This window comes from Rattus rattus, chromosome 8, assembly GCF_011064425.1.
Source record: "Rattus rattus isolate New Zealand chromosome 8, Rrattus_CSIRO_v1, whole genome shotgun sequence".
Classification (NCBI taxonomy): Eukaryota; Metazoa; Chordata; class Mammalia; order Rodentia; family Muridae; genus Rattus; species Rattus rattus.
This window is the reverse complement of record NC_046161.1, coordinates 63,716,937-63,778,982: the sequence shown is the minus strand read 5'-3', so window position 1 is coordinate 63,778,982 and position 62,046 is coordinate 63,716,937. Positions and strand designations below refer to the sequence as shown.

The window sequence follows — 62,046 nt, the reverse complement described above, 5'->3', positions numbered from 1 at the left end:
TGAGCTGCCTAGAGCTTTGGTTGAAAGCGGAAGCCTCGGACATGCAGACTGCAGCAAGCATGGTCCGTCTTCAGAAGAGAACTACTTTCCAAGAGCTCCTCCACTGCCACACTAGGCTGAAAGTCAAATGAGTCACAACGAGAATAGTTCTGAATTTGCACATATGTCACAGAGTTTAGGGGGAAGGTGAAATGATTTAAAAGGAGAGTGGTAGGTTGAGTAAATGATACATTAAATTAAATGTACATTAATGTACATCAGTACTTTAAACGAACTGTAAAATTTGTACAGTTAAGGGGCTGGAGAGATGCTCAGAGGTTGAGTACAGGTTGCTCTTCCAGAGGTCCTGAGTTCAATTCCGAGCAACCACATGGTGGCTCACAACCATCGGTAATGGGATCCGATGCCCTCCTCTGGTGTGTCTGAGGACAGCTACAGTACACTCATATTTTTTAAAAAGAATTATACAGTAATTGGATGTGTTATACAAACTTTTAATCCCAGCACTCAGGAGGCAGAGTTCCAGGATAGCCAGGGCTATGTACAGAACCCATCTCAGAAAATCAACATGAAAATCTGTATGTACTAATAATTCAGGTAACCAGCCTTCCAGAGAATAACTGTAAAGAGAACTTGATAGTAGAAGCTAAGAATTTCTACTTAAGTTATTTTTGAGGATTTTGGGTTTTCCTTTTTTTCAAATTAAGAAAATTTTATGTGTATGAATGTTTTGTTTGTATGTACATAATTCTACCACATACATGCAGAGCCCACAGAGGGCAGAATATAGGTCATCTGATCCCCTGGAACTAGAGTTACAGACGGTTTGTTGGCACCCAAGTGATTGAGAATCAGATGTTGTGGTTTGCCCTGGAGTTATCTATATTTTGATGCTAATTCTACTGCCCCAAGGACAGCTGCCCTGTCACTGTACTCAAGAATCAGGTGACTTCACCAGAACCTTCTCCCCACTGAATTTGTAAAATATAGGTGAGGGGCAGGTACAGGATAGAAGGAGGCCTGTCACTGGAGGAGAAGGAAGGATGGGTGGGAGAGAAGTTTGAAGGAGGAGGAGGAGAATAGGAGAGGGAGAGGGAGAAGGAGAGAGAGGAGAGAAGCCATGGCAGGTTATATTAAGATTCTGCTCTGTGTATTTGCAGGTTGTTATCAATGTTCCTAAGGGATGGATGGTACTGGGCTTTGTATGTTTAAGTGGGCAATTATATCTTACCAATTGGGTCAAAGATTATTGTGTTGTGTGTTCTTTTATGTGAGGGTTTGAGTGTAGGAAAGTGTGCGGCTGGGCTGTGTTTCGGCCAAGACATCTAGCAGATATCTTGGGGTACCAAGGAGTAGACCCAGCGGGTAAAAGACCAACATTTACTTTTTATTTTTATATTTTTACAACAACAATCAGACTTGGAACCTCTACAATAAGTCACTTCTCTAGACTCCAATTTTTGGGTATAACCTTTTATATTAACATGGAAAACACTCTCTCTCTCTCCCTCTCTCTCTCTCTCTCTCTCTCTCTCTAAAAAACCATGAAAACTGCATATGAAGAATGAAGACAAAGCTTGTATTTCTGAGATGACAAATACATTTCTGATGCTTTTAGTGTTTATTACAAAACAGGTAACAAATAGTAAGTATATCTGTCCCCTCAAATCCAAACTGGTCACACCTCACTGCTGATGCTGCTTTCTGAATTAACATGAAAAAAAAAAATAAAATCCTAGGCTTAATGGCACCTTCAGCATGTCTGATAGAATGATTGAGTGTTTTCCCTGGAATGCCTGCATCCTCATGCTGTCTCTGCTTTTGAAGTGTTTCACCACATTTACATGGGATTTGTACAAAGCAGTAGAGATACTGTCACCAAAGCTGTCACACCACAGAATGCTTTATGTTTGTATAAAACACAAGGATGGTTGCCTAGCAGGAAAATATTAATTTGCCACTTTTCAGAGATGAGAATTTTTCTTGTTTTCATTTCTGGTGTACACAAAGGAATTTCAACAGGTTTTCAAACACATCAACAGCAGTTTTACTACTGACAAAAATGGGTCATAAGCAATGCACGCAGCTGTCTCTAACATTGGCGATATTTAACTGTTTGGGCCAGTCTCATTTGAGTAGCAATATAATCAAATTGATAATATAATATATGACTGTTTCTAAAATAGCAAGTGATTTTCCTACCTATGATTTTAGAAAAGAATGCTATAAAAATATTTTTCTTATTCAGTTTGCTACCGTGCCAATGGAGCATTCTAGATTCTCCAAGCACCAGAGCTGAGGAGTGACTAACTTCTGCTGTCACTGCTCTTCCCGCAGTCAGTAGGTTTCCAAGGCACTTTGTAAGAACTCCAGGATAGCGAGGAGAAACATTCTTGCTAGCCGGTCTTTTGGGCATGTTTCCCTTAAAGTTCAACATTCAACACTGTTATAACTGAGTTTTCTGAAACTTCACTTTCTATGGTCCAGCCCTTACATTATTTTCCTTTTATTCCGAGCCACTCCTTCATTTTCAACTTGCTGAACAGGCAGGCAACTGCTTTTGGTTTCCATGGAAACTGGATTCCTGTGGTTCCGGGTAGGAATTCTTGTCCCACCAACCTAAGGGATGAAGCAAGAGCAGAATAACTTAATACATTCACAACTTGCCTGCACACAACCCACTCTGCATCATTTACACAGAGACTCTCAACTTGGGAATGATCTTTTGTAAATTTTTAAGTCCCAGCCACATGGTTAACTTAAGAAGTTTTAATCTGACCCAGTTTTTAAAACGTTAAACTTCTAGTAACAATGAGAAAAAAAGCTCAGCTATAAACTGCTGTTACGTTTGCAAGATGCTGAGATGTGAAATTAGAAAGTGAGAAAAGGTTAGGCCTTTTGAAAAAGTGCAATTCTGTAGAAGGGCAAGGGAGGAAGGAGAAAGTGAGGACAGGAAAAGGAAATACAAAGGGATGGAAAGAAAAGTGAGAGGACAGGGAGTAAGACGGAGCAAGGCAAGGAGATAAGGAAAGACAGAAGAAGAGACAGAGTCTAAAGAAGGAATAAAAATATGAAAGGAAAGAAGGGGAGAAACTGGAGAAGGAGAAAACGAGGTGGAAGGAGAAGAGGACGCCAACAGAACGGGGAGGAAAAGGCCTGGAAGGGAAGTGGGGATGGCAGAGGTGAGAGGACCCTAGCTCCTCTTCATGCCTGCTCCAACTTGCACCCATCTCAGGACCAGAGTCCTGCCTAAAGAGAAGACTTGGAAATACTATTACCTTCCTGATCAATTAGAGGCCTCACACAGGACCAAAGTTGTATATAGGCTGCAACCATTTCCACAAAGCTGCCTGTATCTGCCTCAGATTCCCCTTGCCACCTTGCACCAGCAGTGTTTCTGTACATCCCATGCAGTCAATCCTACAGATGGGAGGGAGAGTATGATACACACATTCAAATCCACTCCTCACAGTCTAGCCTAATGAACATAACGCCAGCACTGAGGTTCACTAAGAATGCACCAAAATCTACAGGGCTGGAGAGATGATGGCTCAGCAGTTAAGAGCACTGACTGCTTTTCCAGAGGTCCTGAGTTCAAATCCCAGCAACCACATGGTGGCTCACAACCATCTGCAATGGGGATCTGATGCCCTCTTCTGGTGTGTATGAAGACAGCTACAGTGTACTCATACATGAAATAAATAAACCTTAAAAAAAATGTACTAAAATCTAGTGTCTCTACTTTTTCTTTCCCAAGCTTTTTTGGTTTCTTTTTAAATTATATGACTAGAAATGGGGCAGACTTGAGCGCTTTAGTCAGCCAGTGTGTCTGTTGGTCTCTGACGTTCATGTCTAGCAATACGATCGACTGGTAAGTGCTGATTCTCAAGATGCCTGTCATTTGTCCACTCAGCAGGCACTTTTTCCTGAAGGTACTCACTAATTGGGTTTTTGAGGAAGGTAAACATTCTGAAAACTGTGTGTGTTCAGTAAATGTCGGTTACAGAACCTATAGTGGTGAAAGGGGAGCAGATGGGACTCTGCAGTCCAACTCTTGCCTGGTGTAGATGGCAGATGCAGGTCTACTGGAATATGCCTCACAGTAGTTCAGGGCTGCAAACCCTGTCCAAGGATAAACACCTGATTCGAGAGCAGTAGGGATGGACAATCAGACTAAGGCAAGGCTACACCAGAAGGGGATGCAGACCAGTGTTTCACACAGGTTCTGACTTTCCAGTTTTCAGAAAGCTCAGATCTTTCTATGTATATGCTAAAACTAGAAGCCTACAGGTGCTTAGCTTGGTTGAAATTATTAAAGTCCCATTTCTATGGCCTGGCTAGGAAGGCGGAGAGGTGAAATCAGGGTGGAGAACTGCACAGTATACACAATCCTATGCAATGTGAACATCAAAACCCAACAATGGTAAAATAAACAACTAAAAAGTCCTCAGTATTTGTAGGAAAAGCTGTTTCTTAAAAGGGCTTCAGGACACTTACTGACTGCATAACAGAGAAAGAAAAGAACAGGATGTCCAGGGGATACACACATGCATTTACTATAGACTAGTTGTGATGGGAGGGGTTCTGTTGACTTTCAAAACACAACGATGGAACATTAGCTATCTAACTGTCGACATCCCCAGTGCTGGGCTACACAACAGTCTGGTCCCAGAAAATCTCAAGAGCATCTGTTCCTGTACAGGACACTGCCCAGTAGCACACATGGCTGAATAGTTAGAATGTAGTTAGAATGGTTGGTTCAATAGTTATTGTTAGTCTGTACACTCACTTCTTTTAAAAACCACCTTGTATAAAAATATTTTCTTCATTCAGGAGGCAGAGGCAGGCAGATCTCTTTGAGTTTGAGGCAGCCTGGTCTAAAGGGTGAGTTCCAGCTACATAGAGAAACCCTGTCTTAAAAACAAAGAAAAAAAAGTTTTCTTCAACTTAAAGTTGCTCAGTTCTAAGATATTACATTGCTCATTTTCACCAAAAAGGAATCAAACACCCCCATACAGAATTATATGTTATAGTTGGCAGACTATAATTAGTGTTTCTAAATTAAAAGAAAATTGTCTTTTTAGAATATAGGTTTTCAAAAACATTTTTCCAATTATTATTTTTAAGTACTTAAGAAATTTCCTTAGATTATAAAAATCACTACTTAGAGTATTTATAAGTGAAAACAGTCACAAAACCAAAGAAAAATACAGTGATAACTAACTTTCTCCATGCTCTCATTTTCTCACCCAGTTTGGCACATTCTACTTTCTCGTGAAAGCTCACTAGGAATGAGGTGGAATGGCTGCTTGGCATGCTCCAAAATACTGACAAGTAAACAGGACGATCTTCTCAAATGGTGACTTCGGGTGGAGAACTGAGGAGCATACACAACCCCATCCAATGTGAACAATACAAACAACATTAACAATTAAAAAGCTCTTGGCAATTGTAGCAAAGCTATTTTCTCAAAAGTAGTTGGGGACTTTCACAGACTAACTGGGCATAACAGAAAAAGGGAAAAAGAAGACTGTTCACAAGACACACACGTGAGCTCCCAGGGAACCAGAAGAGGTGAAAGAACTCAGTAATCTGACTAGAAGGGATTTAACATCGGATGGGGAAACGCACTGGATTTGTGCTTACTGGACACTGGGATTCATTTGCAGACAGCAGTGTCCTTCCTGTGACTAAGCTTAAAACTGAACTGGTGACAGGACAAGGAATGGGTGGCATGGTAGGGACAGTGTAGAGAGCGACTGCAGCTGCATCTTCAAACTCTAGGTTAAAAAGGCTACTCAACTGATATTTCTAGAAGGGTTTTATAATGAGTATAACATTAATAATAATTCAACAAGCCCTAAGAAATATTAATTCATAAAATACTTAGCATAATATAACTTAGCTCTTAATATTTTACTGTATTTTTAATAAGCCACTTTGCTCACTAATTACTAATACTTGCTTTTAAGTATTTCTTTATCTTACTAATTAATTTTTTATTATATAATAATTTTATTATATGGACTCTTGCAAATTGTCTCAGTTGTTGAATGGAAGAGGATATATATAGATATAGATATAGATATATAGAGAGAGTAACTAAGAAAATACAAGTTTGCTTTGGGCAGACTCAGGCACTGAACTTCTGGACGCCTCATGCATGCACACATATAGCAAGAGAGAATAGAATATGCAATTATAAAACAAATCTTACCTTTGGTTGTGCTGCAGGGCGCAGTGATTTAGGTGGAAAAGTACAAGGTATTCGTCCATGATGGATGTGATATGGTAACAGATAACTGGGATCTAATGGGACCCAAGGAACCGAGAGACTGGAGGGTACACCAGGAAGATCACAATGTGCCTTATGCAAATTATATGCTGTTCTAGTAACTTTTCCATCTGAGGTCTTGTAGATCAGGAGTGAAGAATCTTCTGCTGCGTGAGACAGCAAGTAGGACCCTTCCTGCAAGCTGCATCCAACACTGAGATTCAACTTACAGGCTTATGGTGTCAATCTCATCATGTTCTCCTAACCCCACAGAGCAAAACTGAGCTGCCACAGGAAGAGAACGCCATTTTGGAAAGTATTTCAGGACTAGCGAAAAGTAAAGGTTTCAAGAAGCCTTTAAAATTGCTTTATACACTTCAGGCAACTAATCAAAGTTTTTATTCTGAAATTCAAAATATCTGGCAATTTCCTTTTTACCATTTCAGCAATCTGTAAATGTCAGTCATTTAATGGATAAACAATCTATCTACCTCTCTAATCCATGATATACTCCAACCATATTTTCATTCATTAACACTATTACTCACATTGTTTCTAATAGCAAAGACACAAAAGTGAATGTGACATGTCCAGGATTCAAAGGTGTCAGAACAGGCAAGGGAACATGCAGGGAGGATGTAGGACCACGGCAGGCTTATGTGTTAATGAGCTACCTGCTATACTACCCCACCCACCTCCATATTAACTCCTCCACATAAACTTCTGAGATTAACTCCAATTGGGCATAAACTAATATGAGAGATGCTAAGCAATTTGTCCACAGTTCTGCACAGAGTAGGGTTCAATACAGATCTGGCTTTTAGATCTGCACACAAGTCAGAACCTCAATCACAACCCTATATTAACACAAAGATTGATGATGGCCAATCTACTACATTTTCGTTGCTTTTTGGAAGGCTTCAAGGGATTCAATGTATCACCAAAAAGAGCAAAAGGCACATGGGTAGTGGGCTATGTTTTTTTGAGAACACACGGCTTGTAGGTGAAAGAGCCGAAGAGAACAGTTCCCCCGCAGTATTAAATGAAGATGAGCAGCTTTAGTTACACAGAGATGATGCCCACAGACACAATGAGCTGCATTCTCACCAACTCTTAAAACTCAAAGTAACTAGTGCTGACAAAGGAGGTCAGAGAATTATCTTAGCTTCTAGGGAGGCTTTTCCCTCTCTCATCACTTTCGTATGAGGAAGCAAATGACTATTTGGTAGAAAGAATAAATAACATTTCAAATATTGAGATTTCTAATCAATGAAAATCATGTATCTTAGAAGATTGACAGTTTGAGGTCAAACTGGGCTATACAGCAAGATAATCTGTGTGTGTGTGTGTGTGTGTGTGTGTGTGCGCGCGCGCGCACGCGCACATGTGGATGGTGTGTATAAGAAAGAGATAAGAGGGAGGGGAGGGGAGGAGAGAGAGAGAGAGAGAGAGAGAGAGAGAGAGAGAGAGAGAAAGAGAGAGATATAAACAAAACACACTTGCAATTTCATTACAGCCAGACACTATCATGTTATCTTTCACTACTATTTTTAATTTTCAACTCTGATAAAATACTTTTTACACTTCTAGTTTTTTCATCTATTCCTAACAGCACAGTATCAAAGCTTCTAATAACTTCCAGCAAAGAAAATCAAAATATCTATGCAAATACCCCAAAGTACTTACCTACATAATTTCTTTAAAATGTGCTGGAGAATGTTAAATAAACTTGAAATCCTATTAAATGGAAGAGAAATTGATGTGAAATTAAACTGAAACAAATAAACCTAGTAAATATAACCTCACTAACAACACATGTGGCCTATTGCTCACAGCCAAAGGCAGCAGCAGGCTACTAATGCCAAACAAGGACCAGCAAGTAGATAATGTCGGGGTGAGACACATACATTCCTTAATTTCCTTTCATGTTCATGAAGTATTTTGTGTTAGAGCAGTTATAATCATATAATTTAAAAATATCCAAATAAAATAAAAATATAGAGTCAGTTGCCAAGAAAACTGACTATTGATGTGTGATGACGGAGTGGGGTCAGACCAGCCAAAGAAAAGCAAACATAACATTTTAACTATTTGGTGCCTCATCTACATACAATAGTATTTCCACTATTATTTCTCTTTAAAAATTTTTTTCACTGAGAGAAGTGAGGCAAAGGGTTAGTTATATACTGAAAGACTTTTGTGTGCACAATTCTTAGAGAGTGGACTTTTGTGTAAGCAGGGTTCAAGTGTGACTGTTCCTTCACAAATCTGTTTCAAGTCAAGTGGAGCTTGGCAGTTAACAGTGGTGACTGTATCACTGATGGAATGAACCACTCTCAGTCCCAACTTCTCTGTATATGAAATGGCCACGATGTTACCACAGCCTTTCCTGCCAACTTGTGTGATAAAATGAGATCATCTGCACAAGCTTTTCCCTCACAGTGAGGCACTCCGGGTTCTGAGGACCACTAACTTACTTCTAATGTCTAACATTTAGTATGATGGAGAAATTTCAGAAGTCAGACTGTCCAACCAGTCACATAATTCTGAGGGCTGAAAGTCTTTGGCTGTCTCATCCTCCCCTTCTCCACACAGGGCTAAAATGTGTGTTTTCCCCACACTTTACAGAACACTCTGGGGCTCTAGCTTCCTTTGCATAAAGTAGAAAGACTGGTGTTGTTAGCAGTGTGTTTCTCTGCAGATGGAAACAAAGTATACTGGGTTAGGGGACTTCAAGGTCTAGAGAGTAATCAAACACCATCACTATTTAGAGGTAAAGGAAAGGCCACAATCACATTGCATGAGTTTAGTTTTTCCAATGCCCACCACAAAGCACTTCCTTACTTGAGTGCTGCAAGTTTTTCTTTTAATTCTTCTGAGGTGATTTCTTCTAGCATGAAAAGCTTTGAAGTAAATGCATCAATATGACCTAAAAGAAAATATAAGACTTAAAGAAACCCAAGTTGTTGTTGAGATATATATATATATATATATATGTATATATATATATATGTATGTATATATATAAAAAAGTTAAGGTTAACTAGGCTCTCTCTATATAAAGATGTTTAACTATAAAGGACTTTGTATTTAAAGGGAGAGAGAGATTTCACTGGGTATCAAGTAAACCTGAATTTAAAAAGATATACAGATTATGGAATGTTTCATGGTAAAATACCTGTTAAATATAAAAAAGTTGGCGCCTGACCATATACCCCAAAGAGAATTATTACCCAACACCTCTCAGAGGAAACTCTGCTCAGAACTGGTGCTCTGGCTCTCACTAAAGCTGCATCTTCATGAAGTTGTAAAGAGAAGCATGTGCTCACCGTGTAAACAAGCAATTAAAAATCAAAGCCATGGACTTGGTATGCTCCATAAGTATCGAAGACACACTATTATGAAACTTATTATAAAAATATAGCTTATTTTTATTAAAGCAATCATAAATGTTTCTGTGGGTAAAGCAGTCTATTCAAAGTCTTTTCTTACATGCCTGAAATAAATCTACAATTCACAAAATTCAAAACATTATATTCTTAAAATGATATTTCTGTTGTGGAAAGTAATATGCACATTTTAAAACAAAATAAGCAGAGGCACACACAGAGGTGCTGTGATGACAGAGGAGGTCCTGAGGCAAACGTAATACACATGGGTCAACAGGAAAGCCATTCTATTACTATTGTATGAAGGCTAAAAACATCACAGTATAAGAGTAATACCCAGGGGCTGGAGAGATGGCTCAGTGGTAAAAAAGCACTGGCTGCTCTTCCAGAGGTTCTGAGTTCAATTCCCAGCAAAAACATGGTGGCTCACAACTATCTTCATAAAGACAGTGTACTTGTATACATAAAATAAGTGAATAAATCTTAAAAAAAAAAAAAGAGTAACACTCACCAATGCGAGAAATAATGCTTTAGACTTATTTATATTTTTATGTTTTAGATTTTACTTATATTTTTAACTCCTAATATTTTATTGCCAAAGCAAATTACTTAGAAAGTAGGTATCAGTCATTAGGACTACAAAATTGCATATACTTTATTACCTCCTTTCCATATCTAGCCTACTTTAATCTCATTTGCTTTATGCTCAAAGAAGTTAATTAGAAACATTTTTACCAGATGTCTTCCCACCAAGACAACATATCCGTTCCCATAGCCATTTGTTATTTCTTTGCCAACTTAAGTTTCACCTCTCCATTTCTAATGCTCATTATATGTGACATTCCTAATAATAAAGACACATTTTAATGGTTTAACAGCTATAAAAAGAGGATATTAAGTGCAATAATGTATTTTTGGATGCTTAATAAATAAACCTGAGACTACTAATAGAACTTACCTTTAAAAAAATCAACAATAGAAGTATGTAGTAAAGAATCCAGCAAGCACAGTCTATCAAAGACCTAGACAGGCCATCGATCCTGTGCTGAGTGCCCGGAAGGCCCTACCTCCTCAAGGAAGCTACAGCTCTCAACAGTGGAGCCTTCCAGCCTGAGGGGTCACTTGAGTTCTATTAGAGCTTGAGATTCTTGCCTCCTCAGCCTTTGGGGTACTTGAACCAGATTTAAGAAGCTGAAAGCTTGGCCATTGTCCTTCAGTAACAACCAATCTCTTTTAGATCATACTTTGAGCTACACTTGGGGGGCATTGATTTAGATAGCAAAAATGAAGCCTCTATGTTTGTAAATCATTCACACAAAATGCACATAGGTATTTCTAGCTTTAAATGTAGTATAACTTTGTAAAAACAATCATACAAGTAGAAATCATGTATTTTGGTAATAAATGAGAAATTTTACAATTGTTTCACTATTTTTACATGTTTTACCAAAACAAATTCTCCATTGACTGTATTTAGTGGAATGAAATGTAAAAAAAAAAAATGTATTTAGTACACTGTAATTTAAAATGTCAAAAGCAGCATGATTCTACATTTTCAAAAGGTCTGACCAAGAGTACTGTGAACGGTGCTCACTGCCTTCTTAAGACAGCTCCTGAGAGAGGAGCATCTTTCACCAGCTGTCGTACTCTCATCTAGTTAGACTCCATCCATACTCTACCCAGGAGTCCCTTTAATTAAAGCCTGCACTGGTGCTCCCTCCCCCTTCACGTCACACACTGCTCCTGTACATCACGAGGGAGCTGGCCTTCCACCAAGTGTCTGTGCAGTGACTAAAGAGTCTGCGCAGTGGTAGTGTACCATTCCGAGTCAGCTGTGTTTTTCTACAGCTCCATGCAAGTTTGATTTCAATTTCACTTCTAGCACTACCACCTTTTGTGTTTCCCCCCTTAATCTTTGCTGCCAATTCCTTGTTTTCATTATCTATTTTCATAAAATTTCAAACAGTTGGTCACTGGCAAACAAGGAGGAGCCACACTGCACATTTGATTTCTGTACATGAACTGTGAAGAGGTACAAAGCAGCTTCTTTCAGACTGAAGGAAGGGACGTAAGTAGTCACTGACCACGTGTGTCTATAATCTACTTCATAATTAGTGGACCAAGGAGCTGGCAGTGAGGCTTATATGCAACTTCTACTCTTAATATACTGCCATAACCGAAGGTCATGCTTATAAGAACTGTGTAAAGTGAGGACTGACTGAATGCCACCTCCATAGATTTAATAAACATTGTAACACTGGACAACAGATAGAGAAGTTGTGATGAGACTACAGATTTTCTTAAAGGAGCAACTCAAGGTTTTTAAGGTGCAAGAGACACTGTAATCTAGAGAAGGAGTTGAGCATATTTATATAGAGCAAAGCAAGCAAGTAAACAAAAAAGCAAGTGTATTTAATATACCTGAAGACTGTAAGCTATGGTGATTCCCAGAGTGCCCTAGATTAGCAGCATTATTATCTACGATCAGGTTAGAAACATGAAGATCCAGATCCCATTTTGGACCACTCAGTCAGACACTCTAGGACCAGCGCTGAAACATTAGCCAGGTATGGCAACACGGGACTCATTGCAGCACTTGGGAGGCTAAGGCAGGATTGGGAATTTGAGGCCATCCAGATGCTATATAAAAAAAACCAGTAAGAACTCCCCCAAAATACTGATTACTCAGAATGAAAGCAAATTTTCAAATAATCACTTTATCTAGATCAGGCAAGAAAGACACATAGCACTCACTATATGCAGGGCATGCCTATACTCTGTCCTAGGATACAAAGCTCTACCAGGCTCCAACTTCAAGCTACTTTCTGTCTATAGGAAAAAGTGATAGCCTAAGAAAGAACAATGATGTGGGAAGTTAACAAAGGCAAGTGAAAGAACACATTTAGAGATCAAAAGAAGACTGGAGGAGGTGGGAGCTGGTAGGGCAGATGGATCAATCAATATCACCTTATACTGGTGCAGAGACCAGGACACAAGATGACAGAGACGTTCAGCATGTAACATTCCAATGTGAAGGAACAGAGTGAACGATGAGAGCAAGTAACTTGTCATGTGAAGCACATTAACTAAACAAGAACCCTGGCAACATCTTTCAAAGTCCTGCTTATTTCCTTCTGCTCAAAACTTCAAAACTAAAATAAAGTCAAATGCTGTTTCAAGATGAGATTTCTAAGGCAATGCCATTATAATTATAAGAAAATTACAAACTATGTATTAATCAATTTGCCAGCTTACCAATCCTCTGCCACCATTTAAGTACAGAGTCGGTTTAAGCAGAATGGAAAACAAGGAGTACAAAATGGAAGTGTGCACAGTGAATTTAAAGGTAAGTACTTAGAGGGAATTACAAAGGGGAGGAGGACTCCTATAGACTCACCAACATAAAACGAGCAGTTGGAATGCAATAAACTTTCAGTCCAGAAGCGACAGAGCTCGCTTTCAGTCAGAGCTTCAACTCCATAACAACCTTGATACTCTACTTTTGGTAGCACGTAAACTGGAAATTGCTGCAATGCAAAATTGCATTTTGTCAAAGCTCTAGATCTGATCTCCACACACATTCCATGGTACACAAGTGCCCATAAATCATACATATATACAATAAATCAAAACCCAAACAAAAACAAAATTTGCTTTCCAAAGAAAATACATTTGCCTATATAGCCAGAATAAACTTTTGAATGCTTGCAGAAAATTTAATTTTATTTTGCATAGTGTAGGATATGGGAAGGAAGATATGGATACATTTGCCTCTGAGGGGTAGATTCAAGATGCACAGTTAAGAAATAAGGGCTCACTCACCATCAGCGTCATCTCCAACATAAACAGGCATACTCCCTGCCAGGGAATGTGATTCACAGCAGATTCTTTGGGACAAAGCCTAGTTCATAGGTTCAAAGCTAAATGCTAGAAGGCAATAACTAACATATACTAATAATTCTCAAAAGAAAAGAGAAGGACCATCCCCTCTTTATAGACATCAGCTACGCAAATTCCCTGAGCAGTTGGTTTTCTAAGAATGAGCATTAACAACCTTTAAGAACAACTGTGGATGTTTACAACACAAAATGCTTTATTCCAAGCATGTGACAAATTACCCATTTAGAGCTTACTGGTTAGGATATCAAGCAGATGGAGCGAGATGACTATGCCTATTACTGGTCTAAGGGAAGATGTGCAGGCAAGTACCTTCTTGCAGAATACTGTAGCAGGTGTGTTTTCTGCCAATGAAAACTCAATTCTTTCTGACGGTGCTGGACATTAAACCCAAGGTCATGTGCATGCTATACAAGTGCTCTACTACTGAGCTATGATACATCCCCAGCCTGAAAATTCTACTTTCAACAGGATTCTCCAGTCCCTGCTACAAAAGAAACAAGATTTACAGTACCTCAAGTTAGCACTTTAAAATTAAAATAATTTTAATTATTTTGTCTTTCACAGATCTAAAAAACATCATTTAATCATTGTTTCTCAGTTTCTGGCTCTCCTAAGTTGGTTTAGTGTCTTTTGCACACCAGTGGTGCTAAGAAAAATCCAAACACAGCATTTCAGCCATCAGCACACAGAATGCTGTGGTTTTTGTGACTACTAATTTCTGAAAGATGTTGAAGTGTAACTCCTAAAGGTAATGCTGCCTATAATGTAATAACCTGGTGATCCTGCTAAAATGTAGACTTAGGTGGTGCCTAAGGTTTTGCATTTCTTAGAAGTTGCAGTTCTAAGGACCATAATTTGGACCCGCAGTAAGGAACACAAAGTGGCTTATAAATAAAAAAAAAAAATACTGTGACTGGATTAAAATCATTGTATTATATGATAATTCCTTAGCAAATGATAAATATGATTAGGCCTCCTAACTTTAAAGCAGATAGAAGCTGGAGATAAAATTTCCATTTTCTATTCCATCTCCAAAATGTTGAGAAATTGGGGCCACTGATAGGGCTCAGCAGATAAACCGTTTGCTGAAACCTAACAATCTGAATCCACACAAAATACAGAGGGAGAGAGCAGACTCTAGCAAGTCGTCCTCTGACCTCCATACATGTCCCATGGCACACGAGTGTCCATATGCCATTTACATACATACAATAAATCAAAGCCTAAACAAAGGGCTCAACCGTCATGTTAGAGAGCTAAGGAGTGTGTTCAGTGACATGGTTGGCTATGGTAGAAATGGAAAAGAACAGATGATGCAAAGCAAAGATGATCATCATTCTGGATAATAACGTTATTTACACAGGGAAAGTAATCTTTAAGATCTATCTATCTATCTTTCCGTAGAGAGTGTGTGTGTGTGTGTGTGTGTGTGTGTGTGTGTGTGTGTGTGTTTGAGGCAGTGTGCTTTTCTTTGATACACGACCAAATCTTAAATCTGACTTTATTTCTGTATGCATTCTACTGCCATCTCCAGGAAGTCAGGGGAAGGGCCTGAATGTTTTCTCTCTTCTTAGTATCTACAATTGAAGTGCAAATCACAATTTACATCAAGATTTGTGATGTAAAAGTTTCCCTTTTCCCCAGAAGGGCAGCAGCTGTAGTCTGTGCTGCCCAGGTGAAAGCTTTTCTTGCATCTGTTTGCCAGTTTTACATAGACCTCTTAAACCCTTACATCCATTCCTAAACTGACAGGTCAAGTCTTCTCAGTAACTGAGTAACTCCTATGCTTCCTAACATATTGCACCTTTAAGCAGTCTTTTTTTCCCTCAGGACCTAGGATGCCAACCTAAAATTTCAGTAACTGTATCTGAAATTGTTAACCATTTTAAAATGCAGCACCCAGGTTATATGGTTAACTGACAGTCAAGAGCTAGAAGCTACTTAGTGTTTAGGTGGCCTGGAATTCACAGTTCTACACAGAATGTGTAAGCTTCAGTTTTGCTTTGGTCCACATCAGCCTCTTCACTTCTGTTCCCTCAAACTGGCTGCTTTTACTAATGAGCACAGGTGTTGCTGGCTTTTTCCCCAGGTTTGCTTTTGTTGAGACAGGGACTTATTACTCTGTAGTCCAGGCTACAGGCTGGCCTGGGACTTACTATGTAGAGCAGCTGGCCTCAACTGCTGATAATCCTCCTGCTTCAGCCTCCCAAGTGCTGGGATTATTATTAATCAGAGTTTTGTTGAGGAAGATATCAACAACACAAAACTGCAGAGTTAAGGAAAAAACATTCAGAGATGATATTCTTGAACACCAGGAGTTAGACTTGCAAACTTGAAAACCTTGTCTAAACAAGCTGGTTCTCATGGAAGAAATATTGCAAAGATACATTCTTAAATGGCAGTATTTTAAAGTTTTTCAAACTAGTATGGATTCCTTACAAAGACTCCTAGACTCTAAATCCATCAAGTTTTCTCATCTCTTTACTGAGTTTCTGTGTTGTAACATTTCAGAAAAAGAAGAAAGTGGGGCATAAGTCCAAGGGGGATACATTACAGTACGGAAATTATATCATGTGTGCTGACCTATTGCACATAAAGAACAACATATACAAAAGGCACGCACTCCCAGGAAGCTTTCAAGTTTTACTTTGAGTTTGACAGTCAGAAATATGACTTCTACTTAGATATTCTTTGGGGTTCAATTGTTTTGACATCTTGATAAATAATTTTCTCCTAAATGGTTATAGCTCAGTATTTATAAATTTCACTTTTTGAGTGCATGACAATTATCCTTCCAAGTCATGTTGGTCAAGAATTAAATTGGTGTCCTAAATTTCCCTGTGCTATTTTTACTTAGAAAATATTGGCATCACCGGGTATTTTGAACATATAAATAAAAAGACAAAATGGTATGGATTCACAAGGTAGAATGTGAAATAAATGCAGTTGCCTACAAAAATTGAGAACACAAATAAGTATAGAAACAAAACTTACACACACCCACACCCACACCCACACCCCTGTAACTCTAGTTCTAAGGGATCCAACTCCCTTTTTTGGCATCTTCTTACAACACGGACACAGATGTGGTACACAGGGACATATAGGGGAAACACCAAAGCACATAAAAGAAAATAATAAAAAAGTTTTAAAAAAGAACACAATTTAAGAAGTTCTCTTGGCCTGGTGAAATGGCTCACTGGGTCAGTTGCTTCCCACCAAGCCTCCTGGCCAGAGCTCTATCCTAGAACCCATATGGCAGAAGAAGAGAACCAACTTCCAAAAGTTGTCTCTGACCTCCATACCTCCATACACATGTGGTACAAATACACACCCTCTCTTAATAAATGGAAATTTCAAAAAAGAATGCTTAAAGGAACAATAAAAGACACTTTAATACTTTTTAGTAGACACTTCAGTACCTCTTAGCAACTAATTAAAACATCCTTCTCTTTATTCACCAGACTCCAGAAACCACATGCAAAGTGTCAAGTGATCTAAGAGAAGCTCTGAGGAGACTTTTTATCACACTCCAAGAGGAGCCACAGAGGAAAGACAACAGAATCTGTCACCCCAGCAGCCCTAAGCTCCAAGACTCTTAAAGCTTCAGTTTCTAAAAGATGTTGAGAAGTGTCTCAGGGTAAAGAAAGGGGTTGTAGGTGACAAGGAAATGCAAAGTCTTACACAGATGGGAGTGCCAGTCTGGTCAAATCAATCTAAATGACATTTTCCCCTAGAGTTCACATGGACTAGTCAAGGTGATTACCAGCATTTATGATGATGATGATGTGTGTATCTCATTAAGACTGATTTCAACATCTTGCTAAAAGAAGGTTACACAGAAATATTATAGGAGCCATCAGTAATTTAAAATCAAATTTTGTTAGAACGCCATGTTCAGCATTTGGTATTATCACTCACGCTGCCACATCACAACTCTCAGATAACTTACTCTTCTGATCTTCTTCCGTTTTTTGGAGCGTGGTCTTGTCTCTACCCTCTGGACACTGCACCGCACAAGTAACAACAGGTCTTGTAGGCTGAACAACTTATAGACAAAGTTTCCTTCTTGAGGAGCTACATATTCTGATGTATCTTCCACATAGTCTTGAAGTTCATATGGCAATCCTTTAAAAACAGTCCTCATTACCATTTAAAGTATGCGACCCATTTATGCATTATAATCTGGGATATAGCAACTCAATCAACTCTTGTGACTGTCAATTCTCCACCTTGGGCCATATTTACTGACAGTGCATCGGAGAGCTGCCAACCAGAGCTTTAGTTTTCTGACTTTTCACAAATACCTCCATGAGCACTGGGTAAAACCTGCATCAGGGTGATAAGTATCAAGAAGGAAGAGCTTAAAGTGTCCTGCTATTCCCAAGCCAGGAGGACTGAGGAGCACTGTCACACTCACTGTGTAGTCCACTACAGACTTTACAGAATATATGGGTGGATCAATGATTGTGATCTTCTTAATTGTGATTTAAGCTTAGTAGCCTAGGTACATGCCAGCAAACAGGTTATAGCACACGAATAAATTGGATAGATATACAAAGAGGACACAGTAGAAGCTGAAATAGTGATCAATAGACTGAAGTAAAATATTAGTGACTAGGTAAAAATTACAAAATGGGTTATAATAGTAAGAAAGAAGGGAGAAAAGCTAAGGAAAAGGAATAGACAAACTGGCAAGTTCTTGATTTTCACTTACGTCCTTTAGGCTTCTGAAATGCAGAGGGCCAACTGGATTTTGGCCAGGTGGAGGCGTCCAAAGCAGCAGAGGGTTGCTCAGAAGCAGATGGCTGTTTAGATTCTTCTGAATTAGTCAAGGGCAACTCAGGTATTGTCCTGGAAACTGGTTTTAAAAGCTCATCCTGCATTTTTAGAATTTCTCCAACTGGATCAAATTTTTTATAGACTCTTTTGATAGGTTTCTTTAAAACACAAGATTCCTCAGAAACAGTAGTAGTGGTCTGGTTTTCCGCAGAAGTCTGTGCTGAAGAATTTGGACTAGAACCTAAACCAGCTGTCCTTCCATCACTATTACTTTTGCTCTCTGTATCAATGATTAAGCAGTCCTCATCTGTATCACTGCCACAAGGTATCCCTTTCTCAGTGTCAGCTGTTTCTGATGCAGTGGCTGTTTCGTTGGGATTGTCTGCGTTCCCCTGAACACTCTGTCTTTCATCACTGGTACACAGCACACCTACATCACTCTCATTAGAAATTTCCTCAGTTCTGTGGACTTCACTGTCTTGTGTTAAAGACTTTGCATTGGCACTGGGACCCTCTTCAGCACATGGTTCAAGCCCTTGATCATCTTTATTTTTGCATGCTTCAGGACCACTTTCCACACCAGAGAATAGCTGTTTCTCCTTCTGTAACTGTTTCATCAGAATCTGACATAAACTTCTAGAATCATCAGTAACGTTTGGTATAGCTGATGCCTCAGGTGTAACTGGTGTCACAGGAGCAGCTGGTGCCACAGGAGCAGCTGGTGCCACAGGAGCAGCTGGTGCCACAGGAGCAGCTGGTGTCACAGGAGCAGCTGGTGCCACAGGTATAGCTGTTACTTTGGGGGCTGTGTGGACATCTGTCATGATGGGTGCAGAGGAGTCACTTTCTGAACTTGGTGACCTGGATGGACTAGTAGTAGTTACTCCAAAGGTTTCAAGTTCTGTGACATCACCATCAAAGTCCAGATCCAAATTTTCCAGAGTCTCAATTTTTCGGCACTCACTAACTTCAGTGGATATCTTAGAAGAAAGTATATTGATAAATTATTAGGAAAAAGTCAGGTCATAGTTACTTAATGCTCTTATCCCTAACATCATAGTCCATGTTTTTAAAAGTAGAAAGATGTCTCAGTGAGTAAAAGGACTTCTATGCAAGCATAGGAACTGAGTTTAGATCTCAAGCAAATGCCAGACAAGGTGATGTGTGCCAGCAATCCCAGTGTTCTAGGAGAGGAGGGAGCACAGTGAAGGACGATCCCAGGACTTGCTAGCCAGTCAATTCAGCTGAAAAGGTTACCCTCATGGGTCAGTGAGAGACTGTATTTCAAAAACTAAGGTGGAGAGTAATAAAGACGCTCAATATTGACCTCAGGCTTCCACATGTACATACATATACTACATGTCCCTCCTACCTTCATATTCACACAACACAGCAGAAAGAAGTCTAATGGCTCCAAAATGTACACAACTTACATTCAAGTACTTAATTCTGTATTCTCCTTGAAAATGTTCACATAGAAAGTCAAGGTATAAAAGAACAGGAAAATGAGTTGTGAAATGCCAGATACGAAGAGGAATATTTACAAATGAGAAAGCAGACAAGACCATCAAGAAGACGCAACAAGAGACGCTCATGCTCACTTCATATACTCTGGGAGAGAACCTTGGACTTAGTTGACCAGGAGGACAGTTTCTTAATCGCTGTTAGGCAAGGATCTCTCTAATATCAATCAGTGAAATTCTTTATACATCCATTTAGAGTAAATTCTGACTAACATGCTATAAGGTAAAGATGGATAGGAAGTGGCTCTTGGTATTCTGGGACACAAAGTCATTGAAGTTGTAGTCTTTATATACTATTTTGGCGATAGCAAAACTACATACAAATAGCTTTAAACTATTCAAGAATAATCTACCCTCTAGTAAAATACTAAAGATCTCTCCTCAATCTGGAAGAGCCCTTCATTTTAAAAATTTATTAATTTTAGTTTTTTTTTTTCAAACAGGTTCACACACAGCATAAACCTTGATTTTCTTATGTAGCAGAAGCTGACCCTGAACATCCAAACGCTCCTGCCTCCACACACCAAAGTGCTAAGGTTATAGGGATGCTGTACTCTATCTAGCTATTTATCTTACCATTTGTAGCACTGAAGATTGAACCCAGGGACGCTTGCATAGTAGGCAAGTACCCTACTACTGAGCTTAATTTCCAGTCCTGGCAAAGTGAGTACTTTAATAAATGCCATGAAAATTTGACTATGAGCTAAATATGTACTAGACTTCTAGGATAGAGTTTGGGAGAGTATGTCTGACATTAACTAGGCAGCAAAATTGGTATATAGAAATTACCTAATCTCTCTGAACTTCAGATTCCATATTTCTAAGATGGGAAAAATAAGGTTACTTTTTCTATTTGTTCAAAAGATCAAATGAGAAGTTATATGCAAGTATTTTCTTGACATTGTGTCTGGCACATAGTAAGCAGCCTCTCAACCCTTGACAGCTCTAACTAAATGAACAAATTTAGCACAAAGGGAGACTGTATGCCATTAACAGGGGGATAATCTCACACAGTGAAGTTAAAACAGAACTGGACATAGCATGAAGAAATAAAGAGAAAATGAATAGAAGCAATGTTAGCAGAGTTCAGGGCAAGAGAAAAAGGAAGAAAAAATGCAAATATGACAGAAATGTCACCATGCCTGCTTGATGGTACTGTCTCTAGGTAAGCCTATGCAGATTCATAAAGTATAAATACTGATAGAAACAAAGACATATGAGGAGCTGAAATGTATAGTCTATACATTCTATGTATCCTCTTTTCCTCTGAGAACCCAAGGGCCTTTCTAAAAGTGGACTATAAGTAAAATCTCAACATTACACAGAGCAGAATTTGCTAAGGTTCTGCTCCAGTTAAAAAAGAAATAAAATTAGAAATTATTAAGAAAATCTAAAAAACAATAAATTCAAAAGTCCAGAAAATAAAAACACATCCAAAACTATTGAATAAAAGGAGTCGAGATGGAAATTTTAGAACACTTATGCAACAAAAATTAGAATAATTATTTGGGGTAAATAATAGCACAATTGGGGGCTCAGCAGACACCACTTGCCCCTCAGAATCATTTCTACACGTTGTTGTTGGAGTCTTGGAAGACATTAGCTATCTAAGAACCATATTACTGTAAATACAAGGTGGTAAAGGTTAGGCTGAAAGTTTCTGAGGAAATGGGGTCCTTCTGTGCCACCCTGTCAACGCTCTATGTGGTGAAAGCCTTGCTGGGAAACTGAACTTTGCCTTGTTTCCCTCGTCCTGACATTGCCAAAGCATAGGGTTTTGGTTGTTTCTTCAGAACTAGCAAATACCATCAAAAGCATGAATGACCCTAAGTTGTGGCTTGCCTCCTAGACTCCTGCACTCCCCTCTGTCTCATCTTTGTAAGTCCTTATTATCTTATTAGTCTCCCTCATGCTGGTAAGGAGTATGTTCTTTCTATTTTGTCCAGCAATAATTTTTAGGTGTCACAGTAGAGGGAAGGCCCATTGCCAGAGCCACTCTGTGACTTTTACCCTTCCTGATCTACTTTGTTTCTCTGAGGCTCTTCTCATCTGTGTTGTCGTCTACAGTATAAGCAAAGAGACACAGGCGGCATTTCTATTCACTCATCCTCAGCACACAGAACTGAATCTACACAATGAATGTTTGCAGAATGGAATTCTTTTTTTTTTTTTCTTTTTTCCGGAGCTGAGGACTGAACCCAGGGCCTTGCAAAAACAGCTCTACCACTGAGCTAAATCCCTAACCCCGGAATTCTTTTCTATAAACAAAATACTTCACTTTAATAATCATAGAAAATTACTTTTATGTACACATCATTAAAACTAATATTTATACCATGCCAATTGTCACTCTAATGTTTTGCATGTAATTTGAACTCAAATCGCTAAGAAGTTAATGTGACACCCATCTTACAGATGGTCTCTGATAAAACCACTCATTCTCTGCTTGGGTTTGAACTATAAAGTACTGTTAACTATTGTCACCTTCTTGCATTCCAGAACCATACTAACCTTTACCTCTGTCTCACTGTGACTCTGTTCCTGTTAACTAATCCCTCTCCAGCCTTCTTCCCAACTGCCCTTCTGCCCATTGCCATGACCATATCTTTTGAATGTCACATTAGAAAAGGAAATCATGGTATTGGTTTTTCTGTAACTGGTTTAACATTCTGATCTTCAGGTACATCCATACTGTTGCTAATGACAGAATTTTCTTATCTTTAAAGGTTTCCTAGTTCCCACCCCATTTTCTTGATCCAGTTGCCCACTTCTGGACACTGAGGTTGACTCTGTATCTGGGCCACTACTGTGCCTAATGCTGCAATCAACATTAGTCACAGGGTCTAAGCTCTTTGGTTTGCTATTTTCTCTGAAATAATGTTCACTAGACAGTTGCTGGAGCATATGGCAGTCCCACTTTTAAGGGACTTCCTCACTGTTTTCTGTAGTGGCTGAACTAATCTGCATTGTGAACAAGTGCTCCATAGCCTCCTCAGTATGTCCTTTTGTTACCTGTAAATTCTGTCACAGGTCTTACAATGCTGCCTCAGCTTTTCAAGCATTAGGGTCAGCATATGAGCCACATGCCTAACTAGCACTTGTCACTCATCCCTGCTATTTCTACTCTTCCTCAGAGAAGAGGATACCTCACTGCAGTGTTTGTGTGGGTGAGGGTGGGTACGTGAAGGTCAAAGACTGAGGCCATGTGTCTTCTTCATTCTCTACTTTACTGTCTGAGAGAGGAATACTCTCATTGAACCTAGAGCTCTCCCTTTACCTAGGTTGGTTGACCAATAAACTCCAGTGATCTACCTGTTCTCTCCTTACCCATCCAGGTATGCTCAGTCCTACCTGCTTTTTATATGGGTGCTAGGGATCAGAACCCAGATCCTCAAGCTTAAGCCTTCTCCTCAGTACCTCATGGTTTTCACTCGCATTTCCATGACAGCTTTTCTATGTTTGACAGCTGCTTATGTATCTTGTTTTAGAATGTATACTCAAATTGTTGTGCTGGTTTTTAAAATTTATTTTAGGTAAGGGGGTCAGAGAAGTTAAGAGCAATTGCTGCCTTTCCAGAGGGCCCAGGCTCAGATCTAAGCACAGGTGGCTCACGACTGCCTGCAACTCCAGGGAACTTGAGGCTTTGACCTCTGAACACACCTGCTCTCATATACATATTCACATGCAGGCACACACCTACATATAAGTAAAAATAAATATTTTAAAAACTTGTAAGTGATACATAAAAACTGCAGTATTAATCATATACCATGTAATGTTTCATTACATATATATTAAAGACTATTTTAACAACAAAGTTTACTTGCAACATAAGTTTATGTTTCAAAATGATAAACAATATATCTTACACAGGGGAGAAAAAGTATTACATACATCCACCTCAGAGGTGTACTCTTCAGGTTTGTCCATAAAGACAGCAGAGACTGGAACAGATGTGTTTTTTGATAGTATATGTTTTAATGGAACTTCATGGAAGATTTGATTTCTTTCTCTCATTGTCATTTGCTTTCGGGGAAGTGGCGAATTGATATAAATTACTTTAACTGGTTTGGAACCTTAAAATAGAAACAGAAACAAGTGGTGATTACTATCTGGTAGTTTTTTTTTTTAATTGGCTACTTTTTTATTTACATTTGAAATGTTACTCCCTATCCCATTCCCCCTACCCCTGCTTCTATGAGGGTGTTCCCCCACCCAACCACCCACCACTTCCCCCCTCCCTGCCTTGATATTCCCCTATACTAGGGGGTCTAGCCTTGGTAGGACCAAGGGCTTCTCCTCCCATTGGTGCCCAACAAGGCCATCCTCTGCTACATATGTTTCTGGAGCCAGGGTCTGTCCATGTGTACTCTTTGGATGGTGGTTTAGTCCCTGGGACCTCTGGTTGGTTGGTATTATCTGGTAGTTTTAAAAGAGGAAAAAGGATGCATGGCAGAAGGATCACTAAAACGAGACAGGATAGGAAAATAGTGTCATGCCCCTGCATCTGTCTCTCTTGGACTACATGTCTTTAAACCCTTTAGTACTAAAGGGTAAGAGGGCCCAGCAGGGGAAATGTGTTCTAACAATGTTTAAAGGTTTCTGGGCTTTAGAACTGTACTGTTATTGCTATGTTCTTCCAGGAATTTGCAAAACATGATAACGCTCTTACAAGAGATTACACTTTAACTCACAGTTCTGTTTTGTCTTTATAGTCTTTTATTTATGTCCTTGTGTTTAATATTAATTTGAAAGATAAAATGACCAAATATGAACCAGACTGAGAGGGAAACTAATGTGCAAACATTAATTTACTGATGACAGAGGCTATCCTCTGTCAACACATTTTAATTCTGGTTCCCAATTACAGACAAAGAAGTCCTGGAAATTTGCCCATTGCAAGCTGTCTAATGTGATGCATTCCTTCATCTCAGTGACAAAATACGAGCTCCACATCTTCCATATACTTCTGGGTAGCCTGTGTAATGATTCCTTCTCTGTCTGACTCCTACACATGGCTGCAGGTTCCATAGGTTCCAGCAGTCAGTTTTATTGTAACTGTATAGCTGCATAAACTCTGCTGAGTTTAACTGTCAGATTCTCATTCTCCTTAAACAAAGATGCAGATCTGTGTATGGCACACAGCCATCTACGTCTGCACAGCTGAAACAAGGTAGGTACTTCCAGCCCTTCTGAGTACATTATCTGGCATACCAAATCACGAACCTTCCACAGCTATCATCTGAACACACACTGGAATCTCCCACTGCTCCTTGTAGCTTGGTCCATGGTTATTGAGCAAGGTGAATAATGCTTGGCTAGTCAGAGCAATCTGAGGATGGTATCTTGAAACAAGTTTCTCTGCATTCGAGTCTTTACTAATATCCTGAAAAACAATTGTGGTCTATATTGTGATTCATATTTCATAAATCAACAGAACAATGTGTACCTTATAATCCAGGTCACTCTCAACATTACCACCACAAAGTAATGAGGAGGGGAGAGAATGTTATGGAGAGAATGTTACAACAACCAGGCTTTATGCTTTTTGTGTAGTACGATTATTAGGATTATTTTAAGTATTTAGGGAAGCCACTTGAAACTCACGCAGTGCATCGCTTCTGCTTGTTGCTGTGGGTTCTCAATGGAAGACATGTCCTCTTTGGAGAGCTGCAGTTTCACAGGCATCGAAGGAAATGCTGTTTTTACAAACTTTGCACTGCCCTGAATAAGTGAAAAATCAATGTTACTGTGAAAGCCTTCACAATTTTTCTTGCAACATAGAAAATTTAACTGAAATTTCAAATGTCAATCTTAGAACTTCCTTAAGCCAAGACACTCATTCACAGTTTTGCTTGACAACCATAAGCAATGTTTTTGTTATTGCTACTGCATCTAAAAAGGTCCAGTGGAGGTCTCCTGAAATCCTCCTGCCACTTTAAGTTTCACTTTTTCAAATAAAACATAAAGCACAATACAGAAGAACGGAAGCACTAAAATACCCTTTTCATACACTTATTTTTCCAAACATTTGTGAATAAATTTTCTTTAAGTGGAGTTCCCTGCTTTATGTGAAAAGTGGGAGGGAAAAAGTCAAGAAACAAAATTAGTAGTTGTATTTTAAAAATGTAAGTGCAACTGCACTGTGTATCTCAAAAGTGTAAACACAGTATCCACATGAGACATAAATGAGGTTTCTAGCTCAAGCCTGCAATTACCCCCTTCACATCCACAGAATAAACCTTACCAAAACAAGAAGAGTCTTTTCTAACTTCAGTCCCATCTCTATTTTGAAGGGGAAGAATCCCATTAGGCTGGTAACTTCATGAAGAGTATAAAATTCTGGGTACTTTTTCACTTGCTCAATGCAAGCTCTTAGGATTTGCTGGGAAATAGAAAATAAAAACTATTCATTTAGATTATACTTCTCTGACAAATGTTCTTTGGTTACATATTACTATAAATTTATTAATTGCACAGTTAGAAGATCCATTTCACTCATCCCCTCTTCTTCCAATAATCTACAGTTATTTGAGTTTATTTCTTATTTGAGCTAATCTTTGTTTTCATAACAAATTTTAACCTAATTTCCCAAAATAGTGATATTTAATAATACCAAAATTAGTGATCTTATTAAATTTTAAAATTAAATAGAAAAAACTTAAGATATTTTCTATGCTTCTTAGGAAACTGACAAAAGAAATGAAGCTACATGTAAATTTCTGCATAACGTATTACAGTAGAGCACTACATGAAGCTGGGCCTGGCCATATGTGCACATTCTTCAACTCTCAGTACTTAGAAGGGAGAGGAAGGAGAGTCCTAGTTTGATGTCAGCCTGGGCCACATGAAAACAAGTCTTTGAGAAGAAAATGACTAAGTACTTGAGTGTCTTTTCCAGTTTCCAAAACATTAATGACTAACCAGGAAATGTAGCTGGGAAGGAATATCCATAGCATCATCCACAAAAAAGCATATACCTATGATAACATGTAAGTAATTCAAGGAGTAGAGCCATCACTGGGGTAAGTTGTGATCGTTTTAAAACACACATGTGCTGTCTTCTAAGATACCTGTCATCTTTTGTCAGTGGATGGTATCTAGAACTTTTAGGAAGTATTCTATTTTATTTTTATTTTTCAGTCAGGTTTTAACTGGATAGTTCTGGCTGGACTGGAATGTTCTGGCTGGACTGGAATGCACTATGTAGACCAAGCTGGCCTAGAACTCACAGAGATCAAAGATCTGCTTCCCAAGTGCTAGGATTAAAGGCATGTGCCATCACAACCAGCTAGGATGTATTTTAGATCACAGAAACTCTAACTTACATCTATGCCTCCTCCTTCTACATAGTTACAAATGTTTCAAGTTACAAATCAATAACTAGCTCAGTACACTTTAATTATTTATTTATTGTGTGTGTGAGAGAGAGAGAGGTAGAGTGAGAGAGGAAGAGAGACAGAGACAGAGATAGAGAGAAAGAGAGGGAGCAGGCAGGGGGCAGGAGTCAGCTCTGTCTTTCTACTACATGGGTTGGGGGTAGGAAATCAGATAGACGAGCTTGGTACATGTGTCTTCAGTGGCTAAGCCAGGTCTTGCAGCTCCATATCCTGTTCCTTTTCCTGATACACATGCCCCACTGTATTCAACATTTGCGACTATACTCACTTAACTCAGCCCTTGCTCAAAAAAAAAAAAAAAGCAAGCAAACTAGTTAGCTGAGAGGAAGCATTTACATGGTACCACTTTCATAGTTTCTGTTGCCTACTATCAAATAAGGAATGAAAAACTGAAAATTCCAGAAACAAGAAATTCCTAAGTTTTAAATTGTGAATAATTCTGAGCAGCACATCAAAGCCTTGTGATACCCAGCTCCGTGCAAACAAATCTTTTCCTCAGTAGTAAGCACAGGTATGAACTGCAGCCTACCTACCTCCACACTCCTGAACTGTCAGAAGTTCTACCTCATACACTGAGTAGTGCCCTGGCCTTGTAACTACATAGCTAAAACACACGGTTCCCAAGCCACAGGGTCCTCAGCTATTACCACCAACCGCTCAACAGTTTATGGAATGTGGTCGTTCTACCTCCGTGAAGAGACGGGCCTCATCAGAGAGCATGTTATAATCCTGTGCACATTTCTTTGCAGAATTCTGTAAAAACTTTAGGAATTCATTAACTTCTTCATTCACATGTTTTTTCATATCCTTAAAAAAAAGTACACATTTTTTTTATTAACTTGAGTATTTATTTACATTTCGAATGTTATTCCCTTTCCCGGTTTCCTGGCAAACATCCCCCTAATCCCTCCCCCTCCCCTTCTTTATGGGTGTTCCCCTCCCAACCCTCCCCAAAAGTACACATTTAAACTTTTGCTAAAACTAATCACTCATCAATAATTGCCCTAATACTTTGAATTTCAAAGAGTAAAACAAAAAACTAGAGTAAAACCAAAAAGAAACATTTTAAGTAATACTATATAATAATAATAATAATAATAATAATAATAATAATAATGATAATAATAATAATAATAATAATAAGCTTGTTTTTAAAAGTCTAGGAGATAATTTACTATTAGATTGTGGACTTAGCATGTGTGAGGTATGGGTTCAATCCCAAACCTTGCCCTCCTCCCAAACCCATTAAAAACTTTTCAGAAATAGAAAAGTGATCAAAACTACAGAATATGCATAGGAAATGTCCTTTTTTTTTTTTTTTTTTTAAAAGACAATCATCTAAGAGAAAAAGAGCAAACTGTCTAGGAGATGCAGAACTGCAAGTGCCTGTGGCTGGCTATGATGCACAAGCACAGCTTTAGAGGTAGTGCAGGAGTGGTTGTTCAGTCACCCTTAGCTACCAATGACTGTAGGCACCGTGGGATATGTAAGTCATTGTTTCAAAAACAAAAAAGTAAGAAAGATTTAAAACAATGCTTTATAGATACATGGAAGATTTTGTTTATTAGTAAATCAGTGTATTTATCTAGGTTAAAACAAGAAATCTCCCATTTCCTCATGCAACAGAGGTCAAAAGAAAGAAAGCAATATCTGGTGTTGGTGAAGGTTCCTGCACAACCTCTTGTCTTACAGTATAAACAAGCAACTCAAACCTTTGGAAGAATAATTTATTGATCCATAACTATAGACCAGTGCTTTAAAAATATGTACAGCTTTTGATCTTAAAACTTTATTTTAAAAATACTTTAAAGAATCTATCTTTAAAATCGCTGGACTAAACAAAGATTTTATTAGAAAGATATTCAGCATAGAATCATTTCTGTAATTAGAGATATGGACCTAATTTACTCTGAATGATCCCGGCAAGCTCGTAAAGGTGTTTCTGCTAGGAAGTAAGATGAACTGAAATAAGGCCGCCATGCAGCAGCAGAGCAGGTGCCAGGACTACACACAAGAAAGTCAACAGAAGGGTTAAGGTGCCAACCCTGTAATTAAAATACCTAATAATAAGAGAATAAATAATACATTAACAATGGCAAAGAGAAATGAATGGAAATGCAGAGTTATTTCCTAATTCTTGATATTTTTACTGAAGTTGATGGACAGAATACATACATACCAGATACTGTAGAAATTCATTTGTATTTGTTCCAACAGTCTTGGAATTTGAGGGGATCTTTGCATATTTAACCAACAAATCCACAAAAGTCCTCTGCTCTCTCTGTGAGAACCGAGAGAAACGAGGATAAGGAACTCTTGGTTTGGGAAGGAGAATCATCCCAACTTTTTCCTTTGCTTGAGTTGCTGAACTAACTGCAGGCTCATTTTCTACAGAATTTGCTGAGACACTCACATTTTCTCCTATACGTCTGGAAAAAAAAATACAATTTACAAATATGTGCTTTTCACATGAAGATGACTAGCATGGAACTTGTGGTTCTCAATCAAAAGGGAGAATAATAAGGCATGATTAACAGTAACTCCTGGATTATTATCTAAGTCTGCCACCTGCATCTTGATGTTCAGTCATTTAGTGTAGATTAAGTATTCTACATGAAAAAGACCTCACTGCAGGCTTACCTTCAGCCACCTGACAGAGAGGGAGAGGCACACTTCAACTAACTATTCTCTCTGGCACTTGCCCCTTACATTAACGGGGAAACCATATTGTGACTTGCACTAGCATTTACTTCTCATAGTGCTCCTCGGCTGTCAGTGCTTCTTTCTCCACTAAGGTACACACGCAGGTTAACACGGTGAGCAAAGAACATTAAGAACAGAAGGAAATGGGGTCACAAACTTGAAGTTAATTAATTCTCTGAAATTCTTAAATCTTCTGGTTTCTATCAGTTATCTCAGGACTTAAAAATAAAATTCCAGTAACTCTGCCACATTTTATGGAAGCAGTAGTGATTTTAGAAAGATTGGACAATCCTCTATCACATATATGGCTAAATTCACAGAACTGTCTCTATGCTTTTTATGGCTGCAAAAAAAAAAAAAAAAAAATGCTGGTGTATCTGTAAGGAAGTGTGCTACCAGAGAAGCTGATGAGTAGTAGCAGCCAGAGAGCCTGATGCTAGACTTGTTTGTAAAATGACACCCCCGATACGTAAAAATCACCTACTTCTAGTGAGACATACACTATAGCTTATTATCTTGTTCATACATTGTGTCCCTCTGCTATTCAGTTATTCAGTCTACAGTTTCAGTAAGACGGTAGAACTCTTGCAAACACTCTATGTCCTTGGCCTCTACAACTCTGACTCTACCACTGCCACTGCATTTTAACTTGACTCCAAATTAAACAATAACTCATGGAGAAAAGGAAGCTAATAAAAAAGATGAGTGTCTATTGCTTCATTCATTAATATGTATTGATATTTATAATTGGTAGTGTATGCTATGTCCAAGAGGTTTAACAAGCAGATCACAGTGAATCTTCAATCACCAGAACGTTCATTTAAGCCAGTGGTTTGACAAAATGAATGAAAGACAACTACATCCATGTGAAAGAAGGAAAATATATCCACTTATACACATACATTAATGCAACTTGATGCTATTAGGTTTCCAAACTAAATGTACCAAATAGGTAGCTGAGAAGAATGGTATGAAGACCATGGAGTAAGAGGAAGAAAGGGAAGGGAACAATAATCTGCAATCACGACACTATGACTTTCCCTATGATATAAATTTCTAGTAGGTACAGTTAACTCGTCACAAGACGGAAAGGTTGACCACACTTTGGGAAGGAATGCTAGATGCTTAGCACATATGACAGTTCCACACAACCTGTAAAGGTTTTTTCTTTTGCATAAAAACAATTATAATTATTACTCTGACACTACATTTTTTCCAGTAATTACTTCTTCGTATGATTCATTCTGTTTCTCTTAAATACAATCCTGTTCTTTATGGGTTTCGGCGCTGAGAATTAAATCCAGGGTCCTCTTGTAGGTTGTACATTTACCATACACTGTAAACGGACCATCTCTGCAAATCATCACATTTTCTGTTGCAGGTATATAAGCACAAATGCATTAGACAATGCAGCATAGGTATTGTTTTTATTTCACAGCACGTATTTAGGACATCATGCTATTTTTAAAAGCTATATTTGTGTTAACGAGCTATTAATTTAATTTCTAATAAAAAAAAGTACACTGTCTGTCTGTGCCCTGAGTTGACCCTGTGCTATAGCTTTCTCTACCCAGATCCTGCTGGGAGAGAGCTGGTCTTGGGAGTGCTGATACAGCTGAGAGCACTAAGACTACCACTTCTGCTCAGAGGGACCAGCCCAGAGCCCTCAGGACACAAGAACCAAGGAGCAGTCTGGGACAGAATCCTTCCAGTTTCCATCTGCGCCTGGAGTTGATTCTGCCACAGCACTCTGTGCCCAGATCCCTCCGAGAGAGAGCTGAACTCACAGGAGTGCTGACACACCTGAGAGCACAGGTGAGACTGCCACTTCTGCTCAGATACCTGGCCTAGGAGGAGCCTTTGGGACACAGAAACTGAGGAGCAGTCTGGGACAGGATCCTTCCGGTTTCAGTCTGCACCTGCAGCTGGCCCTGTGCCACAGAACAAGGACCTGCACATAAAACCAAATATACTCAAACTAATAGAAGAAAGTGAGGAAGTGCCTTGAACACATGGGCACAAGGGAAATTTTCCTGAACAGAACACCAATAGCTTATGCTCTAAGATCAATAATCAACAAATAGGAACTTATAAAATTGCAAAGCTTCTGTAAGGCAAAGGACACTATTAGGACAAAATGGCAACCAACAGATTGGGAAAAGATCTTTACATCTGATAGAGGGCTAATATCCAAAGAACTTAAGAAGTTAGACTCCAGAGAATCCCATAACCCTATTAAAATATGGAGTACAGAGTTAAACAAAGAATTCTCAAATGAGGAACATCGAATGGCTAAGAAACACTTAAAGAAATGTTTAACATTCTTAGTCATCAGGGAAATGCAAATCTAAACAACCCTGAGATTCCACCTCACACCAGTCAGAATGGCTAAGATCAAAAATTCAGGTGACAGCAGATGCTGGTAAAGATGTGGAGAAAGAGAAACACTTCTCCATTGTTGGTGGGATTGCAAGCTAGTACAACCACTCTGGAAATCAGTCTGGCGGTTCCTCAGAAAACTGGACATAGTACTACCTGAGGACTCAGCTATACCACTCCTGGGCATATACCCAAAAGATGCTCCAACATATAACAAGGACACATGCTCCACTATGTTCATAGCAGCCTTATTTATAATAGCCAGAAGCTAGAAAGAACCCAGATGTCCTTCAACAGAGGAGTGGATGCAGAATATGTGGTACATCTACACAATGGAGTACTACTCAGCTATTAAAAACAAGGATTCATGAAATTCTTAGGCAAATGGATGGAACTAGAAAATATCATCCTGAGTGAGGCAAGCCAATCACAAAAGAACACACATGGTATGCGCTCACTGATAAGTGGATATTAGCCCAAAAGCTCTGAATACCCAAGATACAATTCAGAGACCACAGAAGCTTAAGCAGAAGGAAGTGTGGATGCTTATTCAGTCCTTCTTAGGAGGAGGAACAAAAATAATCACCGGAGGAAATATGAAGACAAAGTGTGGAACAGAGACTGAAGGAAAGGCTATCCAGAGACTGCCCCACCTGGGAATCCATCCCATATGTAGCCACCAAACTCAGAAAATATTGTGTACACTAAGAAGTGCTTGTTGACAGAAGCCTAATATAGCTGTCCCCTGAGTGGCTCTGCCAGAGCCTGACAAATGCAGAGGCAGATGCTCGAAACCAACCACTGAAATGAGAACAGGGTCCCCAATGGAGGAGTTAGAGAAAGGACTGAAGGAGCTGAAGGGGTTTGTAACCCCATAAGAATAACAACAACATCAACCAACCAGACCACCTCCAGAGCTCCCAGGGACTAAACTACCATCCAAAGAGTACACAGGGATGGACCTATGGCTCCATCCACATATGTGAGGATGGCCTCGTCGGGCATCCATGGGAGGAGAGACTCTTAGTCCTGTGAAGGTTCAATCCCCAGTATAGGGAAATGTCAGGGCAGGGAAGCAGAAAGGAGTGGGTGGTTGGGTAGGGGAGTACCTCATAGAAGCAGAGGGAGAGGGATGGGATAGTGGGTTTCTGGAGGGGAAACCAGGAAAGGGGATAACATTTGAAATGTAAAAAAAATCCAATAAAAGAAAAAATGTTTAAAAAGTACATTAATTCTTATAATAGTTGTTAAAAAAAAGGTTTGGGACTTATGTTAGGAACTAGTAATTTATAATAGTATAATAAATACAGTATAAATTCCAAAGTCTGAAAATAGCATTTTAGAAAAGGGTAAAAACCTTACTCTCCCAAATAAGGCAAAGTCACTTTAAAACACTTCAGAGATAAACTATGAATGAAAAACTCAACAAATAGCTTAGTTAAGGGGAAGTGAATTTTGGAAATTAAAATTTCTACGTTCAGGCTGACTCTAAAATACACACAAGAAAACACATACTTAGCTACCAAAGTTTCTCCAATAACTGTATAAAATAAGCTCATTTTAGGTTAACAAAATGAATATTAACTGCTGATCTTGGTAGAAATGTATTACAGCAAATTGATTTCTCACTAGAATATGTCTTGAGAGCTATTCAAACCTAACAGTATTGTGTCCGCAACTCTTCACAATACTGCTTCACAGCTGTCTCTCTAAATATGAGAACATGTCTGTCCTCCTGGCACAAACTGGCAAATTTAATTAAGCTGCAGCAGCACTGAGATGCTGACTCAGATATGCCCGAGTAGGAATGTCAAGACATTCTAGCAGTTTAAATTGGCTACATCCAGCAGAGAATGAAACGGCAGGCAGCACATCAAGATCATTTTCAAGTGCAGCGCTGTCAAAATCTTCATCAGGTGCACACAAGCACCCAACAGCACTCCCACATACATTACACCACTGCACTTATCTCAGCTAATGGTTTGAAGTTTCCTCCTTCATTTTGTCAGCTACCATTTCCCTTTTTACTTCAAGTTGCTCTGAGATAGAAGAAGGTCCCAAGCAGTTTCTTAGACTCTAGGCTGACTGGTTTGGCAGTTTCTTTAAAAAACGCATTTGGAGATGATATTTCTGGGCTCCATCTCAAAGTCTACCCAAATCTTGGAGTTTAGTTTTCTTTTATATTAATCAGGTTAACAGTAACTATAGATCATCAAATTCAAAACTACTCAGTCACTTGTTGGCTTAAAACTCAATTATAAGGATCTGTAATCAGAATGTTTAATTTTAGATAAAGGAAGTTATTTATTTCTCCATGAACAGTTCTTTGTTTTTCTCATTTACTCTCAGCTAAACTTTTCAAATACTGCAATGAACTTGATGTTCCCGGGAGAAAAGCCATACTGACTTTCTACCCTACTCACACTGCTAACCCCATGTTAGTCTGGTGGTCCTTTTCTCCTATAAACATTCATGTGAGTACAGCAGGTCTAGTGAATGCTTCCTATACTGAAATTAAGAATAAAACACCTTTTGGCGACAAGATGGGGCTGATTTCAGTTTGAAATCAACACAATTAAAGGTATATTTTCTTCCAACATGCTAGAGAACATAACAATTGCTATATTATGGATAATAATGAAGAATATTTCCCCCAACAAGCAAAGTTCTAAATAATTGAACCCCAAAATCAGTTCCTTGGTATAACAAAAAATCCAGAAACATGAATTAATTCAATGCTTTGTGCTTTTACACACTAAAACTTAAGTCATACTAATAAATCATGCTGTACAAAAAAATCTGAAGAAAGGAAAGCATATTCTAAGAAAAAGATTTTAGGAGTCTTTTTTTTTTTTTAGCCTAACTTCCAGCAAAATATCATTTCCTTTAAACAACTCAGGCCTAGGAAATGCTGAAAACAGACTACAAAGAACCATGGAAGTAACTAAGAAGCAGCAGTAGGACGAAGGCTACTATCAAAGTCAGCCACAGTGGCCACACCTACAGTCTTAGCACTCAAAGACGCAGATGCAGGCAGAGCTTTAAAAGGTCAGAGGAGCTCTGGGCTAACCAGACTTACATAAGGAGATGAAGTTAGAAATTTTTACCTAAAACAATGAAGGCAGAAACAACTGTAAGAACTTAAAACACACACACACACACACACACACACACACACACACACACACACACACACACAATGGAATTTTATGCAGCTGTTGAAAAAAATGAAATCAGAATATCTACAAGAAAATGGATGTAACTAGAAATTATTCGGTTAAGCAAAATAAGCCAGAATAAGAAAAACAAACAAGGGATAATGGACTTACATTTAAAATTTTATATTTGTGTTCAACTTATATATATATATATATATATATATATATATATATATATATATATATATATATATGTGTGTGTGTGTGTGTATTATAGGTCATAAAATTAGGAAGTGAATCACCGATGGAGAGGAAGATTTTTTAAGGGAGGTGGGAAATCTAGAGGATAGTAGACAGCACGCAGTAAGACAGCAACAAGTTATTGTCTGGGGCAGTGATAGGGAGAACATGGGCAGAGGGAATGAATGGGAAACAGTATAATGAAATGTATATATAAAGATAGCATGATGGGACCCCTTATTTTATATGCTTACCTAAAATAAAACAAAAACAAAAACTCAAACAAACAAACAACACAAGGAAAAAAATGGTCCCCAAAGGGTTCAGGAAAGACACTGGGAAAGAGGGAGTTCAGAAAGCTTTTCAATAACCTCTCTCATTACAAGACACATGTACTCCTTGCAAATGCACAAGATGAATCCTGGAGGAAGAAACTTCCAACAGGTGGAATGAGAAAACAGGATACCAGAAGATAACATGCAGCACAGACAGAGGCCTGTGTTCCTTGGAGGCTCTGTCATTGTCCACTCTGCTCTCATTATGAATCCTAAAAGGGGCTGGAGAGATGGCTCAGTGGTTTAGAGCTGGCTGCTCTTGCAGACTAACTGTTGGAATTCAACTTCTAGCATTCACTTCTAGTAGATCACAATTGTAACTCCAGCTCCAGGGGATCTGATGTTCTCTTCTGGCCTCTCTTGGCACTGTACACACATGGTACAGACATGGCAAAATGCCAATGCACATTTTAAAAAAAATCCTCAAGAGCCTTAAGGACCTATCTCCATAAGAAAGAAACATGTAAATTTACATTTATTGGGTCTAGTGACTTTGTAAATTTCCCTGATACCATAGTTTATAAAATTGAGATATTAAACGACTCCATGAAAAATGAAAAACAACACTATGTTACTTTCAGGAGTACAAATGTTAGCAGTTCATTTTGAAAGGTAACCAAACAAGGTGCAATAATACAGCAAAGGGTTAAAGGTAGATGCACAGACAAGTGAATTTAATAATGTGTTCATGGAATCCAAGAATTGGGTATAATGGTATTCCCTGCTAAAGTTCTAACTTGGCTATGCTTGAATTTTTTTCTCTACAGCAGTGTTCTTCCACAAGTTCTGTGACTGTGAATAAATTTCAGGTTAGCTTGTATAGACTTTGCCTTGCTCAATTACTAAGGAAGTGAGAACTTGTACAAGGTGCCTTCTTGTTTCCAGATTCTTTCATCCCCTGTTCCTCTGTGATCTGGAACACAAGGTGACCACCCCCCTAAGTTGTCATCTACGTCATCACGACTCAGCTCTGCAAGCATGAACAGATAACTTTTCTTATGGTGTGATGAGGTGATTTAACTTAGACCCAGTGACATTACTGCCTATGCTGATGTGTAAGATACTGAAATTTGTTTTGAAATCAAATACCTGTTAATCTGATTGTGGCTGGGTATTTTCCCAGATGATGGGTCACTTCATTAGCTGTTCTCAGGCATCACATCATCCACTTGTCCTAAACTCAGGATTTGCGTATAGAGATCTTCCTGAGACTCAGTCTGTTATTCGAATCTTAAGTTGGTCTGTCAGAGACCTTTCTGTTGCTCACAGGTTTGAACTGACATTAAAGAGACTGGTGTCATCCCCTTTGAAGATTTTTTTTTTTTATAGATATTGGACTCTTCCATTTTTTTCTTCAGAAAAATAAAGCCAAAGGGTTGTATACATAATGCTCCTGCTTTTTCTCTACTAAGAGTATACTATCCTTATCACAACTGGGCATTGTATTCATTGTTGGGTATTGTACAATCATCTCACGGTTGTGCCTGGAGCCATTGTGGGAGATTTTTGTTGAGTCACCATCTAGCAATTTTACAGAATTACTATTGAGAATTTTGCTGAGTCATCTTTTGGAATTTTTGTTAAGCCACCTTTGGGCAATATATTTCAGATTCACCACCTGACATTTCTGCTGTGTGTTCAGTGACAACTGAACACTTTTGTCAAGTCACCCTTAGGGTTTTGCTGAGCCATCATTCAGTATTTTGTTGAGTTGTCTTAGGTAGGGTTTCTATAGTTGTGATAAAACACTATGGCCAAATACAGCAACTTGGGGAGGAAAGGATTTATTATTTCAGATTACAGTTTCATATCACAGTTCATCACTGAAGCAAATCAGGGTAGGACCTCAAAGAGGGCAGGAACCTGAAGGCAAGAACTGATGCAAAGGCTATGGAGGAGTTGCTTACTGGCTTGCTCCTCATGACTTGTTCAGTCTATCTTGTTATAGCATCTAGGAACACACTCCCAGGGGAAGCACAGCCCATAGTTGAGCTGAGCCCTCCCACATCAATTATCAATCAAGAAATTGTACCACAGGCTACCCATAGACCAATTTGGCAGAGGCAATTTCTCAAGGTTTCCTCCTTCCAAAATGACCTTAGCTTGTATCAAAATGACATTTAATTCGCCAGTACACTGAGTTACTTGGCCTTTTGCTCACTCATAGTTTAGTGGTTTCTGCTAAGTTCTTAAACATTTTTGAGGAGTCACTCGTGAGTGTTTTGGTACATCATTTTTGGGCACTGTGCTGACTTTGCACTCTGGCTTCTTCCCTTGAAATTTTACATGTAATAACCTGGAACTTAGTTTGGGATTCTTGGCAATTCTCCAGGGTCTTGGTTTGAACATAGCACCAGACCAATCCCAGACTATTTCTCCTTTGGTCTTAAGAACATTTAAAATAAAAGGAAAAAGATATAAAGGTTGATAAACATTATTTAGTTTAAAATAATCAAAGGTACTAAATTATTGGAAAGTTTTAAAAATTTAGTTTATCACAAGGAAATGATAAAAATTGAACATCAATAAATAACAGCTTTAAAAAATCCACAGATGCATATATATAAATCTTAACTTTCTAAAGCTGACACTACCAAAGACTATATTAATAAAGACTTAATGTTTTAGAGAGCAAACTGGCAGGATCTATCAAAATAAATGCAAACATGCTTTTCTCAGACGTAGTTATCCAGGAGCAGTACCATAATGCATACTACCATAACTCCTATAATATAAAAAAGAGGAGGGTACTTTAATATGTGTAGTAGAAGACACAAACACACACATTTATTATAAACTAAGCACAGAAGCATCCTTGATTCTCAGTGTTTTGGATTCGATAGACTAGGTTGAGAGTACAAAACTATAAAACCAGAGCACCTGGAAGGAGACCGAGGGATACTCCACTGTCAAAGCTCCCCCATCATGCCACAGGAGCGCTTCAGAAAGCGACTTGTTCCTGTTGTTTAATCATCTGCTGATTTGCCTTAAGTTGAGAAGTCTTATCTACCTATACTTAAGATAATTATTGCTGTGGAAAGACCGCCATGATTATGTTAATGTTTGCAATATGCCTTACAGTTTCTTTCCTCACTTCTTGTCAGCACATATATACCTCTAACATAGTGTAAGTTCAAAGGAAAGAAGAGAGAACAGAAAAGAATGTGGAGGGGCTTATTTAAAACAGAAATTTAAGTATATTCAAATGTTGATCAAAAGCGAGAGAAAATGAAGACAGAGGTGTAAGTAGAATAACAGGCTGAGAACACTAAGAAGGTGGAAAAGGTGGGGGTGGGGAGAGAGAGAGAGAGAGAGAGAGAGAGAGAGAGAGAGAGAGAGAGAGAGAGCGCGCGCGCGAGAGCGCTCTTCTACTGGAAAAGCTCACAGGATCACAGAAGATCTAAGCTCCTCTGCATCTCTGGTCTCCAGAGTAACCCAAAAAAGAACAGACAGAGTCAATCAAAATGGGAAAAGGAGATGTTTCAGGTATGCGGGGAGGAAGGTCGCTGAGTAATCACTTTATACCAGAGAAGAAAAAATTGTGACAATTTGGTACCATCTTTAAAATATAAAATATACACAGTCTGACAAAATTTGTATGTCTTTACCTTACAGAAATGATTGCAAAATTTTTTTAAAAAATCCCACATAGAACTTGCTACAGGAATTTAGAGTACATATATTAAGAACAGGCAATTATTAAGATTAAGGGTAAAATATCATATGTATGCATGGAAAAAATACAAGACACTGATTTTCAATGATAAAATTATAAAGTTTTATGGTGCTCTGAGGTAATTACAACTATGATCTCATTCTGTGTATATAAGCTACGTGTGGAGAAAGGTAAATATCAAAGAGTTAACAGTAGCTTTCTTTTATTTTTCACATTTTTATAATTTGAATGTTTACTAACATAGTCATAAAATTTCAGTTATCAGTAAAACAGCAATGAAACGCAAAAATAAATAACCAAATGAACATTACCTGTTGGACAAAATATAGAGTTCTTTTAAACTTGGAGCCATGGAATGATCTTTATAATTTTCTGGAGAGAAAAAGACTTTAAGGCCATTTTTGGGTGTAACATCCCTGTGAAATAAAGTAATTTACTTGTATTTGACAATTCAAAATCTCATGCTAGACAAAGAAGCATAATGTTAGAGCTGTAACTTATGACCTCTACCCCAGCTTTTCCCAGACAGTCACCTCCTAGGTAGTTTAATCTCATGTGCCTTGTGTGTTTACATGTTTTACTTCTTAGACAGCTTTAAGCTTGGGGCAGTATGGAACTCTCAAGCTCTGAGTCTGTTTTCCGGTAGTATACAAACAAATTCAGAAGCTTGAACATTAAAGGTGGAACAGAATGACAAAGAATCAAGGGTCTGTCAGGGTCGGGCTCACCTCTGGCTATGAATGGTAATGTTAAAAACATAACAACTTGGGGTTGGGGATTTAGCTCAGTGGTAGAGCGCTTGCCTGGGGGGGGGGGCTAACAACTTATTTTTGGGTTATGTACTATTGTGTCAAGTGAAAACACTGGCTCTCCTACTTATTGTTAACTTGATTTGACTTGTTAAATCAGGTAATTGTCCTAAACCCATCCCTAAAGTAATAAATGAGTTTTATAACATCAAAATTAGTTTGAGACTAATACAGCCAATGTTGGTTAGATGAAATAAAGAACTGAAATACTGAGATTAATTAATCCAAGGATTAATCTGTGGGAATGGAAGCTGTAACACTTCGAAACCACTTTGGTTTCACAGTGCCAGAGGTGTGTGGGAGTATCTGCCCAGCATGGGAATACCAGTTTCTAATACTAGGAAGAATTTTAAATAATTCAGTACAGGCTGAGCATGGTGGAACACACTTTTAATCCAGCACTCAGGAGGCTGAGGCAGGTGGCTCTCTCTGAGTTTAAGGCCAGACTGGTCTCCACAGTGAGCTCCAGGTAAGTCAAGGTTACATAGAGAAACCCAGCTCCCATCCACCCACCCACAAAAAATCCCATTCTAATTGAGACTAATATGTTATGGCCAATGTTGCTTGAGTGAAAGAATTAAACTCTAATCACGATATAAAATAACTAAAAACCTGTGTTGAGTTTTTATTTTAGGAGTTTTAGCCATAACTCAACAAGTTTGGTATAGGAATAGGGTAATTTCTGGTAGCCTGGGGGTTAAAAATTGTAAAATCTCTATAGGCCAGAAATGTCCCTAAGATAGCCACCATCTCCCGCTCACTTCTCCACAGTGGATCAGGAAGAGGTCCAACTCACCAGTTCAGCCTTGGTTCACTCATGGTTATGCCAGAGCTCATCTTCCTAGAACTCTCCTTCACTCTAGCCCACAATTACTTCAGCCTGGAAGTGAAGGTTTCCAGAGAGTGAGGATTGGATCCTTCCTAGAATCTACATTCAACTGAAGAAAAAACGAAAGGTCAAGATCAAACCTATCTTAACTCAGGTGAGAAAGAACTTTTGCTTAATTAACATCTACCCTCAACTAACTATAAAACACACAGGCAGACAGAACGGTTGGTTCTTGGTAGCAAGGATGACACCGGAGTTCGTTTCCTTTAACTTATCCAAGGAGCGTTACCCTCAACATTAGCTGAGTTAGTAAGAACCAAAACCAGAAGGGTGTTTTCACATTGTATATACTATGGCAGAGTTATCGATGTCTTCCCTTTACGTCACTCTCTTACCATCAATATAAATCGTGTTTCTACTTCCTCCAGTTATATAGTTATGGGGGCAGTATATGACAAGCGATACACAAAGAAAAGGCTCTCTGGATCCCAAGGAGCTTGTCCCTTTCAAAGAGAACTTTGCATTTATGAGACTCAGGTGCGAGCAATTCCAGAAAACAATTCAACTGGCACCCTTAGAGGTATCATCGGAATTAAAACTGTCTCTGGACTTCTTCACTCTGGGTGCCTGTCCTGTCAGTCACCCCGTGAGGCCTTGAGATACTTAGGAGTCAAACGCACGATTTGGCCTCTGGGTACCTGTGGGGTCTCACGGGCTTCCCTCTCCACCCACCTACCTCTCCTCTCCCCTTAGTGTGAGGCTGAAGGGGTGGAGGAGGGAACAGTGAACGCCGAGGGAACTGCAGGGAAGCAAAGGAAGACAATGTATCGGGGAAGGTGAGGGGACGAATGAGGAAAGCCACTTAGGGCCTGTGAGGGAAGCCGCCCAGGAGGGCCTGGGAGGAAAGTCCGGTGAGACGCTCGCTGCCTCAGACGGGGTCGCCATGTTCCCTCTCCCGCCCCTCGCGTCCCCGACGGGCAGGAGTCCGCGCGCAGCCGCCTTTCCGCCCACCTCAGGGTCCCAAGCGGCTCCGGCCCCGAGAAAAGCCGACACTTCCACACACGCTTTGCTGAACTCACTGCGGCCCGCCTAGGAAGGCCCCATTTAAAAGCCCCGAGGGCGCCCGCACGGCTGCGCGTGATGACGTCACTGGAGCGCCGGGGGAGGGGCCTGCGCGCGAATGCACACAGAGGACAGGCCACAGTGTTAAGAGACCAGGTAGACCCGACTGTGAGTTCAGGCTTCCCTAACTCTTATCCTAACTTAGTTTTTATGTGTGTGCTTGATTTTTTGTCTGTCTTAAAAATAGTGTCTCCAGTAGGCCAGGTTAACTTTAAACATCCCACGAAGTACAGCCAAGGCTAACCTTGAACTTCTCATCCTTGTGCCTCCACATCCTGAGTGTTGGGATTATAGACATACACCACCACACCCCATGTATACAGTGTTGGGAAGGGAACCTAGTCCTTTAGGATGCCCGGCAAGCACTCTACCAAGTTACATATTCAGCCTCTTTCATCAATTTTTAGTACATACTGCTGTGGAGTTTGGAAAGGTCTAAATAAGACAAAGAATGTAGCCGTATTTAGCGCACTACTCAACACATACTAGACCTTCATTACACCCAAATTCTCCACTCCACTCTCTGTCCCATTTTAGAGACGTGCCAATGTCTCCTAGCGGGCCTTCGTGTCTCTCACACTGTTCTTGCCACAATTCATTTAAAAAAAGAGATAGATTAAGCACATATATTTTCTCTTCGGTATTGAGTACACACGAAGGACCAAGACTAAATACTGGCTTTTCCAGAACTTTTGATCTTTGGGACTCCAAGTCATCTTGAGTAAACGGATCAAAAAAGAAAGCGACGAACCACTGAAAGTGTTACTGGGGCTGGAGAAAAGGCTCGGCGGTTAAGAATAATAAGTTGGGATTTAGCTCAGTGGTAGAGCACTTGCCTAGGAAGCGCAAGGCCCTGGGTTCGGTCCCCAGCTCCGAAAAAAAGAACCAAAAAAAAAAAAAAAGAATGCTTGTTGCTGTTTGTCCAGAGGACTCGAGTTCAGTTCTCAGCACCTACATCAGGAGGCTCACAAACATTTGTAATCCAGCTCCAGAGGATTTGGTACCTGCTGTTCTCTGTGAGTACCCACACACATGGGGGACACACATGTGGAGACACTTAAATAAAAATACTTTTCAGACTAGGTGTTGTGGCTAGGACCATAAACATCCCCCTTTTAAGTTTACTCATCTTAATCTTTCCCCACTTCCATTCACTTGAAGTCGTTTTCGTTCCCTCACTAACTGTTGTTTGCCTTTACTGGTGTTAGGGCTTCTTAGAAGCAGCAGATGCTGGTGAGCTTTCTTTCTTTTGATGTTGTTTTGTTTGTTTTTCGATTTTTTTTTAATCTTTGTTGTTTTGAGACAGAGTCTCATCATGTAACTAGCCTCAAACTCACTATGTAGCAGGATAGCTCTGAACGCAGAATCCTCCTGCCTGGGCCTCTTGACTCCTGGAAGTGTGTGCATAGGCATACACTAAGGTGCTCACTAACCTATATGTTTTGTTTGGGGAATTTAGTTGCTTTCACTCAAAGGTTTTACTGAAAGATACAGGTTGCCACTTTGTTGGTTTTACTCTAGCTGCTTTAGATACTTTTTGTTTCCCTCCAACTCATCTTCCTGATATGATGGTTACTTGTATGGACAATATCTGATCCTTTTCTGTTTCTCTTTTGTGTCTCTTCTATTAATATTACTGTTTTAGCATACTGTCAGGATGATATCTTTCTTTCACTTCTGAATACCCCATGAAGTATCCATTGTAAGGTTGGGTTGCTAGTCCCCACTTTCCTCAGTTTTTGCTTATCTTGGAAGTTCTTTGTTTCCCCTTCATTTCTGAAGGATAGCTTTGCTGAGTATAGTGATCCTGATTGGCAGTTGTTTTCTTTCAGGACTTGAAATATGTCATTCTGTGCTCTCCTTGCCTGTAGGGCTTTTGCTGAGAAATTTCCTCTTACTCTAACCAGGCTTCTATTAAATGTGATTTAGCGCTTTGCAGATTTTGCAGCTCTTTTCTGTCATGTATTTAGCTGTTTATTGATTGGTTATCGTTGCTGCTGTCCTGGGGATTTAACCCCGAGCCTTATGTATGCTAACCAGGCACTCTGAGCTAAAGCCCCAGTGCTCTTCTGTCCTTTTGACAGTAACTGTGGCTGTGTAACGATGAGGGTTCTTTCTGCTCATGTCCATGCCTTTCTGAAGCTAGGGAAGTTTTCTCCTAGCATTTCATCGTTCTACACATTTAAACTTTATTCTCTTGACTTGGGTATGGCAGTGATAGAAATGTTTGTCCCCCATTCAGTGCTGTCCCCCAAATCTTTTTTTAAAAAGATTTATTTATTTTATTTATATGAGTAGACTGTAGCTATCTTCAGACACACCAGAAGAAGGCATCAGTCCCATTATAGATGGTTGTGAGCCACCATGTGGTTGCTGGGAATTGAACTCAGGTCCTCTGCAAGAGCAGTCAGTGCTCTTAACCACTAAGCCATCTCTCCAGCCCATCCCTCAAATCTTGAATGTCCCCTTTCCTAGTTTGTCTGAATTTTATATTTTGAAAGGTATGTCTTTTTTAAGTTCTCACATTCTCTCTCCCACTTGATGTGCTCTGTAGTTGAGGCTTTCAAATGATTTTTCTAAAGTATATTTTTTTAAAATAAATTATTTTAGGTTTATGTGTCTCATTTAATGTGTATAAGTGTTTTTCCTGCATGTATGTCTGGGCAGCATGTGTGTGCAGTACCTGTAGGACATCAGAAGAGGGTATTATATTCCCTGAAAGTTGATCTATGAATGGTTGTGAATCACCATGTGGGTGCTGGAACAAATGCTCTTAACTGCTCCAGTCATTCTATTTTACACATGATCTTAGTCAAAAGGCCGAGAAGCGATCATTCTAATTTAACTTAATTTAATTTTACTTGTATGTTTGCACATGTATGTTATGTTATGGGTGTATGTACATACATAGTATGTATGTATGTGTATTATGTATATGTAGTATCAGATGCCAGAAGAGGGTGTTGGATCATCTTCAACTGGAGTTACAGATGATGGTGACGATGTAGAGGGCTCAGGTCCTCTACAAGAGCAACTACTGAGTGCTCTTAGCCACTGAGCCACCTCTCTAATCCTCAAGTGAACTTTTTAAAAGATCCACTCCCAATTTTAAGCATTTCTGTTTGGTTCTTGTTCAGAAGTGGTTTTTCACTTGATTTTCTCTTTCATATCTCACACAATCTTCCTAGCTCCACTTAACTGTGCTCTCTTGGGCTTCTTGGAGCTTTTTGAAGTTAGTCTACTGAATCCTTTACCAGGTGGTCCATTTGTGCTGTGCTCATGTCTAGCTTTCTCAAAAGCATATGGTCAAAGTGTGGGGACAGCAGCTACTGTGGGTGCAGGATGTCAAATCCTACCTACCAGTGTATCATGGACCTGGGGCAGCACTTTTCCCTCCTCAGTTCACTGCTTGCCTTCCATTGGTGGCCTTGGAGGGCAGGATCTTATAGGTTCATTCCTTTGGTTATCCCCTAATCAGTGGTGCAGTGGCCCTAAGGAGAGCAGGTGTTTCCTCTACAATGACATAATTGTTGCCATCTTGAAGCAGAGCATCTGTGATAATTAACAGACAGCTCTCTTTAGATTGGACCCATTAACATCCTCAGGTGTGTGGGTGGGAGGTGTGACTCATGTTGCCCCGCCCCCCTCCCGAGGTTATAAAAGTCAGAAGCACTCTCAGGGAAGAGATGATGCCTTGTGGAGTACCTGTTCCTCAGCGCTGTGAAGGCTTCCTCGTGCTCCAGCTTTCTCGTGATCCCGCTTCCTTTGGCTCATGAGCCTGTAAGTCTGGGTTCATCATACTGTAATTGGATGGGATCCCTTCTTTGGTTTTTTGTGTCTATTAAAAATAGATTCCTTAGGAAGAGTCCCACAAGAACCATGCTAGGTTGTAACAGTCATTAGGTTACCCCAAAGTTGGTTTGTGAGGCACCTACCCACTGACCAGTACAGGGCAATGTCTGTGGGGTTTCCGAGATGGGAATACATGAGGATCTCTGACCCTCAATGTAGTTCAAATTTAGACAATACGTACCACCTCAAGATGGCTTCCAGCTACAGCCTTGAGAAGCTGTTTGAATGAAGTCCTTGTCCAGAGTCAGAGCGCTGTGCTGACTGAGGTCTCCCACCATTTAACCTGTAAAGCCTGCAGGGCCCAGGAGACTCCTAGCTAGGGGCACCATGACCTTTGTTGGTTAAGTCTACTGGGACTCTCTCTTCCACTCTTTCTCTGCTGAGGGGCGCTTCCCACCCCAGCTCCAGAATGGCAAAGGCCAGGGGATTTTATTTCTCTATCTGTCTCTTACAAGATTCCCCTTTCCCACCATTGAGTCCAGGATTCTATCCTAGCTGCTCTTCTCACTGTGTACTAGGGACCCCTGTTGCTTTAGTATCTCCTTCTTGGAGGAGCAGGTGAGTGCTGGGAGCCTCTGTCAGGCCATCTTGCTCTTCCTGTGTTGGATCTTGAAGGGCGAGGACAGAAGTTGCTTCAGCTGTGTAAAAAGCCCTCCCCCTCCAGTGTAAAGCAGCACTGGATGTTGGGAAGGGAAGAAAAGTGGTTACCTTATGTAGGGGGAGGGAGGGGGAGTTCTGGAGTAGAAGGAGGATTGGAGCAAGGACTGTCTTTAAGATAGTAGCGAATTGGACTTTCTGGTTATTGAAAAACAACTTTGTGTAACAGATTCTTGAGCTGTAATCTACGTATCATTTTAGATTACATATCATAGCCCTTCATTTTTAACTGTATCATCAAGTGACTTGAAGTGAATGTATAGGGCTTGCAATCACGAACACTACCTTGTTTCAGGACACTTTTATTACTCCTGTTTTTGTGTCCGGTAGCACTCAATCCTTTCTAGCCTCAGCCCTACGACAATCATGAATTTCATCTTTGTGTGTTTGCCTTGCCTGGATATTCCATACAAACAGGGTGGTCCAACACATGATCTTCTGTGCATACTCTCTCAGGGCTTCTAGGATTTGCCCACGCTGCTGTAGTAATCCATTGCTTTTTGTAGGTAGTAGTTCACTTATGAACAGATCCAAATATGCTTATTCAACATCTGTGACTGGAGGCGGTTTCCACTTTGGGGAGAGTATGAAAAATGTTGCTATGAACATTGAGCGTCTTTGCGAGACCTTTGTGGTCTTGTTTCGCTTGAGTAGATCCCTAGGCAAGGCATTGCCTACTAGTATGAGAAATTACCTGAGTAACCCTTTAAGGATTTGCCAGATCATTTTCCAAGTTAATTGTACCATTGTTTTTTCTGCACTTTGAAGCAGTGAAAGCCTCAGCTTTCTATTAAATTCTGCCAAACTTCAGGACAGACTCCTAAGTTGAGTGAGCCCATTTGACTTTGGAATAATTGACAAGAGTCTATATTTGTTTTGTGTTTGTACAGTGGTTTTTATTGGGCCAGAATTTTGATGATGGCAGTCGTTACTAGGTGTATATTTCTTCTTGCAGACCAAATGAAGGCAGAAATAGACAAAATCCTGTCCCCTTAACCTCATCAGGTCTCAGGCATTTCCAGAACCCCTCAGGTAACGAGCTTCCTTTGTTGATGTGGAGCGAAGTAGGCTTTGGGAATTTATAGTTTGATAAACACTTCACTCAGTGAATTGCCCCACGAATCACTAGTCATCCGTAAGGTACTCTGGATGTGGGAGTCCAGAAATAGTCCCAAAATAAAGATGTTTGGTTTAGAAATGTGAGGATATGTTGCTAGTAACAGTTTGCATAAATCTGGCTTTTCAATAAAGTGGTATTTTCAGAGTGTGTGTGTGCGCGCGTGTGAGTAATCCATCATGCAATCAACACAGTATATACTGTGGCTCAGGGGCAGTGTCAAAAAGCCTGCAGAATTTCATACTTGGTGTTTAATGTTTTCTACAGCATGTTTCACTATGTTCTGTATTATGTGGGCCCTGGGCAGAACAAAAGGGACCCCAAAATAATTGCTCATTGGAATGGTGATCTTTTCTGCGTGTGCCTAAATGTCTCAGAGAAGTTGATTGCAACAGCTAATTTTGAAAATGAATGAAGCATTTCCTCTTTGTCTTTAGGATCTGTGAGTGTTTTACTAGAAGGACAGGCTAACAATGTTAGAAGCTGCAGGGTGGAGCTGGTTCACAGCCACAATGAGTTAGGCTAGTAGTAAAGACAATGCCTTCTAAATGAAAAATAATGGATAGGGCTGAAGAGTTGGCTCAGCGGTTAACAGCACTGACTCCTCTTCCAGAGGTCCTGAGTTCAAATCCCAACAGCCATATGGTGGCTCACAACCATCCGTAATGGAATCCGATGCACTCTTCTGGTGTGTGTCTTAAGACAGCTACAGTGCACTCATATGAATAAAAATAAATAAGTCTGTAAAATGTATGTTCTCAAATGCTGGCTTTAAAAAATAAATAAATAATAATTGATAAAGCAACTTCTCCTCCCCAAAGGGAAAGTCATCTGAGGGTAGAAATGTAATCCCAGAATTCCCTCAAGTGGACGGGAACATGTGGTTCCTGAGAGGTGACTGTGTTTTATTGGAATCAATGAGAGAAAGAGAAAATTCAGAATACAATTAAATTCAGAGACACCACTTTTAACTGTTTCTAACACCAGAAGTCATTGATGCCAGAACAAGGCAAACTCCTCAGCCCACAGCTGGAGCCAATCTCTGAGCAGGAGGCCTCTGCACCTCCCGGGGGGGGGCATGGAAGTGTGGGGGCGTGGGGGTGAGGCTGGCATGGGGTTCAGGAGGAATCTCTTATAGTTGTCGTAGGTAAAAATAATTGTCCACGTTTATGGACTTCAGCGTGATGTTTGGATCAAGGTGTTAGCATTAAGTCGAACTAATGAGCTTGTCCATCATTTTGAAGTTTGCTCATTTGTGTTGGTAATGATCAAATCCTCTTATTTCTCTTTTTTGGCACTCATATTGCATGGCGTTTTATTTTTATAGAACAGAAATTTACATTTCCTTAAGAAGGATCCTTGTTGGGAACAGCCGAAGGCCCACTAACCTAGTATCCCTCAAAAGATACAATCAGTCAAACCATTCATAGCGTAATTAGGTCACAAGATTCTCAAGATGTGGCTGATTGGCTATAGACTAAAGTTCTGTGGTTTTTTTTTTTTTTTTTTTGACATTTTTTCTTTTATTGGATATTTTTTTTAATTTACATTTCAAATGTTCTCCCCTTTTCCAGTTTCCCCTCCAGAAAACTCTCTCTCCCTGTTTCTATGAGGGTGCTCCCCCACTCACTCACTCACTCACTCCCATCTCCCTACCCTGGTATTCCCCTACATGGGCCATTGAGCCTTCACAGGGCTAAGGGCCTTTCCTCCCACTGATGCCTGACAAGGCCATCCTCTGCTACATGTGCTGCTAGAGCCATAGGTCCATCCCTGTGTACTCTTGGGATGGTGGTTTAGTCCCTGGGAACTCTGGGGGATGCAAAGTGTTGTTACCAGTTGTAGTTGCCCTACTGCTTGCTACAACATTATCACAGGAGAACGTTCTCTTCCTAATCTAATTGTATTTTGGGACCCATTTACTCATCCTTTTTACTTTTACTGTCCTTTCGCTAGTGGCCTCTGTGACCTTAATATTGATTTTGGTTGGTGGCATTGAATACCACTAGACCACATCTCCAGACTTGTGTTAAAAAGAGAGGATGCCAAGGTGCTGTACCCAGTACAGCAGGGGCTTCCCTGGCACCATGGACTCAGCCTGGCATTTTCACAGGCCTTGGGAGAAACTGAGACCCTTGGTCCCTGTGCACTTGAGCTGTGTGCACATTAGATTTCTACACTGGGAAGCTTCTCAGCTTCATTTTTTCTGGAGGTCGGGGAGCCTAGTGATTCCAACCAGACACTAAAACATTCCTGTGAGCAGGCTTTACTGGCTGGTCAGTGGCTGCTGCTTTTGCTTTCTTTCCTAGCGTTTATTCCTGACCTGAATTTGCTCTCCTTTCTGCCTTTCCTGTTTGATCATTATAAGGAGAAGTCTAAGAAATTCTTTTTATATTCCATCTGAGTGGTCTCATGGACCCAGGAATTAATTGTCTCAAGCAGAAGGAACGGCTTTGGATGAGACCTAGAGGTGAGACGGGTTATGATTGTGAACTTTGTAGTTAACTCTCAGCTTCCTGAGACAGCAGAAGGGAGGAGTTGTAGTTGTACAGGGCAGTGTTGTAAGACAGCCAAGTGCACGATCTTTCCCTCTTTGTTTATGTAATGGGAATAAAAAGATGGGGGATGATTTTCTTACATGAAATCAAATTTCAGACCAGGTCAGATATTTATGGAACATCCCTTACTTATAAAAATTCTTAGAGTGTTTTGTGTGTGTGTGTGTGTGTGTGTGTGTGTGTGTGTGTGTCAACACACAAAGACACTGTATTCTGGCTTCAGGATATTTTAAAATATGCATACGTACTCAACAGCTGAAGCAGGAGGATTGCAGGGAGCCCAAGACTGTCCTGGGCCATATGTCAAACAAACAAAACCCCACACCTTAAAGTGCTTGCCACTTCAGCATAAGGACCTGGGTTTGGTACTAAATATGAACACACGATTCTTGATGTGACTTGTGGTACACATTTGTTATCCCAGTGCTGAGGAGGCAGGGACAGAGGATCCCTGGGGCTCTCTGGCCACTCAGCCTAGTCTACTTCATGAGGCCCAGATCCCACTGAGGAACAGACACACACACACACTTATACATTTACACTCCCTAAGAGGTTTTTGATATTATTCTAAAAATCACAATAATTTTGTTGTACCATTAAAATGATGTGATACTCATACTTATCAGCTGTTCAGTTAGGAAAGTATACAGTGCCAGCCGGTAAGGAAGAAATGAGAGACAAGTGTTCCATTAGAAGCTGAAGTTTTATTATAGGATAATAGCACACAAAGCACATCTAAAATTGATGTGTTCAATGCACTTTTAATAAAGGTACTGTAATGTTAAAGGTACAGTTTCTAAGTACAATATAACAACATCCATATTAGAATGAAAATTGGAGTATTTAAAAGACAACATTAAATCTCTCTTTTTTTTTTTACAGCTTGTATTTACAAAATGAATCAAAATATTTTTTCTTTAAATTCAGGACTCAATAAAATAAACAGCTGGGAATAAGCGATCTACGACTGTAGAGAGAGGACTGTGAAAAGAAAACCCAATGTCAGTGAAAAGTGGGATGAACCTCTAAGAAAGATCATTAGCAAAGTTTAGGTCCGTACTATGGTTCTTAGGAATCCCGTAAATGGTTTGCATTTCTAGTGTGACAGAGAAAGAAGCTTTACATCCTGTACACAGAAGAGACAGCGTCTTAGCTACAGGCTCAGCATTGCTGCTTCCAGACTTTCATGACTACGCACAGCAGGCCAGTCTTGTCACTCGTAGAGTTGTGTGACATTTGTGTGCTGGATCCTGGAGACCCACACACAAGGAGACTCAGCGTTTCATGTCCTCCAGGAGGACAGTGTGACTCTTAGACTTGTTTATAATGGTTAACTGTAAGACATTGCATGCTTGATCCGTTTGCCAAAAACACCCTGGTTTGGGGAGTGTTTTAGTTGTGGGCACACCTGTCATTTTAAACAGTTATCTAGTGTTGACATTTGCTGGCCATGTGCAAGTACAAAGAGAGAAAAATCACTGCCCTAGGGAAGCTTGGGATACTAAACTGTGCAAAAAAAAAAAACAAAAAAACAAAAAAACAAACCAGTCAATCGATCCATCCATCAATCAAACAAAAGTTTCAATCTCTCTTCAAGCTAGACAGTTAAGGAATGGCATGATTGCATTAAAAGAGATTTCTCTCTAAATTGTAACAAATTCACTTTAAAAAGTCAATTGTTATCATCAACTTTCATTAACCACCTGATTGCATTGAAAAATCAAGGGGATAGCAATAAAAATGGAGACTGTCCAGCATGGTGGGTAAGGATGCAGTGGGATGCATGGGGTTCACTAATTGTGACTTGAGAAATTATCACCTTCAGTTACAAAAAGTGCAATAAACAGAAACGTTTGCTCTATGTTTATAAATTGCTCAAAAATCTTTGCTAAAGATCTTACAAATTCAGTAATATTACAGAACAATTCTAATCAATATTTAAGAAGGCTAATTACATCCTTAGTGAGATATTTGATGTACAACTTTAACAATGCCAATCACTCTTGGGGAAAGATGTCAGAGTGTTTACTCAGCTCATCATTAAACAAGTTTTAAAGCAAAGGTCCTCCACTCAGTTCACAGAACTGGTTGTCATATTAGAACATCGTCCCTTGTTGAATTTACATTTAGCCCAATGTATATGCTTATACATCTTGTGATTCAGATGAGGTGAATGGCCTAGGGTCCTAGCAATCTTCCATGAATATTCCACATATTATCTATACGAGAAGTTAAATGTACAGTCCAGTCAGGTGCCAATTACAGAGTTCCCAGTAAGGGAAGAAAGGATTTCTCCACTGAACAAGATTGTTGCTTTGGGATCAAGGCCCGTCAAATTATTTTTCAGCTCAGGAGATGTGATGAGCTGAGCAACACACTGAAATAAATGGTAACAGTTTTCGATATCTATATTTATGAACAAATTTACCCAACAGATGTCAAATATCCACACTAAGGAAGTAATTTTATCCTAATTAAATACACTCTAGAATAATTTATATAATGATATTATGTATTTAAAGAGAAAAGCATGTCCCAAATCTAGCACTCTGATACAGTTGCCAGTTGGGTACAGGTAGATATATATATAGATATATATATATGTATATATATACAAATATATAGTTATACTCAGTGAAATTAACAAGACCCAAAGGTGGTTTTGTCTAGGAATAAAAGGGATTTTTTTTTTGTTCACAAAAGTAACTTATCTAGCACCACACATCAGAAAAACACAAAAATAGCACACTCTAGTTCTAAACAGCTATGTCTAAAATAGATTATATAGGAAAACCAGTATTACACAGCATATTGTGGATTTGATAAACAGATAAATATTTGCACTGAGTAGGCTGTTTATAATATAACATCTTCTTATCTATACAGAACGAAAGCCAGAAAGTTAACTGTATAGAGGTGTGCAGAACAACATTAAATATTATGACTCAAAAGCAGGGTGAAGGTAAATTTGAAAGAAGAGTAGGAGAGAAAATGTGTACAGGCCGTTACCAGTTCTTAAGTTAATAGTAAATAAGGAATCTGTTGCTTGAGTTGAAGAAAGCAGTAAACAAGAGATTGCATTTACATGCAGATGTCTAAAATTTGTAGTTTTTAAAGTCTATGCACAAAAGTCATCTGTTTTATTGCTTGACATTCAGTTATGGCTAGATTATTTAACCTATTTTTTTTTGTACTTTGGAAACAAGTATATTGTTAAAGGTGCCATAAAAATGGACAACATTGAAAACGGTTTGTAAATAAACCACCCAACACTGCAGTTCTTTACAGATTAAAAGCCTTGTCTGGGGTTTGTCGTAAGTTCAATATATTTAAACTGGGAAAATATGTTGTAGCTTGAAGCCTCCCATTGGCCCAAACATCCAATACAAAAACTTGTCTCCGCAAAAGGAGCACGCAGACAGTACAGGTACACTTAAAGAAGCACGCAGATAATACAGGTACACTTAAAGAAGCAGCCAGCTAATGTCCTACTGTCTAAAACAGCCACCACTGTTGTAGATGAGATTTCAAACCATTATGATGAAGCAGAGACTTGGGGATTCAGGAAGATGTATACAGTACGTACAGATTGTGTGTGTGTGTGTGTGTGTGTGTGTGTGTGTGTGTGTATGAAGTCGTAGTCACTATATTGCTCAAGAAGTATCTGCATTTACCTGTGCACTGTGTTGAGTGATTATCATTAGTTACTCCTCCACACAAGTCATAATGAATGAGAGGGCTCACACAGGAACACTGGAGAGAAGCCTGCTGTTCTAGGGGAACAATGCAAGGACATGCACAGCCCATAAAGCCAAACAGCTACCTGGCTGGCATTAGCTTCTAGAAGGACCAAAGAAAAAGCATAGGACAGCTCATGCGGCAAAACACACTGGATGTAAACAGAGAACACGAATCTCTTCCAAACATTCATCTCCACTCTCCACACTAGACCCTGGGAAAAGGTTTCTATTTGGATCAAATATTCTGTCACCCATTTACAAGTAAGTAAGCGACTCGAATAGTGTTTATTGCTCTAAGTTCTGAGGCTGTGGTCGAGCATGCTCTGCCCCCATTCATGATGGCTTCCTGGTATGAAGCCAGTCTTCCTGCTTGTTTAAAAAATAATAATTTGAGAGTCTGACAGACTGATCACATACAAGCACGCACAGGTGCAGGGCTTGCGCGCATGCGCAGACACACACAGAAGTGCAGCCAATCACTTTTGAAGACACTGATAGCTGGTCTTCGCGTTAGTTAAACAGCAGTGGGATGGTCCCTATCATCAGAGCCGATGGAAGCATTTCATGCATTAGTGTTTAGGGAATACAAGGACCAGCATGACAGAGAGCAACAGTTGACCAGAATTTGATTGTGGCAACTGCATTTCTGGGCACATATCTGATCCACAGTACAAGGCCGCTGTTGTAGGGTTCTATACCACAGCTTTTTGAGTTGTTAGTGGCCCTGTGATGGTGTGTAAGAATGTCTATCATATGTGCATGTGTATGCATGTATGGGAGATAAAGGGGGAAGAGGGAGATTTCTGTCACCTACACTCAAAACAAGGTGTGAGGTATCACTGTCACCTGATGGACAGATTTCCCATACCTCAAGTTTGCTTACTGTAATAAGAAGCTATGGAATTCTGCCAAGTGTGTGCTATGGGGCAAGAGGCTCAGAACCATTAGTTACAATGAGCTTCTCTGGCTTGATGGAAAGTGGTGTATGGGACCGTCTGCACTAACTGGTTCTGAGCTGAGACTCCCTTAAACTAAAGCTATGCCACGCAGGGACAGATCTGTCTTTAAATGGCAGCTCTTCAGGAAAACAAACAATGCCCCCCACCACAAATCAAAAATGCTAGGGATGCAGAATAGGGATTGTTCTGCACAATGGGGGTTTGGTTTGCCCCTGGAGAATACAGTGAAATACCCCTCTGTTTTCTAGCGCTGAAGGACTCTGTTGTGGGCCACCGCACTGATAGGTAGGTCTTCCTGCTGATTTAAAAAAATTTAAATTCATAACACATAGAATGTGAAATTGTTTACAGATGCGTTTCACAGGAGCATTTGAATTATGAGGGGACAGCAGACAGGCTGTCACTCCCGGATTCATCTTCCATTCACACAGCCTCAGGAGTTAACGTGTTTTGAAACACAGGAATTTTGAACTCAACAAGATGAGACAGTGAAGAATTCACACAGACAGACAGACAGACAGACACTTCTCTACAGTTCGCTTGTGCCTTGGAGGGATACTGTTACCATCGTTGTTTTTAATAGTAAAACCACAATTTGTCCCAGTCCACTGGCCACCCTGTTTTAAGAGTTTTAGAAGTTCCCTGAGCACAGTGTTTCTGACTCTCAGCCCCCACTCCAGACAACAGGGCTCTGTCCTTGACACCAAGATGGATTGTCATTCACAGTAAGTCAACCATAAGGTGCTTATCATCATCATCATCATTATTTACCCTTTTGTGTTCCACCAGTCAGCACAAAGAACTGTCAGAAAATAGCTTTTTATTATTATTATTATCATTTTAAAATAATAGTACTGGAAAGACATGACTCAAACAATCGGTGTTTGAAACAGTGGCTTTAGGCTGATTATCTGGCTGCCTCTCAACAATAACAAGTGATTCGATCGACATTCCGTAGCCAAAAAAAAAAGAAGGAAAATAAGTCAAAAAACAAAGTAAAAAAAAAAAAAAAAAAAAACAAAAACCAAAACCAAAACAACCCAACAACTGTACAAATATGTGTTTTTCCCTGAGGGATCAAAGTACACCGGCAAGTGCTCTATGTACAGATATTGCACTAGGTAAGAATTAAAAGACGTGTGCAAACAAGCAACAGGAGAGACGCTTGCATCCTACGGAAACCACCTCAGCAAGGCTTCTGCTAAGTTGCTTTGCATTTTGGAATGTCGGAACACAAACAGCCATCCCTTAGTCTACAACAAAAAAAACCACGCACATCTACTATGGCACATTCAATGAAATAAAAAGTTTTCCAAAGACAGATAGGCAAATTCCATCAAGAAAATAATACAAAGTTTGTTTGTTTGTATTTTTTTTTTTAGAAAATTACATTACTTTCTTTCTTTGTTTCACATTACAAAATCTTTTTTTTTCTTTACACAAATCACATTTTATTGCAGGAATATTTCTAGTGCCATCAAATATTTATAGAAGGGTTAAAAAAATAGAAGTCTCTCTAGAGTGGTCCAGACAAGGCTTTGTATAGAATAAATCATTTTTTTCCATCTTCTAGTTTTGATTTATGCATTTTGAATACATTTTCTTTTCCATTGACACTTAGTAGCCTAGAAGCGGTCTAACATACACACTTCATACACACAAAAGACACACACACACACACACAGGCAAACATGCTCCTTCCTCCCCTGACCCTCAGCCCACCCCCATCCACTCACAGAGATCTGGTATCCACTGGCTAAAGAACAACCAAACTTAGAAGCAGTGTCTTAAGTCATGTTTTCCTAAGTTAGGAAGGGTGAATCAGGATGTTAAAGACTTTGGGGAAAAACAAATCCATGGATTTAACACAAATTAGAATACTGAGTGCTTTCAAAACAAAACAAAACAAAAAACCCAAACTCATAGCCATAGCACAATCTATGGTCTGTCCAAAAAGTGCTTTCCACTGCACTTTGGGTTTCTCTGTGGCCAAGGCCTGTTTCTCATGATGTCCTGGATCATTTGCATATCACAGTAACAACATTCGGATTTTGTACAGAAGCATCATTCACCTTCTATAGGAAAAGGTTACCTGATGGTGCTCTTGCAGCCGAGCGGACAATAAGGTTCAGTCCCCAGGAGGCTGGGGAGCCTTTTAAGCTCAGGCAACTTTAATGACATGAACGACTAAGCCTCAAGATCCTGTGCCATCAACCGCCTTGTGGCACTACATGATCAGGAAGAAGAAAAGAAATGCCAAAGTTTTACATCCTGTTCTGGACTCCCTGGGACTCAACTTAGGTACAAGTCCTAGTCAGTTGTCCTCTCAGCTCCTCAGAGCATGCCTGGCTCTCCAGCTCCACCCCTCCCGGAAGCCATCATGCTGCTCTCTCCTGGTGTGTTGTAAAGCAATGTCACCATGGCACGGTACTGAGATTAGAGTATCTTGTGTTTGTGTCTGCATTAGGTACATACAGAATCCTTCCTGGGAAAATGAATTTCTCTGAAGTTCAATATCACGCTCTCGCTCTCTTTCTCACACCCTTAGAGACGCTCAGCCAGCTCTCCTTAGTCACACATGGACACTGGGATTGGGTTCAGTTGCTCTTTAGTGCGATAGCACCTGAGGCTGGTCATATGCAGAAAGCTTTGGTTAAAATGAAGTTAATATACTTTACTAAATCTATCCCCAAATTTAGTGAATCTGACTAAACAAGAGAGGAAAAACAAAACCCAAACCCAAACCTCACACCATTCCCTCACACAGGAGAAACGACAGAAAAAGGGCAAATAAATAACAAAACCGTACTCTCTTCAAAATATAAATACTATTAATCTTTAAAGGAACTATGTTTAAATAAAATTTTGATTTACCCCTTCTTGCCCAAATATAAATACTATATGCTGACCACTAACCTCTCCATATAAACACATAAAATTTTCTATGCTTGTAAGCAATTTAAGTAAATATCACTCCCCTGTTTATGGTTAAACCCTTACTATGTTTTTGAAAAAAAATTAGATGTTATTTAGGCTTCCCCCACACATTTCTGTACAAATAATTCCTTCCTACTTTCCAAGTCCCTCAGTAAATAAGGCAGAAAGTCAGTGAAGTTAAAGATTGTGAAGTGCTCTGGGAAGCTGGCCCTGGGAACCCATCAGACGGACATCAGCAGGAGCAGAAATGATAACAAAGGAGTCAAGGAGGACCCTATTGGCAGAGGAAGCATCTGGGTGTTCATAAAAGTGCCCCCTGTTCCTTGTGCCATGGAAGATGTCCCTTTTTTTTTTCTACAGATATGGTCTTTGATGTCAGACCAGTATCTTGTGACCAAAGTTATCTCCTAAATGCCTAAATTCTCAAAAGAGCACTTGGTTTTAAGAATTTCTTTTTTACGTTTTTCTCTTACTCTGTGTGTGTGTGTGTACGTACGTGTATACACGTGCGCGTGCACGTGTGCGGGCACGTGTGTGTGTGTGTGTGTGTGTGTGTGTGTGAGTGTGCATGTGCGTGTATGTGTGTATACATTTGTGTCCACAGAGGCCAGAAGGGGATACTGAAATCTTGGGGCTGGAGTGACAGGCTTTTGTGAGGTGCCTGATCTGCTTGCTGGGTTCCAGGCTTTGGTCCTCTGATAGAGCAATAAGCACTCTTGACCACTGAACCATCATCTCTGTAATCCCAGGGCACTTGGTCTTAAAATATGCATACCTATGAACATAAGAAAGCTTCTTCCTCCTTCCACTGGGGATTATCTTTTTTTAAAAAAATGCAAAATGAATCAATACCTCAACACTTCTACCTGAACACAAAAGCCAAACTATCTTTATATATTTAATAAAATAAGTTACAGTCCACAGTTTTCTAGTAAGGTACACAAATGTCTGCAGCTGGCACTGCCTCCACTCGGGAGGCAGATCTTAAACACAGAACCAGGTTCAACACTGTCTCCCTCCCTCTTCATCCACCATCTACCCAAAGCAGAGAACAGCAGTCTAGAATCTGGGACAGTTAATCTAGGGTCGGTTTACCCTGAGGTGACTTCTTAGGGCTCCCAATGCCAAGAACACAAGACATTCAACGAATGCTTCATGTGGGGTGTGTGTCTGCTCCAGGTAGAATCTTTGGGTCCTTCTTCTAAATAAGAGCTGGAATCCAGTAAATATTCTGGCTGCTAATTTGAAAGCATCAGAACTGCAAGTTGATGCTATGTCCCTGTGACTACTGACTTAAGTGAGCCTCTCCTCCTTTCCCTCCCAAAGGTAGCATTTTAAAAACTTAACAAAAAATAAAATAAATAAAAATGCACACATGGTTTAAGCCCCACAGCACCAGACACTCCTTCAACTCTGGATGAAGCGTAAACACACCCATTCTCAACTGCATGCACAACGAAGTGTGGTTTAGGGAGCAGTCCCTTACTAATTCCAAATTTACAGGTGGGGAAAAAAAATCCAACATGTTCATTTCTGGATATGACCAGCCAGTCTTTTAAAAGTAATATTTTTTTGTCTTTGTTTCTTTTTTGTAAACAGCAGCATAAATACCTCCCGACGTTCCTTCCAAGCCTTCTCAGCTAAACTTGTGTTTCTGGTGTACATGCGACACGGCGACAGTGAACACGCTAGCATTTAATTTAAAGGAAAACAAAAAGGTGCAAACGGAAAGTGCCTTATCAATTCAACAGGAAAAGCTACGCCAGTCACTACATTTTATATTAATTAAAACAATATATAAACAATATCTCTTTAGCTATATATAGTCTTCATGCCCATTTACCCTGTGTAATATATTATAATGCTATTGTTGCGAGCGCTTATGGAGCCCCTTTCCACGCCATCCTGCTGACCGGCAATAATCGGTGAGAGAAACAAAAAAACCTTCCTTCATGACACAGAAAAGCAAGCTGTGCAAAGTAACGCCGCAACTCCGGCCATACACACCGGGGTCACCGATTAACGCTGGACTCTGCTGTTACCCGTAAGTCTGTGGGCAGTGAGCTGTAAGAAAAGGGGCTCCTCCGACCGTAGTACCCTCCTCCTGTTATATGCCGAGGTCAACCGCTCTAGAAGTTGAGACAGAAAAAGGGTCCACATCTGTAGGCATAGTGGAAATCATATGCGTGAGCAAAACAAGTTCAGCTTTTATTGGTTTTGATTGTTTCCCCTTTGTGCCTGAACCCCGGTCACCACAAGATGTCTGTGCAGTGTGTTGGCGCTCCAGGGCTGTGCAGGGCCATAGAAAGTGTCTCAGTTAAATTTGTCTTCGTTGTTACTGTTTTATTTCCTCTCTTATTTTTCTCTTACTTTCCTGTTTGTACTCCAGATGTTCTAGAAGTGCCCGGGTGCTACATTTACCCATCGATTTGCATTGCTGGCTCAAATTCTGAAGTGAACAATTCCTTGTATAACGGAGGAAAATGGAGTCGCACAATGTCTGGGTATATTGCTTTAAATGCCATTAGCTTTTCTGTATGTCGTCCGCATAGGGCTCTTAACGTAGACACCTTGCATATTAGCTGTAAGCGGGAGAAAGGACAGGATGTCAGGGGAGGGCAGTCAGGAGAGTAAAAACCAAGGAGTCAGGGTGACCTCCACAACACTGCTTGTCATGGTGAGGCACACTTGATGCTGCCTCAGCTTCCAGTGAGGGGAGAGATAAATGGTGATCTTGTGTCAGAATGCTTGGATTAGACCAAATACATTTTGAAGATGAAGAATTTAACCCAAGGAGGTATTCTTGCTCCTCCCCTCCCCTAGTGCTAGAGCCCAGATGAGGTTCTAGATCCCTCCCTGTTTCAGGGTGCACCATCTGGAGCCCCACTGGCTAGCTCTGTGGGAAAGGAAGAGGTCTGCAGATGGAGAAGTAGGTGAGTGGCAGCCCTGGTCACAAAGGCCCTACAGCCGGAGAGAGAGGAGTGCCTATTAAAGACTGTATGAGAACGAGTGTGAGTCAATTCTTTTGTTTTAGTTTTTAAAATTATCTCTCTCTCTCTCTCTCTCTCTCTCTATATATATATATATATATATATGTACATATATATGTATATGTGTGTATGTATATACATACATACACACACACACACACACACACACACACACACACACACACACACACAGTGTGTGTGTGTGTGTGTGTGTGTGTATGTAGGTCAGAGGGCAACTTCTTACTATCCTGTGGGTCCTGGGCGTCAAACTCAGATCACCTCGCTAGTGCCCTGAGCCTCTTTAGCCCTCTCCCCGGACTGTGTGAGTGAATTCTACGGGCAAGCCACTCAGGGTCTCAGGAGATGAGCATCTAGCAGCTGAAGGTGACAGCAGTGACCTGCAAAGGTGTGTGTAAACTCTGCTGCACTACACAAAGGCCAGCTGCCTGTGGTTTCAGATCAGTCTCTGTCTCTAGGAAATGTCTTCAATAGATCCCATCTGCATCGGGCCCTCTCTATAATAATAGCCCTCTTGGTGGCCTCAGACTTGGGCAGAAGGGACCTTCTATTCCCTCTTGCTCACTAATCAGGTACAAAATCAAAACCACACCCAGTTTCTCTACTATGACCTCCCCACATGATCAGAAAAAAAAACCCAAAAAACCCAGAAGCAATCAGGCAGGAAACTTAAGCCCCAAACATCCCCAATCACCTTCT

General features: G+C 39.8%; 2 protein-coding genes across 7 annotated transcripts in view; both read right to left on the bottom strand.

Annotated features, from left to right (window-relative positions):
- Nucleotides 1-1,556: 1,556 nt before the first annotated feature.
- Nucleotides 1,557-42,531, bottom strand: Ice2 (interactor of little elongation complex ELL subunit 2). Of its 4 annotated transcripts, none has more exons than XM_032909697.1 (16): nucleotides 42,409-42,531; nucleotides 41,365-41,506; nucleotides 40,071-40,175; nucleotides 29,448-29,697; nucleotides 27,956-28,075; nucleotides 26,116-26,253; nucleotides 25,476-25,592; nucleotides 25,095-25,254; nucleotides 23,763-23,944; nucleotides 18,281-19,325; nucleotides 17,516-17,691; nucleotides 13,061-13,190; nucleotides 9,119-9,203; nucleotides 7,961-8,011; nucleotides 6,218-6,476; nucleotides 1,557-2,619 (listed from the first exon to the last, which is right to left on the bottom strand). In XM_032909697.1, the coding sequence occupies exons 2-16, from the start codon at nucleotides 41,403-41,405 to the stop codon at nucleotides 2,491-2,493; spliced, it is 2,988 nt and encodes a 995-aa protein (XP_032765588.1). In that variant the 5' UTR covers nucleotides 41,406-41,506; nucleotides 42,409-42,531; the 3' UTR covers nucleotides 1,557-2,490. The 4 variants fall into 4 exon arrangements, 3 of the variants coding, with proteins under 3 accessions (XP_032765588.1, XP_032765586.1, XP_032765587.1); XM_032909695.1 differs by lacking the exon at nucleotides 1,557-2,619 and adding an exon at nucleotides 3,073-3,420; XM_032909696.1 differs by lacking the exons at nucleotides 1,557-2,619; nucleotides 6,218-6,476 and adding an exon at nucleotides 6,503-6,559.
- A 17,394-nt stretch (nucleotides 42,532-59,925) lies between these two features.
- Rora (RAR related orphan receptor A) overlaps nucleotides 59,926-62,046 on the bottom strand; it is a 722,958-nt gene continuing 720,837 nt past the window's right edge. For all 3 annotated transcript variants that reach the window (XM_032909335.1, XM_032909336.1, XM_032909337.1), the window contains one exon: nucleotides 59,926-60,921. In XM_032909335.1, coding sequence (XP_032765226.1) covers nucleotides 60,757-60,921 — 165 coding nt within the window. In that variant the 3' untranslated portion in view covers nucleotides 59,926-60,756. The remainder of the gene's footprint in view (nucleotides 60,922-62,046) is intronic.

Excerpts from the sequence above, each read along its gene's own strand:
- Ice2 (XM_032909697.1), bottom strand. The coding sequence starts at position 41,405 with ATGAGCTCTGGCATAACCATGAGTGAACCAAGGCTGAACTG. Across the intron at positions 17,692-18,280 it reads ATTTCAGAAGCCTAAAGGAC|GATTGCCATATGAACTTCAA; the intron begins GTAAGTGAAAAT and ends CTGTTTTTAAAG. Across the intron at positions 8,012-9,118 it reads GAAAAACTTGCAGCACTCAA|GATTTCAAGTTTATTTAACA; the intron begins GTAAGGAAGTGC and ends TCCATTTAATAG.